Genomic DNA, 72,089 nt, shown 5'->3' on the forward strand with positions numbered 1-72,089 from the left:
GGGCTATTTTCGCCCGATCGGGCAAAATTTTTGGAAAATCGAGTAAAAGAAAAAGAAATGTCGGGCGAAGCTCGCCCAATCGGGCGAGAAAAAGGGCGAAAATTCGTTCGCGTTCGTGCCCGATCGGGCGGAGCTCGCCCGATCGGGCGCGCAACTTGTATTCTGGAATTACGCACTTTCGCCCGATCGGGCGCACCATCAGGCCGACCCCCCCCCCCCCTTTATTTCCTTTCTCTTCTTTCTTTCCTCATTTCCTCCTTATTTCACCTTCTTCATTCACTTTCTCTCTCTAAAACCTCCATTTTCAAACCTTAAACTCACACTTCAATCCAAGATCTTCTCCAATTCTTCCATCCAAAATCAAAAAAATTTTACATATTCCATCTCCCCTCACCTTCCTCTACACTTTATACTAATTTTCCCCAATTTTCTCTCAACATTTCTCAAACCCTAAGAGAGAAAAACCTTAAATTTTCTACTATTTTCATAGCTAATGGCCTCCAAGCGTTCAAGAAATCAAAGGGGTGAGAGCTCTAGCGCACCAAAACCAACAATCAACCCGGACCTTCAAATTCCGGGATGGGAGGAAGTTGTAATCACTTCGGAGGAGCAACGGGTTCGGATGATCAACCTCATCGATCGTCAGGTAATTTCTACCCGTTTCATTCATCATCCTACTTTAGCTAGGCTAGGTCTTGATAAAAACGTAGAAAAATTGTTTAAGGGCATAGGCATGAGTGGTTTGTTTCAAATGTGCCATGATACTTATGATTATTTAACATTGGAATTTATATTAAGTTTTAATGTTATCAAAATGAATGCACTTATCACTCATGTCCAATTTCGATTGTTAAACAACAATGTGAGATTAACTTTAAAAGAATTTGGCAAGTTGTTTGACTTGAAATCGGACAAGCCTATTGAACCCTCGCAAGACCACACCGCCGTGGTCTATAAGAGGTTAACAGGGGAGGATTTGGTGAACCTCCAACATGCCAAAGGGACGTGGATTCAACATCCCGTCCCCAAACTTTGGCAAAGATTTGTCGGTCTCACCATTTTTGGGAGGCATGAACCGGCAAATGTCCGGAGGGATGAATTGGAATTATTGGCTTCCTATATAATTCCTAATGCTGAAAAATTAAACATACCGCATAGGATAGCCAATAATTTCCAAAGGGTGGCCAACGCGGCCGAGGCTAGTAGGTCTAGAGCACCTATTTACTTTGGGGGGTTAGTGACCCATATAGCTAGGAAACACTTAGGTTGGAACCCCGATGGCCATAGGAAAGTTGTGGGATCGACCCTAATGGACCTACCCTACTTAGGGAGCTTGAATTGGGTACAACCGGTGGGGAGTGATACTTGGTGGAATGTCCACCGACAATCGGGTAGGAGGGACCAAGCCTTTACCTTACCCAACCCCGCCTTGACCAAATTTGAGAGGGGGAAGCCCTCCTACACTTTCGAGTTAGATGGTCAAGGTGATGTTCAACCACCTCACCCCTCACTACAACCTCACTAATCCCCCATTCACCAGTCACCCATTCATCACTCACCCCACTACCAACCACCCCCACCTTTCACCTACGACATGCCCACTTCCTCGGTCGATTGCAATGTCGACCCAAATGCCCCATTTGACTTTTCGGCTTTTAGGAGCCAACTAGACCGCATTGAGACAGGGCAAGGAAGGGTAGAGGGCATGATGCAAAACCTAGACTCTAGGTTAAGCACCCTAGATGGGAGAGTTGGTCTCATTGAGAGGAACCTAAGGAGGGGCCTTTACCCCATGTATGATGATTATGCCCGTCGGGGGGCTATTCTTCCCGATTCCCTTCCTCCCGATTGGTTCCAATACCCCCAAGGAGGGTATTCTCACCCTGGTGCTTATGGTACTTATGTGGACTACTCTTCGGTCCACGGATATGGGGGTATGGGTGGGAATGTAGATCCTAACTACTATGCCGGTGGTTCGGGGTATGGTGGTGGTGGCTCTAGCCATGGAGGGGCCGACTCTAGCCACGGTGGGGGGTACTCTAGGATGGATGAGGATGAGGAGTAGGCTTCTCTCCCAAGTCAATGAGGGCATTGCTTGATTTGGCTTGGGGGGTGTTCTTTCATCTTAGAAATTCTCTTCCTTCTCTCTCTTTATTTGCTTTCTAGTATATTTTTTATTTGCTTTCCTAGTGTAGTTTTTATTGCTTTCTTATTTATGAAAAATACAAAAAAAAAAATCTTTTGTTGAGAAAATTGTTTTGATTCTTGGTATTTGATGATGAACATTGTGGATTTGTTGGTCATGATTTGAAGTCTAATTGTTTGGATTCCTTAACTTGCGTCAATTTTGCCCAACTACTTGTGAATATAGTGTTTGACTAGTTGATTTGGTTAGGAAATGTGTGATAGTTCCATAATTCCTGGTATGTCAATGAATTTGAGTATTGATTTACAACTATGAGTAGTGTTTCATGACTTTTTATTATGCACATGAGGAGGACGAAGGCGTTCATTCTTTAGGTAGCCTTCAGAGTATTTAGATACATTTGTTCCCTTCTTGTCACCCATGTTGTTGCTTGTGCCCTTTTATTGTTTATAGCCACATTACAAGCCTTAATTGCCCCATTGGTTACTAGTCCCAAGCTTGGCTTGGGGGAGCTATTAGTGAGTGAGGTGAGGGAGTTTTGTAGTGTGCACTTTATTTGCACAATTTGGGTGGGTTTTGAGAAGTAATTTGTTCGTGATCATATTTTTGTTTTTTTTATGAGTTTGAAAGTTGTATATATTTGAGAAAAATGAAAGTGTGATGAAAAAAAAAGAAGTTCAAAAAAAAAGTGAGAAATATGAAAAGAAAAAGAAAGTGAACTTCTAAGAAAAAAAAGGAAAAAATGCTTGATGTTCAAATGTTCTAAGTGAAGGTTAATCAAAAGAAAGAAAAAAAGGTTGAGTTTCAATGTAAATATTTCAAGTTATGAGTGCAAAGTTTGTTATTCACTCTTGTTCTACATTATCATATTTTTATGAGTGAAATTATGAGTGTTGGGATTGTTTTATTGTTTGGAGTGTATTTGGTAGATTGTTGTTGGAGTTGGTTATGTTGGAGATGTGTATGATCATTATTTTTGATTATGGGTTTATTAGGATTTGGCTCCCTTAATGCATAGCTTTTCTCTCACATAATCCCAAATTTATCCTACCCCTACCCTAGCCTTACATTACAAGCTTAAAAGACCTTCCGACCTTGTGCATAAAATTTATGTAAATGTGAAAGTGTTGTTTTTCAATGCAAGTTATGCCTTGACATATTTCGAGTCGACTAGTAGGATAAGCGTTCAATGTTTTTATACGCACGAGAGTGTGAGTTGGGAGGGCATTGTTCACATTAAAGGGGTTGGGTGGAGAGCGATCGAGTACATTCTTTACTCGCCACATAAATGAGAGTAGAGTGTGTAAGCACTAGTCCTGAATTCTATATGCTCTTGTGGTTTGCTCTACTTGACAATTGTTGGGGAGGAAGGGTGATTAGATGAATAAGATTGATTGACGTTGAAGCATGTTTGTTTAGTTTTACCTTGAATCGTTGGCTTTTGATTTGTTGATTGGGGTGAAGTATGTTTTATATGTTCATTGATGAGCTATTTGCTTAGGGACAAGCAAAGGTTTGGCTTGGGGGAGTTTGATATGTCTATTTTATATAGTATTTTACCCCCGTCCCTTGGTCATAATTAGTAGTGTTTTTGGCTCTTTCGGGCCACTTTTATTACTAATATGTGTTTTCTAGTGTTTTCGTAGTTTTGGTTGAGTTTTGTAGGGAATTGCACCTTTGGAGCATTTTTCCCGGGATTTTTATGAAGCAACTACAAGCATTGGAAGAACACGACCACTTATGGAGCCCAAGGCCGGTTTGAGCCATCGAGCCGGTGATTAAGGCTGGGCAATGAGAAAAAGGCGGGCCCGATCGGGCGCCCCCTTCGCCCGATCGGGCGCGTGTTTTTCTAGAACCTGATTAAGTTTAGTTAATTCTTGTTTTAGGAGAAGTATATATTCGTTTTGTACGGAGGAATTACGGATCATCTTTCTCTTAGACTTTCTCTCTCTAATTAGTATTTTTCTCTCTCTTAAATTCTCTCTAACTCTTGTTCTTAATTCCTTCATTAATTCCAGATTTAGTTTGGTACAATTTCTTCCTTTTTTAATTTCAGTTATTTTTAATTGCTTTCTTGATCATGTTCTTATTTACTTATTTGCTTGGTTTAATTATGATGATTAGTGAGTAGTTTAATTCTAGGGTTTATGGGGATCCATAATTAATATGAAGGGATAGTTTGTAATTATTGATTGTTGATATTGCATGATAATTTCCTATTGAATTGTTTTAATTCTTTGCAATTAGATTATGAATCGAGCAGATGTAATTTGATTGTGAATGTTTAGCAATATTGAATTGATGAATCGAGCAGATGTTAATTTAATATTAAAGGCTATTTTTAATAGGAACTTAGGTCTAATAAATTGCGAGAGCCTGTTAGATCCATGTTGGTTAATAAATTGCGAGAGCCTGTTAATCATGTTATTGATGCATTGTTAATTATTAATTGCTTCGTTCTATCCCAAAATATTAATTATTGGTGAACCTGTGACCCTAGGTTTCCTTATTATTGATTCTTTTCTCCCTAAACTCATCCTTCGTAGTATAGAATTCATATTTAAAATATTGGTGACTTAGATAATTTAGATTATAACAATTAATTAGAATTAAAAAGACTTGTTTCCCTGTGGAGTTTGACCCTAGCTACTTCCCTATTTACTGCAGTTAGTGATTTAGGTAATTATTTTTGATTAGGGGATACGACTTTACCCTGTCACTTTCCTAAACTACAACATCGAATGTTCACAGTAAAGGAAACATGGCTCCTAAATATCTCATATTTAATTAATTATTGTAATTAGATAATATCATATATTATTCATAACCAATTATAAAATATCATATATTTTAATTTAGGTATGAGATAGAATCAAATCTTATTTTAATTATGGAAGATAAATCATATTTATTTTCCTTGATTATCCTAATAACTTTTAGGAAATTCTATCCTAATTACTTGCCAATCACATATTTTAAATCAATTAATATCCTAAAATAATTATGGGATAATCACATTATTTAATCAATTATTATCCAAATAGAATCTTTTGCTCCATAATTATCCTGTCTTAACAAAATTAACAACTTTAACTTTAATAATTATCTTTTTCAAAATCAAAGCTTATCTTTTAATTTTTTTAATTTTGAAAACTGATTTTTATCCAAAATAATTTTTTTTTTTTTGAGAAAGCCGCGTCAGCCACCGTGGTGTGGCCAGCCGAAGCCGGCCACGGTGGCCATACACCTTGCGGTGTATGCTGCCCCTGCAGCGATGCAAGGATAGCAGCATCAGCACACGCAACGGGGTGGTGCACTGCTGCGCTGCTCCTGTCTGACCCTTGCCCAGCCCACCCTCCCTCCTGGACCACCACCGGTGCGGCAGTCGCCGTGGCTGCGCCACCCAGCCGCGGCTGCCGCACCTTCATCCCTTTTTTTTTGTTGATTTTTAATTTAAAACAAAACATTTTTATTAAAATTAATGTGGTCCATCTAATTTTAAAATTAAATCATATTCAATTTTAAAATTAGGGTTCTTCATGAATTAATCCCAATTCAATTTAACTTTTAAATTAAATAGGTTGATCATGAAAAATTCACAATTTAACATGAAATCAAATAGATTAAATTCTCTAAACATAAAAATTTCGAATTAAATCAAAATCAAAAACACAAATTTCATAAATTGGAGTAAATGATTTCGAAATTTTCGAAATATTAAGGGGGGGGGGGTTCGCATTTTTCGAATATTATAGGGCAATTTTCGGATCAATTTAGGGCTAATATGGAGCAAATTAAACAACTTTTAATGATTCTATATTGTTAAATCACATTTAATATAATAATTGACCCATAATTAAATTATTTTCCCTCCTAATTGAATTAAAATTGTGGATTATCAAAGGTTTAATACTCAATATATGTAATTGCAAGAGGCTAACTGATACCACTGTTGGGAAATATAGGTACTACGCAACAGAAATAATCATGAATCATATTCATATAGCACCTAACCAAGGATCTCATGCATAACACATAAAGAGTAAGAATAATACCTTTGAAGCGTGATTCCACTAGTAATCGAGCAAGAACAAGAGAGACAAAGAACCTCAAACGTGATTCCTCTACTTGGTCCACAGACACGGATTAAGACCTCCACTAATGCTAGTTAGTCGCGATCGAACTCTTCAATCGACTTTCTACGGAAAAGTATGAGCAACGAACTAGTCACGAACCACCGCGAACACCACCAGGGGTGGCCGGCCGCAAGTCCAAAAGGGGGAGAGGGGTGCCATGAGAGAGAGAGAGAGAGAGAGAGAGAGAGAGAGAGAGAGAGAGAGAGAGAGAAAGATGAGGGTTTTGGGATTTTTTTGCCTTGATTCACAATTCACTGTAAGTTAATTGTGACTCCTGTATATTTGCAACCCTAGGCATGGATCTTATTTATAGATCACATCCATAAATAAGAGTCCATGACCAAGCCCAATTCTTAATCCCAATCAAACTACACTAGCCCAATCCTATTCATGATCAGTTAAATGCTCATAAGGCCCATTAATGGGCCTCTTACTTGCTTAACCCAATACCTTTGTATGTGACCTCATAGGATCCATTCTAGCGGGCTTTGGACTATTTTACTAGCCCAAAGATCATCTCTCATAGTCTAGCAACAGATGATGACGCCCCAAGAGAATGAACTTATTATCTCCATAATAGTGATTCTTGATATATCTAGTAATTGCACTTATCGAAGACACAACTCCTTCAGTGTTAACCACATATCTCAATGCGTCTTCTATGATTTGTTGTTGCCGATTTTCCTCAATAAAATCAAGCAACATGTAGTCATAGATTTCATCACTAGAAGTGGAAGAATTTGAATTACTACTCATTTTAAAAATATTAATATGTAGTTGTAGTTGTGATAGTAGAAGTGTTGTAAGTGAAATAGGTCAATTTATAGGCAATTGAGATAAAAGTTACAAAAATTATTTTGCAATCTGGTAAGTGTAGACACCCATTTGTGTCTCCCCAAAACCAAACCCGGTGATGAGTACCTTTCACGTCGAATCATAATCGAATGAAGCGAAAGTGTGGAAAGTTTAGTGTTGTGGATAGTGTTAATTTCTTTTCTCTTCTCTCTGTTTTTGAAAACTTATTTTAAGAAAACAGCCAATCCAGTTTGGTTGGTCCATGATATGGGTCCAATAGCAGTGTAGTTGGATGGGGTTTGAAAAGAGCTTTCCAACGATATATTATAAGCCCAATTCCGATGAATATTGAGGAAGTTATGGCCAATTTACCAAAATGGGTCCGGTTTGAGCCTTATATGCGGCCCAATGATCTAGAGGAGGGCCTGATATGATTTATCATTCCTAATGCAATTAGGAATGGTTTTAGTCTTCTAGATTCTTCTAGAAGGTTCTTTTCATTCATAATTCAATTAGCATTGATAAATTGACTTTTGTTGACTTTTCAGAGTTTTAATTAAAATCAAAGAGCATTTTTGAGGAAAATATACGATTTTATCCTCTTGTACGGAAAAACTTATCTAATTTTCGAAAATGCGTCAAAAACAGGACTAGCGCCTGAGGCCAGGCATTGGCGCCTGGAGCTAGGCCTGGCGCCTGGCGCCAATTAGCCAGCTTTGGCGTCAGCTCTGTTTTAGCTGCGCCAGCTCTGTTTCACGTGCGCCAATACTCTGTTTTGTTAATTTTATCTTTTTGGCTGATTTTCTCTATAAATAACGTATTAAAAACTCCGTTTTCATTCACCTACAATCAGTTTTCAATTCTCTTTCATTCTCTTTAATCATTCGCTAATTCCCATCAAGAATTCTCTTTTAATCATCCATCAATTCATTCATCTCTCTCTTTTTTCAAACCTTGCTTTTTTACATATAAAATTCCGCATTCACAAGATCTAGAAACACTTAGCCATATTCAAAGTTGTCTTCGCCCTAGACGTGAAAGGTTTAATTTCTGAGGGTTTGGTCCCAAATCTCTCTTTCAATTATTTAATTTAATTGTTTGTTTATTATTTTCCTTGAAGTTACTAACGTGTGTATTTTGTTATTAGAAAGAGGTACGAGGCATCAAAGTAAGTACTTTAATTGATTTATTGATGTTATGATGTAGAAATCATGTTTAAATTGTTATTATGATATTCCTAGTATCATGTCTAGGGTAATTTTAATATTAAATATGATTGTTACGATGCTTCCTATGTTATTCCTAATATTTATGATTGTTAGTGTCATGTTAGGGTTAAAGATTTGATTTTTATTGCTTAGTGACATGCTAGAATTTGTTATTAATCTTGTTAGTATCATGCCTAGGATCTAGCTATTATTATGCTTTAATATTAACATGAACATGATTATGATGATTATAATTGTTATAATTTATGATGATTATGAATGTTATTATTATTATTATTTTGATGATTATTATTTTAATATGACGATTATTATTATGATTATTATTTTTATGATTATTATTATTATCTTAATGATGATTATAATTTTATTGTCATGATTATTATTATTATTATGTTGCTTGACATTTATTGTTATTGCTTGATCACGCCTTTTATGCATGTTTTAAGGGAATTGGTACTTGTAATCACGCTTAATAAGATAATTTAATAATCTTGTTAGGTTAATTTGATTATAATTCATGTGATCGCCAATAATAGATTTGTTTGTGCATTAATATTCAACTAACATAGATAAACAGGTTTAGGGTAAACCTATTGATTGCATGTTAATCAGAAAGCGCACATGAATACGATCAGAATAAAGTAGAGGCCTATTATTAGGGCAGGTTCAATCTCTTTTAGATTGGATTTGTACCTTCATCCCCGAACCCTTATTTGGTTCTAGACCTTATGGAGTTGACGATCTCTTGGATCGTTAAGGGGTGTAACATTCACCCTGTGAATAGTTTACAAGTTCCTAAAACTTGTTGGCGACTCTTTTGCTCTATCTTCTTCCCTTTTGGACGCCACCGTACTTTAGTGTATGATCACAGTGGGGTTCAAGCTAGGGGATTAATGCTTGAAATATTCCCTACAGTAAGATAAGATTTTTACCAGAAGATAAGATTTTTTAAACAATGGATAAGATTTTTAGCAGATAAAATGAGATTGTTCATCAGAGGATAAGATTTTTAGCAGAGTGATAAGATTTTTGGTAGATAAGGTCAGATTTTGTGGCAAATAAGTTAAGATTTTTAGACAGATAAAATGAGATTTTTTCACAGAAGATAAGATTTATAGCAGAGGGATAAGATTTTTGGTAGATAAGATAGAAAATTACATGCTTTTTTTAAATAGAAACATAATATTATTACTCACACATAAGATTACAACATCTAATATCAAATAAAAATACAAACGATTAAAATTACTACTGCGTACGATTACATCTAAAGTACTACAACAAATCTTAAACAAAATGTTGTTAGATGAAAGATAAACTCTTGATACAGAAACTAAAAGATTAAATACTTAATACATAAAAAATAACTAGTACTTAACTAATATCTCTAAAAAATCCTGTTACTAAACTCCTCTCTAAGCTTCTTGTACATTTCAACTTCAAATTCATCGAGGACGGGTTTTGCCATCAATGAACGTAACATGCTAAATTTCATCTCCTCCTCCTTTAGCTTTTTTCCTATCTTCGCTCCTTTTACTTATCAAGTCGATCATTCGTCTCCTTGATCAAGCCGCTTATCACTAGTTTCGTCAAGAGTTGTGTTGAAAGCTTCAAGGTTTATCGATGTGGAAGAATTACTACCTTCTGCAGCTACACTCTTTGATTTTTTTATACCCATAGGCCGCTTTCTTCCAGCACCCACACTTGGTGATTCTTGTTCGGATCGTTTCCCACTTCCCTCGCTCTCTAAAGGAAGCTGTTGGATCATATGTGGGTCCCATTTAGGAAAATTTTGCATTGTTTCAAAGCAATGCATCAAAGTAAAGTGCTTTCCATGATTGAGTTTTGCATAATACTCATGGGCACGTTGGACAGCGTCTCCGCCCGAGTTTTCACTTTTCGGATGTCGTAGGATGTAATTGTACGCCATAACCCATTTTGAAACCCATCTGTTGATAAAATCCCAACGTTGTTGCATGGACTTAATAGTCCGTGCATTTATCTCTTCAAGGTTCTCTACTCGTGCCTCTTAGTATAACTTCCCAATTGCAGCCCATAAACCGGCTTTAGTTCGTTTCGTATTTATGGTAACATTCCCACCGACATTGATGTAGCCTGAAACAAGCGCCTTATCCTCAGCTATACTCCATGCACTAGCTTTTTTATCACTTGGGTCTTCTCCAGTAATGTCAACAACATCATCATCGAGATCTTCTAGATGTTGCGTTTCCCGCACATCTTCCGTTGGAGAAGCAGTGCTACTAACATTTAAACCTGGAGATTGATCCATGGGTTGGGTAAAATGTTGAGACATGGGAAATAACGGGACATTTTGTGAAGATGAACCCCCATGAAATTGGTGAGGAATTTGGGATGTATAATTCGGATTTATAGGTCTTTGGTGGCTACCAAACCATTGCAAAGCTGCTTGAAATTGTGGATTATTGAATATATTTGGATCAAAAGGGGGAGCGTTTGAATTGTATTGAGAATTTGGAAAATTATTACTTCTTCCATAATTATGATTATTTTCATCCATTACAAAAGAAAATTATAAAAAGACAGGAAAAAGAGGAAGGAGTGAAAAAAGGTAAGAAATTAAAGTGCATAAAAAATGGCCAAAATTAGGTTCATTTTATAGAGAAAAAAAAAAATAAAGCCGTTGGTGAAATCAGTTTTTTTAAAATAAGTTACCGTTTTTCACTAATTACCTTATACATATTTTGAGGTAGTAAAATTTTGTTAAAAATAAAAAAATAAAAGGTTGACACTTGTCAAGCAATTGGAGGCCAAATTGAAATTCTAGCCGTTGCCCTTGTTTTTGCTACTTTGAAGTTTCTGTCATATGTCAGTAAGTTTTCAGTTTTTTTTTTTTTGTACCAGCTAAATGTCGCCGTTTGTCCATTAAAATTGCTCAAGCGGTGGGTTTTGGCTGATTTGCTCCATCCTATTTGGCACAGAGGACGAGGTGAATAATCCTTCACCAGATGAGGATGAATGAGAATCCTCTTCCCCTTAGGATCCTCTATACTACCTAAAATCAAAGAGGATTACTCCAAATAAGCAAAAGTACCATACAAGAGGACATATATCCTCTTTGATATTCATGCTCTAATAGTTTTTGCGGAAATTTTTGTTTGTTATTTGATTGATTTTTGATGTTTATTAAAAATGCGTTTATTAATTAGTATTTACTAATATGGCCACTAGACTTGATCAAACCAAGTCCTGCCCGAAAAATTCTCAGGTTAAGGTAGCCTAAAAAATCCATAAATAAATATTTTTTTTTTTTTTTTTTTTTTTTTTTTTTTTTTACTTTGCCTATTAACATAGATTATGACATTATAATGTCTGTATACGAAGTATTTGATTTGTATGTTTTATCATATTTTATTGGTTGGATATAATTAATTTTCTTATCAACAAAAAGCTAAAACAAAAACCTAGACCAATTCTTTTCTTTCTTAAAAAAAACCCTAAAATTTCCTTTGTTCTCTCTCTTCAAACCTAGCCACCATATTAAACCTTAGGGGTTGCCATTGATTTTTATCGATGGTAAGCCCCAAATTCTTCTTTAGTTTAATGTTTTTAGTCAATTAAGAATCAGTACGTTGACTTTAGTCAGTCCCTCCATGTAAGGTTTAGTAGTGTTTTGTTTGTTTTTAGTGTGTGCAGGGATACAATTTAAAATTTGAAAGATTTGTCTTGCAAATTTGTGGAATTGTAGGTCTGTTGTTGTAAGGGTACAGATTTGGAAGATTCATCTTGCAAATTTACCGATCTGGATGATTAATAATTTTATCACTTTTGCGACTATACATCAATGGAGTTCCGTCAAAAACGATGCAAAGAAATCTAAAATTATCCAAGAGCGGTTCATAGCAATGTCATTAGTTTAGGGGTGTATAATAATACTTGTATTGAGAATTTAGATTTTTTAAGAGATGATTGTAAGTGCTGAATGTCTATTAATATTTAATGACATCACCCCTCCTTATTCCATTCAAAAAAAAAAAATATTGTACATGACGGGCGTTAAGCTAATAGCTACCTAAAAGGTACTCAAAAACTAGCAGCGGACACGCCCTTACCCATTTTGATATGATAGTGGGGACATTTAAAAAAAAAAGGTTTTTCTAAGCTATACCCTAAGGTATTCCAGTTTCTAAGGTGTACCCATGCTTTTTCAAGTTTCTAAGTTGTGCCCCTCAACTCACTACCATTAATGAATGGTACCCTCCTTGGGACTTCCACGCCACCTAAAGTTAACTATAAATTTAATAGAAAGATGATAAAAGGTAAGGAAATGGTAGGAGAAAGAAATCTTAGCCACTGCAACTCTAATAATGAAAACTGAAGCCACGAAATCACACTCTCAATTAACTTTTAAATAACTAATAAGGGGACATTTTAATATTGATAAGGAGTTGAAGGACACAATTTAGAAACTTGAAAAAGTATGGGTACACCTTAGAAACTCGAATACCGGGTATAGCTTAGAAAAACCCAAAAAAAAATGGTTTTCTTACTCATCGTTGAACTTATCAAATCAAATAAATTAATCCATCGACTCCGGAGGCTGTAGCAAGCTCAACTAATTCTTTTTTACACCAGTTTTCCACCCAACAAAACCACAGCTCTATACAAAGATTTCAAAATTTCTTGAGTTTGATTACCAAAATCTAAGTCAAGAATCAAAAACCCAAGGTTTGATTTATTACCCTTTTCATTTGCTCAGTTCCTGTATCATTGATTTTATTATAAATTTATTTTCTTTTTCTGTTTGATTTACAGTATGCTCAATAATTGTTGAGAAAATACAAGTTCATGTTATTACTTATTAGCTTGCCTCAGGAAATTAAATTAGAGTCAAAGTTGCTAGATCACCTGATACCCATCTGATTTTAATTCATATATATTGTATTTTTTTTTTCCTCAATGTGATGTATTTATTTGGCAATTATCATATGTTCATGATTTTCCGTGGAAAAGATGAATTTATGAACTGGGTCTCAAGCCACTAGCTTAAGTTTTGATTGAGTTGGTTTTTGAGGAATTAACAAGTAACAAGTCTATTATGATATCAAATCTTAGGGGGGTCTTAATGAACTATATATGTTGGCTAATATATGGGGATGTTATGTGCAAATGTGCACGGTCTAGGCTTCAAAATTCAAACCCAATAAGCATTTGTGTGAAGGAGTGTATTTAAGATAAACCATATGTTGGTTCTCTCCCGAATACAGATGCACCTCAGCACCTCCAAATTGATATGACAATAACTATATATGGGGCAAATGGAGGGTTTGCTTTTGTATGAATCGTATTCCCTTTTGATTATTGCCGCGTTACTTGAGAACACAAGCCTTCTAGTGTACTATTGTAACTACAAATAAGAAAACACAATTCTAAAGTGTATGCAATGAACGCATCTGTCCGTGTGTGTCAAGTAAGAAGTAAACTACCTAAGTGGCCTTTAGAAGAGCTTTGTAATTGATTCTTACATTTCTTCTTAGAATTTTCTGCATTGCATTGATTTGTGTTGTAACTTTTAAACAATTTTTATGAAATTTAGGAAGGCTTTTGTGGAGTGCCTTTAATAGGAAATGGGATGATTCCCAGGGTCGGGAGTGATTTGATCCGTCTTACTGTTTTGTCTGTTTACATCTGTTTTTATGCAAAATTTTAATAAGATAAAGTAAGTACAAATTAATGTCACTTAACTCACTCATTATCCTTGCGAACCACAATCTTGAACCGTTGGATTGATTTGTGGTACTGGTTTGACAAATTAGGTTCCCTTGCCAGTTAAATGTAATAGAACATTTTGTGTTCTAAGTAAACAATATTTAAAATTTAATCTGCTGTTTATTTGGTCATCAATGCTCATCAAAATTTATTTGTCCTTGTTGACCTTTTGTCCTCAGGTTACGGCAGCAATGATGACCAGAAAGTTCTTTGTAGCCTCAATATGCATGTGGGCAGTTCCATTTGCAATCTTATACGGCTTTCAGCATGGCTGGTACCCTGGTAAGTCCTTTTATCTCTAAGTTCACTTGTAGATAAGACCCAGTGACTCTGTCAAACTCGCTATGAAGTTGATAGTTATGTTAGTTGCCTTTCAATGTGATAAATTTATGGTTATGCTTAAATAAAAACTATTCATATCGCCCTGGGATTTGTCTACTCATATTAGGATCCGAGCCTTTCTGTGACACCATTTGACTTTCAGGGGTCTCACTCTAATCACATTAGACACTTGCAAAAACAGGGCTAGCCCATCTAGATGCCATGTTTAAATAACCCACACCTGCATTTAATGATTACATGATGGTCAGTGTTTCTCATAGAATGATGAGTGATTCCAACAAATAATTATTCCCATTCTCCTTCTTGTAGTTTAGAGTTTGGCTCACAATTCTTGGCGAGTTGGCAGTGAAGGTGTAATAGACTAGCTTGGAGGGGTAGTATAGGTATTTTAGTAATACTAGTTTATTAGGGTTAATAGTCCTTAGTATAAATAGAGAAGGAAGGGAAGGAAATAGGTAGGAAGAAATATGGTGAGAACCTTTTGGAGAGTTATGGCCTAAAGCCATTATTGGAGAGTTGTGAGCTAAACTCACCATCGAAGCTTGATAGCCTTAAGCTATTAACCTATCGTTTGTACCCTTTTACCATTATCATTCGTTAGTAAAGCTTCCATCTTTCCATTCTTGCAACTTACAAAAATCAGATTATCTACATGATTCAAAGAATCAATTTTTCCCTATAGTTTTACTGTTATTTGCATAAGTAAGGCCCCGTTCTTTAGAGCTGCTTTGCTCTGCTCTGATTTGCTTTGCTGAAATCTGCTCTGCTCTGCTGAAATCTGCTCTGCTCTGTTCTGCTTCAATCTGCTCTGCTTGCCCTGCTCTGTTCTGCCTTGCTCTGCTTCAATCTGCTCTGCTCTACTGAAATCTGCTTTGCTTTGCTCTGCTCTGCCCAGAAGCTCAAAAGAACAGGGCCTAAGCAGTAAACATCAGTTCATTACAGAAGGTTGATAAGATGGTGAAAATCTTCCTATTCGATGATGATTTCTCTCCCTTAGAGGGGGCCATCATGTAAGAGGAATTGGGCCACAATTAGAAGCTGAGGATGTCATGACCTTGCAATAATGAGCCAGATTATATAAGTTTTGTGAGCACTGGCTGGTTCACTCACTAGACTAACTTTCAATTAGTGATCAGAAATTTGCAGCTTAAGGTTTTCAAAGGATTCATGAATTTGTCTTGAAAAAACTAAAGGACCTTTGTGATTTAAAGGAGGTTGGTTGAAAGATGATTACTCAGCTTGAATTCAGGACTTTCAGGTGTTGCTAGCCCCCGTCTCATTAACATAATCAGCATTCAGCTCCATAAGTCATCAACAATGTAGGAGGCTTGGAGCTCATGGTTGGGTGGCCCATCATGTTTTTGGTTGTACTCTTGCCAACTTGGATATGTAGGATCTGTGCTCCAATGATACTAAATTCTCATAACCTTAACCCCAACATGAAGGGATACGACATACGGTCAGTCGGTCATGCATCGACTACTTTCACTCTAACAGTGATGGTTTCATGGAGAGCTTTAAGTAGTGGATTTAGTCAACCCCCTTTTCCTCTCACTCTTTCTCAGTGTACCACATGTTCATGGTCATTTGTGTGAAGATGACATGAACTCTGGGGGCTAATAAAATTTCTCTTCACCTTTCTCCCCATAGATAACTAATCATGTGATGACTTTTAAAGACAATATATTAGCGAGATGCCTTCATTGTACTTGCATGAGGCCTTTTTGTTGTCATTAGCTGATGTGGACAAACTCCAGTTGTTTCTGAGGAAATTACAATCACTATTGTTAATGCTACTGTATTGCAAAGGGCATATCTCTTGGTGAAGGACCCAAGTTATGAGGGCAGGAAGTTAACTACCCTTCAACATGCTCTGTATTCATGCCTTCATGATTATCTAGTGAGAAAACATGTAATCTTGCTCTTTTTACTCTAATATCTCCCCACTATCGTAGTATGGCAAGTAACAATCATCACGAAAGCGCTCCGTGTGTATGACAGTATGAGTAACTTTATTGTTAAAGATAAGTTAAAAGGGAAGTTCTCCATTCATGGTCCTTCGTGTGAGAAAAATGGATACTTTGCTCTGCTAATCTTAAACTGATTTGTGACCCTGCTTTTCTTCCCTCTTCCAGGATCATACTTTTAGGATGAAAAGTTGATTCAGAGTATCAGACATTTCTGACATTCAATTTTTAATGGATTACCTTCACCACATAGTTTATTGGGAAGTGGAGTAAATATTTCATCTTTTCTGATTCTAGATTTCTAGTTGACGTAGCGAAAATAAGGTTGTTAATGATGTTAGAAAAAAAGAATTTAATTATATTATCGGTCCATATTCTGCTTTCCTGTTTCTTCTTTATTATCTGGGGACTACAGGGTAATTTCAGTATATGCATACCCTTGTCATCTACAAGAATGTTTTATTGGTTATAAACATGAAACTTTCTTTTGTACAACATTTGCTAATTCAAAAGGCAACGTCGGACTTTTGGACAGCAATTTACCCAATTTTGTCACCTAATTGTCCTGTTCACAGAATCGAGGCCTATTATTGCTCTTAATGCTTGACATTAGTATTTGAAGCTGTTTTTGCTTAATTGTTTCTATTCATACTGTTTATTTTGCTCACACCCTTACATCCTGAGAGGGTATTATAAGATTTCTGGATATTGCAGCACCTTTGTGATGGCCACTTACCTATTTTTCCTGTTCTTAGGATCAAGATCAATTATTACTCCTAATGCTTAACATTAGGATTTAAGCTACTTCTGCTATGCTGTTTTCATTTCAACTGTTTAATTTGTTTTAATTATCTTGTGTTAGATATACAAAATCACAACTCATACTTTTAACCATCATTACCTCTGCTAATGCTTATTTATGCATAAATTTCAGGTTTCTCAAACATATCACCTTCTTCTCAGACACTGCTAAGTGGGTTTCTTGCTGTTGTATCAGTAAATATAATGCTTGCATTTTACATATGCATGGCAATGAAAGAGCCTATTGGTAAGCACAAGCCAGATCCTGCTTTTGTAGCCAAGGCTACGGTTACAAATAACCAAAGAAAACCCAGTGGTGGTGCTAAAGTGGACTAGGCATGTTCATACAGCCTGAAAAGGACCTCAGACTGCAAAGTGGGAGCACGAGGAAGATCTGAACAGTCCAAACCGCTGATATTTTAGGAAAATTTTGACAGCCTGTAATGAACGTTATTTGTACTATGTCTCTCAGTTCTAATTCAGTAGAAATAGAAGTCTTTGATTTTCTTCAGCAAAATTTACTCTTTTTTAGTTTATAATAATTGTCTTATCCATTCGGATGGGCTAAAATACTGCTGCTCATCTACTTAATGTAGTGAGCTTTTATTTATCTATTCTTTAATTGATTTTGAGAGGTTTATAGTTAACTTTCTTCTATGTCCTATTCTGTTTATCCTTGCCATAATGGAGCTAGTGAGTTTCCTTAAAACTGCAAGCCTCGTTAATCTGCATTGTGCATGAACTATTTCACACATCTTAGTGCGATAATTCAAGAATGAATGCAGAATTATAAGAGTTCAGCACACAGATGAAGTAAGGACACAGATCATGAACAATGGGAGAAAACTTTAGCTCCATACATTTACATAATTTCATTACATAAAATTGCCCTACATACACTGTATCAAAAGTGATCATGAACAACGGGAGAAAACATTTTCCCAACCCATACATTACAAAATTTCATTTACATAAAACTAACCTACTACATTATCAAAACTTCATAATATCTACTGATTAATCTCATTTCTTCCTTTCTATAACAAAAACTGTTAAAAAGTATTAATATAGCGCTTACTGCAACTCACTGCTAAAGTGCTAAGGTGTGGACTCCTCAAATTGCTCTGCAAAACCTTCAAATTGCACACCAACCTGGAAGCCTACTCCCAATTTCTGAAAATCCTGCAGTGTCCACTGAATAGCAGTTTCTAAGCACAAACCTTTATCAAGGTACAGGACGGACAAGGAAAGACTCATATATATGAGGTGAACCAATTAGTCTTGGCTTATCAAAGAGCATAAAGGCAAGCCATGACTTCCACTTGCACACGTCAAAAGGCTAGAATCGGTTCACAATAATCAAATTTACAAGCCTCATTTCTGCTTAAGATGATTCTCCGACCAAAGAGATGATGGTGTGAGTAGTGAGACAACTCAATCATTGTCCAAAGCACTCACTATTCATTAATGTCAAAGCAGAGCTTGGCCTCATCCCATGGACCATTTATTTCAAACTTGTATTTTTGAATTCTGGTAAGCCAATAAGGACAGATGAAAGTGATAAAAACCAGCAATCCTAGAAGTATGCCGAAGAAAAATCCTTGCAGTCTATAAACTAGCACCAAAGTGAGACCCACCACTCCCAGTGAAAACCATAGATACAACCAGAATGAATATCTCTTGATACAGTATGCAACAAAAGGAGCAAAGAGGAAAACCTGCAAGGAAAACAACACAATAGCAAAAACAAGTTGCCTTGATTGGAGTTGGGAAGCAATCAAAACCGAAGCAATGATGGACATGTTCAAAGAGATATTGCAACTTAAAGTAGGATTTGTCAGAGAACCAGGATCCTTCACAGTGCACCCAGTGTAGTCATGCAAAAAGAGATGGAGGACAATAAGCATAGTCGTTAGAGCCCAAATGGAGTCCGAACTAATGGATTTCGTTAAAGTGTGGTAAATTGGAGACAAGGCATACAACCCAGTAATGAAATACAAGATGTTAAGAGCATATTGGGCGAAGAGTTTGAGGGAAATCATCCTCGCAGTTAAAATGAGAACTACGAAGCCTGAAACTAGCATAGTTATATCAAGAAGCAAGAGGGATTTTAAACTAATAGTTGAGGCAAGAGTGTAGGTCCAGACCAACACCACAAGGATGACGGTGCAAAAATACTGGGAAATGGACACTGAATCAAGGATCACCTTACACAAGTCCCTCTTGACAACATTAGCATTTGTGACCATATCCTCGAGGAATGAATCACCTGTATAATTATCATCAAACCCCGGCTGCATACCTCCATAAGCTACCTTTCTCCATTTCCACGGAGCAGGGGACAAATCTTCCTCCATTCTTGTACCTAGAAACAGAAAAATATTTCAAGAATATATTTCAATTACTTAAAACTTCACAATCTGTCTTCAGACCCAAATTCCAAAATGAAATAAAAGGTGACAATCCAGCTACTCTAGACCAAATGAACGCGAAAGTAATCAATTTTGATCCGCATATCCACACCCATAAGGTAAACCACAACCTGAAAAACCCGGGCAACACATCATAGCCCACAAATTCACAAGAGACAAAACCGATTTAATCAATCACAGTATCAAATTAAAGACTCTGCAAATCAAAAGTTTCCTGCATATGAATCAGAACCAACATGAAATCAAAACTAACATTAAAGGGTTATAAACAACTGCTAGCAACAAATTAGCAACCAAATTGGAATCAATTATCAAATCAGGTCTCACAGTAACAAATTAAAAACTCTGCAAATCAAAAGTTTTCTGTATATGAATCAGAACCAACATGAAATCAGAAGCAACATTAAAGGGTTATTTAGCAACCAAATTGGAATCAATTCAGGTTCCAAAAATCAAAATGCGAATGTTAGTTCATACATTCAGTAATATTACCAATAGTTTAATAATTCACCTCAGAAGAACCCTAATTTGACTATAATGAAAATTAATCAGCGATAAACTTTAGATTGTAACATTGATATTCAATGATTAAAAGATATGAAAAAAAAAAAGAAGCTTACCTCAAATTCTGTTTCAATGGAGGAGTTAGCTAAGAAGCCACTACAATGGAGGAAACAGTGTACGCGCGTCGCTCATTGGAGTTGTTTAAAGTCGCAAATAAATCCGTTTTTTACTACAGAGTATTCATTGGTAAAAATACTATAAAATTTTAATTTTAATGTCAATGCACAAGTTTGACTTTATTTTATTTTTATTTTTACTTAAAAGCAAAGCTAATGGTTGCCCAAATTAATGGTGGTCATCAATTTTTTTTATTAATATCTCTCTCTTCTATCTCATCTATGCCCAATCACCATGCCCAGTTATGCCCACATATACCCATTGATTGCCCTTTATTTTTTTTATGATCATAAATTCATAATATTCATCACTAACTAAGAAAATAATAATAAAAAAATAGTCCACTCATACCGTGACAAGTGGCACACACATATTGTTTGCCCACCCTTTGCCAATGGTCATGGTCATCAGGTCATGACCTGATCATTAGATTTATCTCTCCTAAAGTATCATCTTTTGAATTTTTTAATATTTTTTTTCTTTCTCTCTCTTGATGCCCACCTTAAATGGGCAACCATTGGCTTTGCTCTAAGTAAATATCAATAAAAATCAATGGACTTATAAAGGTGGGTACTAAGCTATTGGCAAAGTTTTTCTTCAAAAAAAAAAGCTATTGACAAAGTTTCAAATTAGGTACTTGACTATATATTGTTGCAGTTAGAGTACTAAACTTTGTACTCAATTTGTTTAATCTGTTGTAACAAGTTATAGGAAGCATTTAATACATTTTTTTTTTCATACCTTAAAGTGTTAGACCATATTTAGAACAACTGAAATCACAAGTGCGACTGTTTTTAAATTTCCAACCGTTACAACATCCGGAGTAAAGCAACTATTAAACTGTGACTCGAAATCTAGTAGGGTTGACTTTTAAATGCAGATATCTCTCAAACTAAAGTGATTTTGAGGTGATTCAAGTTGGAGGTGATAGCTTGGTTCAAGAGCTCTCCAACGATAAGTCATATGCCCAATCCCAATAAGAAACAAGAAAGTCATGGCCGTTTTACGAAAACTTGACGAAGTACTCGACATAGCACGTCCGTGCCTGGACGAGTTGGGCGGTTTTTGGGGTCAATTTTAAGCTTATGTGTTTTATGGAATATTTCCTAAAATTTTATCTTTTTTATATGACAGCTATTTGAGTATAATTGGGGAACAATTTAGAGTTTTTATTAGGGTTTCTTGTGTTATAAAAAGACCGTTTAGTTGATCAATTAGATCATACCTTTTGAGCCATTAGATTTAGAACACCTTGTATTATTCTCTCGTTCTTTCTCCATTATACTGAACAAGCTCTCGAATCTCCCACCCGTGGATGTAATAAGTCTAATTTGACCGAGCCACATAAATCCTTGTGTTGTTTAATTTGTTTATCTTCTTTATTGCTTTTCTCGTTCTTATTATTCATTGACTTGTTCCGCATTAAACAAACACAATTATACCCTTATTTCCTAACAGGGACATTTTGAGCTCATGTTGATGAGAAATTAGGGCGGTCTCGGGAAAAAAAATATATACTATGTTAAGATGAAAAGAGTTTGTAGTATATATTGTTAATAATACTCGCTCTATTTTTTTTTTATATGCTAGAGTTGGATTTGCACTTTTGCCAAAATACAACTTTGACCATCAACATCTTTATAAAGGGGGTTAGTAAAAACTAGAGTTGTCAAAAGCTGACCCGACCCGATATACCGACCCTAACCCGACCCGTCCTTACCTAAAAAAATGGTGACCCGAACCCGACCTAATTGATTCGAGTTGACCCGAGCATTTGAGACCCGAACATTAACCGACCTAGAGACGACCCTACCCGAATGTAACCCGTAAATTATTGACCTGAACCGAATCCGGCCTAAACCGAAATTGACTCAAACCCGTTTTAACCCGTTAAAACCCGAATTCAACCCGACCTGTTCCTAGCCCGACCCAAATTCAACCCGATCTTTTCCTAACCCGATCCGAATTTAACCCGACCTGCTACAAACTGACTCGAATTTCAACCCGACCTGTTACAAACCCGACCCAAATCAACATGACTTGTTATTAACCCGACCCAAATTCAACCCGACTTGTTATTGAATCAATATCTATAGGTCGTTATCTCATATTGGTATTGGAACGGAAATTGAATCCTAACTCTATTCCTTCAATATTTCACTTTGAATTTTAAGAGGTTAGTTTCACAACATGTTTTTAGGGACGAATTTCAGGGACGAAACAATTGAGAAATGTGACATATGGTTTCTAGGAAATTATAATTCAAGATGGGCATTGTGCCATATGAAATAACTAAAAAAAAGCTTGATATTATTGACTTGGAAATGACCCGACTTGATTATAACCCGTAAATTATTGACTTGAACCGAACCCGACTCGAATCTGAGAATGACCCGACTTGGAAATGACCCGACTTGATTATAACCCGCAAATTATTGACTTGAACCGAACCCGAAAATGACCCGACCTGATTATAACCCCTAAATAATTGACTTGAACCGAACCCGACTTGAACTCGAGAACGACCCGAACTTGTTTAAACCCGTAAAGACCTGAATATAACCCGACTTATTTTTCACCTGACCCGAATGTAACCCGACCTTTTACTAACCCGTGACCCAAACCCGATAAGATGTATGACCCGACGTGACCCGACTCAAGCATGCCCTAACCCGAACCCGACCTGCATATGTTATGACATTAACTTATATTGACCCGATCCGAGATGACCTGACTCACACTATCCCGACTCAAACCCAACCCGTTTACCTAAATTGACAGATCTAGTAAAAACTATGGAAAAATTAATTTATAAAAGTAGACATTGTGACAAATCAAACAATATATTACATGATCATATTTATATACTGGTAAAAAAATTAAGTTAGTGATGACATATAAATAGTGGAAAATCTCAACTCTAGTTTATATAAAAAAAGCGGAGGGAGTATAATATTTGGTTTTTAAATTGCACTTTTTCAACATTTATTTTTACTAGAACGGCTAATGCGCGCCATAGCTAATATTCATTTTGGCTTTTATGTTATTTGAATTTAGCATTTGTATTTGTTGGATGCATGGTGAGCACTTTACACTACACCCGGGTGCACAAACCAATCAATACTTGCATAGACCAAAGTTTCAAGACTATTGTTATGCTCAACTCCCCTCCACTCTTGTAATAGGTGCACAACCATTAGAAGCCATTTTTTGGTCATTATTAATTACTTGTATATCAAATACAAGTAAAAGATTTACTCCACCTCAATATAAAAAGAAGTTAAGTCAATGCCTTAATTGTTCTTAATATATAAAATGATGGTATGTAAGGTTGTCATTAAATTTATCTTAGGTCCTTAAATCAATAAACTAACATAATTAAATACATACGTTTTCATCAATCTTTAAGCTTTCCATTCACTTGTATTATTCATGGCTTTGAGACAAGGCATTTTCATTGTCCCTTCAATATTGATTTTATTGGTGGTTGCAACTTCTTTGATCTTAGTTTCAGTGGAATCTTGTGATGATCAAGTATGTATATTTCTCAACTTCTCCATGTTCATGGCTTCTCTTTGCTATTTTGTGAATTAACTGTATTTGGTTGCATGCTATTCTTTTGGCTATTTTCCAAAACCAAGTGTTTAGTAATTTACTCATAAAAATTGTTACACCCTTTGTTTTTTGTTTTTTCGGATGTTCTTGGTTGGAATCTAGCAACTATTCAAGGTATGAAAGAATCTTTTAAATTTTCCTGATATGTCAGTAAAAGCAGCTTTGTAGGGTATTGTTTGATTCGTCGCAATGAATTTTCTAAATGTACCAAGTAATCATTTCTGCAAAATAATTACTTTTGAGATATTAGTGATCAAAGATGTGCATGCATTAGCAAACAAGCAACCCAAGCATCTTAGTTTTAAACAAATGTGCTGACAATTTGTAACAATGTCTACAATGTTACTAATATGGCATGTAACAATTTCTTCAGAAGCCTGAATACCAAAGTAAATGGCTAAACCATGGAGGAGACCTTCAAAACCGGAGATACGCCGAGCTAGAGACGAAAATAAGTCCGAAAACAGCCCAAAACCTCAAGCTAAACTGGGAATTCGAAGCCAAAAGCTACACAACAGCAACACCAGCTATATATGAAGGAACCATATATTTCACTAGCTTTGATGGTAACGTTTATGCTATCAAGCAATCGGATGGATCGCTTGTTTGGAAGCAAAATTTGCACGAAATAACCGGGTTTAATTCGACTATAATCTTATTCAAAGGGACTCTAGTATTGTCAAGAGCAACTCCAACAATAGCTAATGACTTAGTGATTGTTACAATGTATGGCCCTGCTGTTGTTCTTGGGTTTAGAAGAGAGAGTGGTGAATTTGTGTGGATGACTCGCCTTGAGGATCATCCTGATAGTGTAATTACCATGTCCGGGACTTACTATAACGGGTAAATACAAATAACTTTTCTTGCATTAATTATTGCGTTTTTTAGTTTTAAATAAGTTGACACGTTTTGACTTTTGACATTCACTAGAACATAAACTTGACAAACAAAAAAGACAAATTACTCTTATTGATCCAATTATTTATTTATTTATTTTTTTTTTTTTTTGACAAATGATCCAATTATTTAAAGGTCAAATTAAACTAGATTCAATTGACCTATTTACTATAGTACACTCTAAACTCTAAACATGTTGCTGTAATTAATTCTTGAGTTATTAAATTAGATGATTAGGAACTTGACAAAGCACTGTAGCATTTGAAAAAGGTAGTAATTTTTTACGTTAATGAATTTGCATTATTTACGTAGTATAACTTCTTTATTATACTCCACTTGTTCTTAGAATTAAAGATAAGTGGTTAAGTGAATAATGTCTGACTCCCTGATATGATATAATATTAGGTATTTGAAAGAAATGACTAAAAATGTAATCTACTGAGTATGACACATTAATTTTCTGCATGATTCCCTTAGAAAATTACGAGTAAATGATATGTGATACAATTTGAAATAAAATATTACTGCTAACTTCTTTATTAATTAACCATAGATTTCTAATCTAATCTTTAAGTATGAGTTGAGATCTGGTCTATATTGCCAGAGTACAAGTAACGTCACTTTGAAATAAAATTACAGAAAATGAAGTATTGATAAAGTAACTAAGCAAGTGTTAATAAGAATATACTCTCCTATAGGTAAGTCTTCTTCTAATAGTTTGACCTTGGGAAAATAAATGTTTCAATTTTAGACGGAACACAAAGTATTGGTGTGTTACATGAGTCTGTCTTACCGTGAGTTTAAAGTTTCAAAAATTAATATAGTCAATAGCTTATACATATAAAATGTCTAAAAACTCATCATATAGTATTTAAAATTTAGAAATCAAGATGTTTGTAAACTTATATGAAATGTCCAATAACTTATACTTATGAGTCTTATCATGAGTTTAGACTCGTACAATACTTTTGCAATGTAAAGTCAATAGTTTGTATAATTTATTCTTCTTTTTAATTTTAAGGTAACACGATTAAAAACATAACTTTTTTTTAACGCGATTATTAAAATTATGTGTAGGGGATATTATGTAGGAACATCCTCACTAGAAGAGTTAGCCAGCATAGACAAATGCTGCACATTTCGTGGAAGTTTTGCAAAACTTGAAGCTAAAACAGGAAAAATCCAATGGCAAACTTATATGCTACCAGATAACCAAGGAAAGCAAGGAGAATACTCAGGGGCAGCCATATGGGGTAGCAGCCCTTCCATCGACGTGTCGCGAAACCTCGTCTACATAGCCACAGGCAACCTCTACTCGGCTCCAGAGCGAGTAGAGGCATGCCAAGAAAGAGAAAACAATCAGACAATCCCTACACACCCTGAGGAGTGTATAGAGCCCGAAAACCACGAAAACTCGATTTTGGCTCTAGAGTTGGAGAGTGGTGACATTAAGTGGTACCAACAGTTAGGAGGGTATGATGTATGGTTTGCTAAGTGTATGAATCTTTCAACCCCGAATTGTCCTCCAGGGCCTAACCCTGATGCTGATTTCGGGGAGGCGCCGATGTTGTTGAGTGTGGTGGTGAATGGTTGTCGAAGAGATGTTTCTGTTGCTGTTCAGAAGAGTGGGATTGCTTGGGGTTTGGATAGAGATACCGGGGATGTCATATGGAGCACGGTACGTATGTGTTATATTATGGCTTTTGTTATTGCTATATGAATTTTGATACTTTTTATTGCAACGGAATAGTAACATAGGACGTGTTTGGCAAAATTAGTTATTGGTTGTAGTAGATTTTAGCTGCTAGAGAAAACGTTAGCTATCAATCTATCATATAGGTTTTGTTAGCTTCTGTTAAAAGTAGTTGTTTGGTGAAGGTGTTCGACATAAATTAGCAGCTGAAATAGTAAAATAAATTTGGGCTATTGTGAAACACTACTTTTATAAGCTATAAGTCATCATCTACCCCTACTTTGTCAAACTATTATATGGAAAAAGTTGTTGGCGAACATGCCCTTAGTAGCACATATGTGACTGATATTCATACCTATAATTCATGCTTTAACCAACTGATGATCAAGTAGGAGGCTGGACCAGGAGGCATGAAGGGAGGAGGCATATGGGGAGCCGCGACAGATGGAAAAAGAGTCTACACCAACATAGCCAATAGTGATGCCAAAAACTTCACTCTCAAGCCATCAAACTTAACCACAAAAGCTGGAGGATGGGTGGCAATTGATCCTCGAGGTGGGGAAATCTTATGGACTACGGCGAATCCTAGCAATGGTGTTAGCTTTGGCCCTGTGACGGTTGCTAATGGTGTAGTGTTCGCTGGGTCATATGATAAGCAAGGGAACATATATGCAATGGATGCTAAGAATGGTGCTGTTTTGTGGTCTTATGAAACAGGTTCAGAAGTATATGGGGGTGTATCAGTTGGTGATGGATGTGTGTATGTTGCTAATGGGTATTGGACTGCTGGAAAGTCACTGTTTGCATTCTGCGTTTGATGGTGCATAAATGTTGAATTATAATTATAGTTTTGTGATTATTCTTCCTCACAAAAACAGGGCTTGAAATTAAGGGTGTTATATCTTATATGCATTGTTGGAATTGTGTGTCTAAAAAATATACTTATGTATTAATTTTTTTAAAAAGAATAAAGATAATGAAAATAACATTAGGAAGCCGAGAGATTGTTATATACACCATGGTACACTGTACACCCATGAGCATTTGACTTTCATTTTGATGATTTTTTTTCATTTAATCATCAAATAAAGAGCAAAAACTAACCTTATACGGTGCATCCGAGTGTATAAAAAAATTTCATGGGAAGCACTCCTCATTCAATATCGGTAGAGGCATATATACTGGAAATTTTGATAGTGTACAGTTTGATATGGCTCCCTGTGTTATGGTGCTCGGGTCAGGACAGAGATTGGAGAGCCATAACAGAGTCGAATCATCGAAATGTTATCATGTAGGCAACTTCTATCGAGTGGATAAATGAGGGTCAAATCACATTCAGGGGTGGGATGTTGCTTGCAGAGTAGCAGCTAAGAATAAATGTTACTAATAGGTGTTCCATACAAGGTACTCACAAGTTAACCTGAATCGCATCGCAGTGTGGACAAAGATGAAGTAAAAATAGGTATGATCCTTGGAACAAATAATTACTATCTGAATATTACAACAGTGTCAGACTCAGAACAACAGTATCCTCTAAAAGAGTTATTACCATAATTACCCCCAGAAAAAATATAGAAAGAAAAAAAAAATAGAAAAGAAGATTAAAAAAATTGTACTAACCATACTTAAAAGAAATAAATAAATCAATTCACTAGATGTTTTAAACAGCTCCTTTCTCACCAACATTTGAGGTCAAAAAAGGGGAAAAGCAGGGAAGAGACTACATTCATCTTAGACTTTTTAGTGGCAATATGAAACATCCATTTTAGTTTTTGGTTGTAGGAGAGCTACAAACACAAATTTTTCCCGGGCTTCATTCGAGCACATTGTAAAGAACAGAGCTGCACCCTATCTTTTCTAGCAGCAGCCAAGGCTAAAAATAATAAACAAAAACGAATCTGTGGCCGGTGGTTATAAATAATCAGAGCTGTGACCTAAAAAAATGACCTTGATGAAATCTGTGACAGCAGCTGCAGGTTTAGGAGGCACTTTTGAGTCAACACAGAGCAAACGGGCCACGTTTAATTTACTGTTGGTGCTGTAAGGGGAAAACGGTCTTCCGCCCTTCTCAAGTATCAACCCCAAAAAAGTTAGCCAAGCAACAATATATCTTCCTCCTGAGCCATCTTTATGCATAATACATGTACAAGCTATTTGCCGCGGCACAAGCAATTGAGTTTTCTGATGGGTGCCAAGCTAGATGAAGCAACTTAGTGGTGAAGTCAAAAGAATTTCCATTTGAATCAACACCAGGACTCTCAGATCCTGCCATACACATTCCAATTATTGAGTGAAAAGGTCTTTGAAAAGAAACTACTCATCTGAAAAGTTAAATGGATTACACGATCCTAAGCTTGCAGTGAAAGGAATACAAAAATTAAAAGATAACCTCGTCTAACAACACGTGTTATGCTGCTCAACGACCTGGAGGGTCTTGATGGGGTTTGCACTTGTCTCCTGCAACAATTATAATCATATTAATAACTAAATTATAATTTCAGACATACTGTTAGTTTCCCTTCTTTATTATCAAGGGTACCTCATGGGATTTTTGCTGGCCTCCAAAGTTGTGGCTTCTGTGCTTCCAGGAGCACAACCAAACACGCGGAAAAGATTGCTGGAACACAAGAATTGCTTCAATAAAGGGTTACAAAACCAAAACAATAGCATCCAAAAAATTGAGTCCAGTATATACACTCATACCTGTAAGAACCAGTTGCCACTCGCTGCCCATCACCACTCAGACAACACTCAAATTTATCAAAAATAGAATCATTTTCATACAAGTCACACAGCTGCAAAAGTAATCATCAATAAGTAAGATTCTTTGACTTCACCGATATCAGATCTAAATGGGTAATAACCTCAAACCTCACCTTGGGTCTTAAATATTCATGGACCTGAAAGGTTGCTACAGGACCTGAATCCATATTGATATCCCATAACTGAAATGCAAAAATAAAAGTTACCAAAAGGTGTTGCATCATAAACAAGGGGTAAAAAAAGGTATTAAAATTCCTCCCTCAGCCAACAGGAGCTCATCATACTCAGGTACACAATTTCACAAAAAGAAATGATTTTGCTACTGGAGTTGGCAAATTGGACCAAAAATTTATCACTTCTCTAATATAATTCGCCTTTTCGAGTTCGCGGCTCACTTGGGAGGGGGGGGGGAGGAGAATTGGGAAATACTGGGAATAACAGACAGAACATCCTAAATTGGGTGTAGCCCTGAGTCCCTGACCATAGTGAGCAACATTGGGCAGCTTTTATCAGCCAAGGGTCCAGATTATGTTACTTGCATTATAGTAAAAACATTATTATGAGAAGTAATTTCAATGTCGTTACAAAAGGATTCAGCAGGAAAAGGCCTTTGTCTAGCATGCTGTATCCAGTCGTTTGAACTCAATCGTTGATGTATACTCGGGTTATACTTTATGCTTTCACACACACACACACACACACAGGTCTTCTGCTATGAATCACCACCAAGACAGGCACCAAGAACCGAAGGTATAAGGATCACCGTGATTCAGGAACATAAAGGTCACGGATGATAAAATTTTTAAGAGTTGCAGTAAGAAGTTACAATCTTAGCATCATCTTAATTCACAAATAATGTTGGACTTCATTGAGCAGGAAAAGTGAGCCAATAGCCAAGTTCCCACTATCTTTTAGTATTGAGGGTTGTTGACAGGCAACAATGCTTATCCCAGAGCACCTTCAATGCCATGATAAAAACACCTTCGACAAATCTCTGTCCCCAAAAATAAAGCTCCCAACAGCTTTCCCCTTTAGGAAAGCAAAGCAGGTTAAGGAGGATGAATTTTGGGAGATATGTTTGAGGGGAGGATAAGTTATTAGGACAATGCCTGCCTTTATAAAACTGCCTCAACTAGGCAAGAAAGGTGCTTGACCTTGCCAACTTGTGCCTCAACACGCCTTTTTATACACTGGTTCAGAGTGGTTCATACTAGTGTGTCACTTTCCCTACACACACACAGCTTAACCTCTAGCCATACTCCTAGGCAGCTAAGAACACTATCTCTTTATGATGCCTCAAAAGTAAGCTGATGTGCTCTCTCTCAACCATCAAGCTACTCAAAATTCAATCAATTTTATTTCTTACAGAAATATTGAGTTCTGATAAAAGAAGAGGAATAGAGTAACTTTATCTCCTTTCTACAGGTTAAGGTTAAGAGAAAATTAATGACAGATTTAGTACACTAAACAGCCCTTGTGCATGAAATCATTTACCATGAATGAAGAAAGACCAATATCAGCCAACCAATCATAAATTTTCAAGAATGGGGGACGTTCAAACCAATAATAAGCAACATAAAGAAAAATCAAACCTTAAGAGTCATGTAATCACGACTAAGTATATGCCTCCCATCTTTTGCAAATTTAATATCTGAAATGGAAGCAATTATCTCTGTAAAAAAGGATCTTGAACCAGGCGCTTCTTGTTCCTCAAATCTGCATGAAGAATGTCATTTTTGAGTTAATTTTTTAGGAATATAAAAGACAACACTATTCACTTTGATTACTCATTTGGACCCCCTATGCAATGACACATAAGGAGGGGAGGCAAAACAACATCCTCTTTTACTTTATCCTCATTCTTCAAAAGGGCAAAAATCTCTCACAAAAAAGAAGAAACAAAAACACTTCACCACTCACAATTTTGCGTGACTATCACATAGTGCTGATTGCCGCAAGTCAATGAGGCGGATTGATCCTTTTGAGCTACTATATGCCAATGTATTACAATGGGATGGGTGAAACTCAGCTGATGTAATAACCTCTGCCAAAAATAAAAATAAAATAAAATAAAATAAAAAGAGTTCAGAGGACCCTCTACATGTAAAACTAAAAGCCACCGTGGTCAAGAGTTATAAACAAAAAAAAAAGCGACTTGTGAGGGGTTTAAGACAAAAGGCACATTGAGATAATTATCCCAAGTCACTAATATTCCACAACTTTTACTGTTTCAATAACAATATACCACAAGTTCATTTCAAAGAAATAACTTCCAAACATCCTAATGAGCAGCCATTCAATCAGAAACACACAGACTAGCATATCAATTTAAATTCACAAACACGTTATAAAGTCTCATTTCTCAGCCTCCAAATTGATGGTGGAACATTGCAATTGTTTCACAGATAATCAGAAGTGGAGTACAACACCAATATCACGAGAAGCTGTTTTCTTTACAAATAAAACTCGCCAAGCTCAAATTTTGTTTGGAGTACAACACAAACTTTCATCTAGCTCAAGATGTTTTTCAGCTCCCTTATGACACACCCAAACAATTGCTTAAGGAGCTAGCAAGTGGCAATTGCCTATGTACATTTGTTCGTCATGATTTTAGAATAATAATCCCCAAAAGTAAATTGGACAATTGTTCATCATGAATTTGAAATAATATTACCCATAAATAACTTGCAAAAAATCTACACAGCAATATCCTTTCAATTCTACAAAAACCCAAATACTACAACCTAATGCAAAGAAGAGCTTTTTTAATATATATATATATATATATATATATATATATATATATATATATATATATATATATATATATATATATATATATATATACACAGTTAATCAAGTGAGATCTTGGCATAAACCTCCATGCAGTGAAATATAAAGGGGCAACAGTGAAATCAAATATACCAGTCAGATCCTCCATGTTTTGGGGCTTTACATCAACAATATTGAAACTCTGATTGCTTATCTCCAAGTTCCAAAGGTTTATTCGCAAATCATCTGCTGATATAAAAGTCTCTCCATCACTGTAACAGAGATAAAACTGAATGTCACGGAAACCACATCATAACACTCAGCAAAATAACAATTGGTAAAGACCATCTGCATTATTAACTGCTAAGCTCAGAATGCATGTTTTCTCATAGGTAAAATGTGAGTCAGTGATCTATCTACAGTAAATCGCAGAACCTTATTGTACAAGCATGCAATGACATAAGAATTAGGAAGGAGAAGAAATAACAAGAAATTTAATTTTTGTGAATGTCTGATAGAATAAGAATTGCCATATAGGACTTCATTACTCATAAAGCCAGCAATTAAACAAAAAAATTTAGATGCAGGTAACAAATCAGTAAAAGGAATATTATACAACAAAGCAGGGAAACATAAACATACAAGTAAACATCTTTATTGGCCATACAGGCATACCAGATCCCACAACAACAACAAGAGAAATAAATACAAAAAGGTAAATTCTGTACTTCTCAACATCTACCTACTCACTAAGCAATAGAAGATGCAAATATCCTGATTTTAAGCATGCTGCAAGGACTTGGATCATACCAACATTCACTATCACTCTACAATCACCTATCATTTGTTGCGACAAGATCAAAGAAATTGCTTAATTGAAGATCCATGGAAATTACTGCATAAATATAAATGCAGGTGTACATACATTTATAAAAGTACACATGCAAACACAAACAGATGCAGATAAATCCATCTTCACTAGGTATCACAAGGGTATATATTCATAAACAACTTACAAGAAATACAGGGAAACAACTTAAGAAATGTGATATTATAGCTGTATATCTGAGGCACATTTACCTGTTATTTGAAATGGAATTAATGTGATAGTCATGAGCATGAGCATATACTCTCCGACATCTAGCAACAAGGCTAGTCTCATTGCTGGTGACCTACATATTCAAGGCGCACATCATTAGCATAAAAAAGATACTGAATGATCAAATAAAAAGAAAGAACAATTAGTTGCATGATAAAAAAAGATATGAAGTATCACAAAAAGACTCAATTTGAAGCTGTACTAAATCATTTTAGCTCTTATTCATGTTAAAGGACTGACTGAATTACCTACATCTAATAATGTAATATACAATATGCATATTTCTATACACATAATGGGCCATTTAGAACCTAATGACAAAGTGAAATTACCAAGTACTCTGTAACAAGTTAGTTAGCAGGGAAAAGACTGGGGAAACTTCATTCCTAACATAGATAGGGGAACAATAACCACTCAGTCACATAAAAATATATATATTAATAAAAACTAGATGGGGTACAACTACCACTGGTAAACGCAGAGATGAGATCCCTCCAGGTGGGAAAGACTCATTATTCAAAGAATTAGGCAATTTGTCAGGATATCCTCCATTCACAACATACGGCTTGGGACTGGGTGGAACACTTGAACTAGAACCAGAACCATTATTCCCTGGAGTTTTGGAAGGGTCCATATTCATGTCAGCTATCTTCTTTACCTTCTTTTCTTGAACCTGTCAAATGAACAATCAAGAAAAAAAGCGATCAACAATAGAAGATGTAATACAAGCACAACTACTGTACAAAATAGGAAAAAGAAAAAAACAAATCCATCTCATGAATGATCTGCTCAATATTCATGAAAGAAATAGGCCTTAAAAGGGGTTATTAGGAAAATCAACTACCACTTCCAAATCAGTCAAACGAAGAACCTTTGACCAGGCCACATAAAGATGATAATTGGCAAACCATTAAACTACAGCCACGCACTCAGTGAAATAAGTGGGTGAGATAATTTCAATAATGTTGCAATGTAATAACGGAAAAGCCTACCTTCCAAAACTTAATGGTCTTATCATTTGTAGACAAAAGAAACAAAGCACTGTTAGCAGTTTGGCACCATCTGATTTTGTTGATTTTCTCCTCTATTTCCAAACTCTTCAGGTAGTCGAACTGATCCAAGAAAACCATACCCAGTATCAACAAACTGAGAGAAGATTTTCACCATAAAAATTGCGTCCATACATCAAACAACCAAGAAAATAGAAATCCGGAGTTACCTCAGGCTCATGACTCTGAAACTCAGTTTTATAACGAAACTCTGGATGCCTACTAATTGGATAGTCCATCCTCTCCATATCCCTTCTACCAATGCCATGCTGTACAATGACGTATAAAACAAATGAAGATAAATCTTAAATACTGTTCAAATTGAGATAAGGTGATACGTAAAGGACTTACATCCTTTGTGTCTGTTCTCTCAAATAAAACCACCCTGCCCCCACGGTCACCAGTAGCTAAATGGTCTCCAGTTTTATCGAACTCTATAGCTGAAATGATATCAACTGCAAAAAAGAAACACAAAAGTCTGAACAAATAGCCAACTATATATTAAATTCACACATTGACAAAATGTTAATAATTAATACGAGTTACATGTGTAGCATAAAAAAAATGGTAGCTTCAGGAGAAATTAGATATGGTGATAAAAGGTAATAAGCCATAGCAGTTAGCACGAAAACAAGAACAATGGGATCAGCGCGATCCATCTTAATTTAGACTTGAGAAGGAGATACAGGCTATAAGAAGCATTTTAACACATTAATTGAAGACTCAGATTTTGTATTCAAACTTTGCGAATAGTTAATGCAAAAATAGTGTAGCAGGTGCATCCAGGGCATTCCACGCATATTAATTGTAAGGAAAGTAATCCGATAGGAGAAGGGGCATCCTTGCACAAATATTTCTAGCTTTATTACTTTAGCAGTAAAAACAGGATTACATATTTTAATCATTTTCACTCTCTGATAAACTTCTCTTTTATGCTATCCACAAAACAGTAACATATTGCACACAAATGAAATCATGTATAATGAATTAATCAAAGGTGTAGCTTTCCAAGCTATGAAGTTAATCAAATTGCTAAAATTGACTAATAACCAGCTGATTACCAGATCTGGTATATTTCTCACCCAAAGTCCAAACAAAGATCTACAAAAGTAATGCTCTTGTAAAAAAGATGATGGAGTTTATATGCTTTTGAGAAACAAGTTCCAACTAGACAACTAATTGTAAATTTCTAGGAGGTTAATGGCTGCAATGAATATTGATCCTCTCACTTACAACTAAACATGCTAAATCCAGAAGTGTACTTGGATGAAAAAAACAATACTAGATGTAATGTAAGGGGAGGGGCTGAGGGATCTAAATTTCCTTGTTAAGAAATGAGACAGGAAGGGATTGGAGCCATCTAATTTCCTTCCCCTTTTAACAAACTAACTCCTTTAAATATTGGAATGATTATGCAAGCTCACTTCCCCCCCCCCCACTCTCATGTTCCCCTTCCCTCTAGCACTGCTAACCAAACACACTCTAAAAACCATTAAAGAGTTCCCAGCTAATATATTTGCTTCTTCTGGCTTCAATGAGCTTGAGCATTCCAAGTGATTGCTTAGACAAGTATAAGTGACAACACAAGAATAGTGGGAAGGGATGCAACCTCAACAAATTAAGTACCTATACACAGAGCATCCACAATAGAATAGGTGTGAAATAGTAGCAGTAGTGAGGCCATCCTTCCTGGCACCAACAAGTAAAATAACAGATACATTCTTATCAATCCAATTCCTCTCGCCCAGCTCTTGCCATTATGGGATTGGGATAAGATAAAACTACACACAACAACTTAACTATTACTGCGTTTAAGAAGCAGGCTTGACTGGAAAAATCATCCAACTCACACTGTTCCCTTATTTTACCTGACTTAATCCTTTATCATCCAAACATCAAGTAATACTAGTTTATAGCTCTATCAAAGGCGGACTCATACCTCACACTGTTCCCTCCAATAAAAGAACTCAATTACCACCTGCCATATCACAAACGACAGGCTAATGGTTATATTAGCCACTAATCTGTTTAGTGTTTATGAAATGGTCTTGATTGAAAGGCATCAACTAACTAAATAAACAATAAGTTGGCACTAATACAAAACAGTAGTTATCCAAGTTAGACCTTTGCAATCCAATTATCCGGTACTACTACTTATAGCTCTATCGAAGACGGACTCATACCTCACACAATTCCCTCCAGTAGAGTAACTCAATTACCATGAACCCGCCGATTCAATCACTCCAAGCTCGCTAGCTAAGCCGAGCTAAACATATATTTCCTCCCATATTACAAGCATATCCAATATCCACATACTAATGTCAACCAATTCCTAAACATTCCTGAATCATTGCATGGTAACATAACATCAACATCAAAATCAAAACATTTTCAATCAACTTCACTGATTAGATTGACCCCAAAAAACCCCTCAAATCAAAATCCCTAAATTCAACATTTTTATCAACAATAATCACAACCCATAAACCCACTCCAATCAAAACAAACAAAAAAAAACTAACCCAGATCTTAAAACATCGAAAAAACTCAAACCCTAATCATGAAACACAATCAATTTCCCAAAAATCAATAACAAAAATCAAGAAATTGGATCTCACCTTCCTGAACTTCTTCACCAGCTGCCCTTTCACCGAAGACCTGAGAGAATTTCCAGTCCAACGGAGATGGCGGTGGTCCGACGCCGGAAACTTCACCACCACCAACAACTCCGGCACCTACATCGCCGCCGTTCATCGCTTTCTCTCTCCTGATTTTCTTTCTTCTAGGTCAAAATCAAAAAGGGCGAAAATCTTCAGAGTTTCACTACTCCTCCTTCATCAAGAAATAGTTTGATTTTTCGATCGAATTTGAGAAAAATTATACAAAAGATCAACCAAAAAACACAGCACAAAAAAGGGTTAGCGGATTTCTATGAAAAATGTCAGCTTTTCATTTCCAACATTCCCAACTATCAGATTTCGATTTCTCTCTTTCTCTCTCCTCCACCCTTCTTCCTCTCTTTCTCTCTCCTCTCTTTCTGTCTTTTTATTTTTACAGTATTTTTATTTTTCAGAGGATAGTAATTGAAATTTTGGGAATAAATTGATCTTTAGAAAGTAAAAAAATAAATAAATAATAATGGGAAGAACAAAATAAAATAATTATTACAGACTTACAGTAAATGGGTTTGTGGAATTTGGGTTTTATTTTTAAAAAAATTTCTCTTCAAAAAAAAAAAAAAAAAAAAAAAATTGTTACCATAGTACATTGCACTCTATTTTGCTCTTGTTGTCTTTTTTCTCAAAGCCTTATTCCCTTTTACTTTGTATTTTTTTTTTTCCTCCTTGTTAGTGTGTGTTCTTTTTAATTGTGTTTTACTAGTGTTTGTCTATTACGGAGTAATTTACATGTTTACTTTCGTTCTTCATTTTGAGAAATTGAGGGATGGTTAAAGTGGGGGGTTTAAATCTTCGTACCTCTATTAATGTGATAGGGTGGTTACTCAATATGAGAAACAATGGTGTTTCTATTGGTATTGTTGTATGCTTTGGTTTACGCGTAATATTATTAACTGTACAAATGGGTTGGACCAATGTAAAACGGTAGGTTAATGTTGAAAACATTTTTTTTTTTAAGCCAAACGAGCGAAACTATATTAAATCAAATTAAGTTCCACCAAAGTATTAAGACTTTGGGGAAAAGGACCCATACAAACACGCTCTGGAGCCATACTAGTATCCCATCTAGCAACGAAATGGGCTATCGTATTCCCCGCTCGTTTAACATGCTTACAAGAAAAGGAAAGGAAATTAGAACTCATGTTTTTTCACATCATCAAAGAGAAGAAAAATGGGAGCAGCTCCTTCTTGGTTGGCTTGGATTGTACGAATAGCAGCAAGTGCATCACTCTCAAGGATAATCCTATTAAACCCCATCTTCCCTGCCAATTCCACCCCATACCTCATAGCTCCAGCATCTGCCATATCCGGGCTCCACCTTGCTTCGCAAAGTTTGACAGCAGCAGCCATTAGAACGCCCTGGCTGTCACGAATGACAACCCCAAACTGAGTGCCCACCCCATCAATAATATGGGCATCAACATTCACTTTCACAACCCCATTTGGAGGAAGAGACCACGAACTAGCAGACCTTTCCACAACCCCTGCAGCCGGTGTTCGCACCTTTTCATTGTATACCCCATAGTCTGAGCTTAATCGAACAAAACCCGCAGCCATTCCCACGACATTAATACCACTTGGACCATTAAAAACATGTGTATTACGGCAGAGCCAGGCTGCCCAACACAAAGAAGCAAAGGCACGCAACTTCTCTTTACTCACCTTTTTAGCAAACCAACAAAATCTAGCAGCAAAATCCAATTCAGAGCATTCATCAAGGAGTTCCCTGAACTCGTTGTAGCCCCAAATTTCCATAGCATACTTACATTCAAAAATTGAATGTACAATAGTTTCCTCATAGCTTCCACAGACTCTGCAGTTCCTAGACTCACCAATATGGCGCCTAAAAAGAACATCACTTACTGCCAATTGCCCCTTACACGCCCGCCACAGGAAATGACTAAGTTTCGGGGGTCCATTTAGATTCCATGTCGCACTCCACACATCCTTATCAACCAACCCATTAACCAGCTCCCACGATCTCAGCACACCAAGACGTCCTAGCCAATACCCGCTTCTCACAGTGTACTCACCATTTGGTGTAGGCCACCAATACATGCTATCTCGGGGTAATCTTCTAGATATTGGGATGTTCAAGACTGCCTGCATATCTTCCTCAGAAAAGACCTCTTCAATCATGTTTCTATCCCAGCAGCCACCCTCCATATCGATCAATTCATCAACTCGAAGGTTCAAATTGCTGTCCGATTTTGGAGTAGGAACAAAATGAGAGCCATTACCATAGAGCCAAGCACTTTCCCACACTTTAATTGAAGTACCATTCCCCAATCTCCACTTTACTCCATCAAGAAGAAGAGCTTTTGCCCCCCAAATGCTTCGCCAACTATAGCTTGGGTCATGACCTCTAGCCGCGTCAAGGAAGTTTGAATTTTTAAAATATCTAGCCTTAAGAATGCCATAGAGGAGGGAGTTTGGGTTATTACAAAGTCGGCACCCTTGCTTTGCAAGGAGAGCTTGATTAAAAACCCTTAAGTCACGGAAACCCATACCCCCCATTGACTTTGGAAGACAAAGGGACTCCCATTTTTGCCAATGCATTTTCCTTTCCGACCCCTTAGAACCCCACCAAAATCTAGCAAGAATCGAGTGAATTTCATTAATCAATCCATTGGGTATTCTAAAAATGTTCATCATATAAGTGGGAATCGCTTGAGCCACGACTTTAATAAGGACCTCTTTCCCCGGACGAGACAACAACTTCTCCTTTAAGCTAGCAAATATTGCTTTTTTTTCCAAATCCTCTCCTTTAAGCTAGCAAATATTGCTTTTTTTTATCTCCCAATGATCGTAGGTAACCCAAGGTATTTTTCATGCCTATCCACCTCTCTCACCCCAAGAATATCAATAATTTCTTTCCTTCTATTGGCAGTGACACATTTACTAAACGCTACCTCAGTTTTACTGAGATTAACACTTTGCCCAGAAGCTCTTTCATACACACTGATAATTTCAGCAATTTTAGAGCATTCATACAATGTAGCTTTAGCAAATAAAATACTATCATCCGCAAAAAATAGGTGAGAAATTCTAGGAGCACCTCTACAAACTCGTGCCCCATGAATAATTTTATCATTGGCCGCTTTAGATAACAACATTGAAAAAGCATCGGCACAAATCAAAAATAAGTAAGGAGAGATAGGATCACCTTGACGTAAACCACGCTTCGGAACCAAAGAGCCCGAAATACCACCATTGTACTTGAAGGAAAAAGAGACACTAGCCAAACACCCCATAATGCGGTCAATCTAGGACTGCGGAAACCCCATATTTTGCATATCCTTTTCGAGAAAACACCACTCAACCTTATCATAGGCTTTACTCATATCGATCTTTAAAGCCACCGACCCGTCTTTTCCTTCCTCTCTCCTCTTCATAGCATGGAAGACCTCGAAAGCAATGAGTGCATTATCCGTTATGAAACGATTAGGCACGAAAGCACTCTGATTAGGAGAAATAACAGAACCCAACATATTTTTCATTTTATTTTCCATAGTCTTCGAAATAATTTTATACAGTACGTTACATAGACAAATCGGTCTGAATTCTGTCATTCTCTTCGGCTCATTACACTTTGGGATCAATACGATGCAAGTACGGTTAACCTCCCCCAAATCTATTTCTCCACGCCACCAGCCTTTCACAAAATTAATGACATCACCACCAATCACATCCCAAAACTTCTGAAAAAATAGAGCATGCATCCCATCCGGACCCGGGGCCTTATTTGGATGCATTTGAAATAAGGCCCCCTTGATATCCTCCCCCGATGGCTCCCTCTCCAAACACTCCTTCATCTCATCCGAAACAAGAGGAACAATGCCAGCCGTAGCCTCTTCCAAGCTGCCCGGATTATCAGAACTGAATAAAGCCCCGAAATAGGTAACAATCACCCCATCAATGTCATTCACAGAAGTCTTCCATTCCCCTGCATCATCATACAACCCCGAAATAAAATTCTTCCCTCCTCTCTGAGTTGCCTTGTGATGGAAATACTTAGTATTTTTATCTCCGTCTCTTAGATCGTTCGATCTCGCCCTATTATACCAGTATGACTCCTCAAGTCTTCTCAGGTTTTCAATATCATCTTTGATTTTGTTACATAAATCCATCCGACTCGCATCAAACCACCCTCTTTGAGCTTCTTGCAGTTTTGTCTTAGCCTTTTTAATTTTTTTCTTTAAATCCCCAAACTTGCGCCCAGCCCAAAAGGAGAGGTCCTCACCCACCCTTGCAATTCACTTGTGAATGGGTTCACTCACTCCACATACCCACGCATCCGACACCACTTTACTGCATTCATCGCTTGAGAGCCATAGAGATTCGAACCGAAACACTTTTCTTTTCCTGTCACATTCATTTTTTCACCAAATTTCAGCAAGATAATAGCATGATCAGAGTGGCATATAGGGAAATTAATGATCTCCGCATATGGGAACAAAGCACACCAATCACTCGAGGCAACGTATCTATCAAGTCTTTCTCTCACAAACGTATCCACTAATTACCTTTTTCCCAAGTTAATATATTGCCTTTGTAGCCGAGATCTCGAAGCCCACAATCCACCAAAACATCTCTAAAAGCATTTATCTGCCTTTACCCCCTTATTGCTCCGCCACTCTTCTCATGAAGGCCCAAGATTTCATTAAAGTCACCAGCATAGAGCAACGGGTTAGCACAGCCACTATGAATTTGCCTCATAAGCTCCCATGTACGGTATTTATGTGCCGCTTCGGGCCAGCCATAAACACCAACAAACTTCCAACTCGGGTTACCATGGGCATCACAAACATTCTCTTCAATATGGTGAGCAGAAAAAGAAACCACTTCCACATTCAAATCTCTCCACCAAAGCCCCAAACCTCCCGACCTCCCATTACTACTCAAACACATGCCATTTACAAAACCACACCTATTTCGAACCAACTGTAGACGGTGAGAATCAATTTTTGTTTCCATTACGAAAACAATATTCGGCCGGCCCCTCCAACACCAATCTTGGAGAGCTTTAACTGTCGATGGGTTGCTAAGCCCATAACAGTTCCAACTTAGTATTTTCATTGCTCTTCACGGGGTTGGACATCTCCAACCTCCGTTACTTGATGCAAATCTGACAGCACCCTGTCATCAATCCCTCCTCTTTCTTTCTTCGAACATAATTCATCCCCAACCAAAGTATCCCCAGCCCCCAGTATACCAGCTTTCCTCTTACCAGTTTGCAGATCACCACACCCTTCGTCAGTTTCCATATCAGCATGTTCTTTACCTCGGTATCTAGCAGCCTTGAAAATCTTTCTGTCTTGTTTTTTAGGAGAAGTCAACCCCACCTTAAAAGTATAAGGCCAAGTTACATTGTTTTCCTCACCCTCCTTTTGTCCCCTGCTTCCATCCAACTTTCCCTCGACATTTTGAGAACAAACATCAAGGATTGGAACAATTAATTGTGTCCCCCACCTACCACGGTCCCACCTCCCTTACTACTCTCCACAAAGTCATTATTTCCACAAGTCAAACTCAAAGCCTTCTCTCCTTTATTTAGCTCACTTCTCTTATCAATATCAATAACAGGATCATTTTCTTTTATTATAAAAAGTTGTCTTCTAGTGGACATGATCTGAGACACTTCCTCTGCTTTCTTCATCACCCTCTTTCTGGGTGACGCCCTCAAGAACAGCCCCCAACCCACTTTTTGCAATTTATCTTCCTCAGTTACATCCACACAATCTTTTTCAGAGTGTCCAATAATTCCACACGCAAAGCATAGGTACGGCAGCCTCTCATACTTGAATTCCACCCTCACCTCATTCCCTTTCTTGTCCTTCATCCATTGGTATCGCCTAAGAGGTTTATCGATATCAATTATCACTCTGGCCCTCCTATAACGATCCAATCCCAACGTATCTTCTTCAATTTCCATAAATTCCCCTAAATTCGAAGTAACAGCCTTCACATAAGCATTCGAACGACAATTAAAAGGCAAATTAATCACCCTAATCCAGAACGGTGGTTGGGTTAATTTTACACGGTCCGGTTGTTTATCACCATCTACTTCTTTCAGCAGCAACAAATGATTTTCCCAACACCAAGGTCTACCTTTCAACACTTTATCTCTATCCTTCCAATGGAAAAATTAAAAAGCAAATAAATTAGGGCTAAGAGCCCTAATCACAAGATTATTAGTAAGACCCCATACCTTCAGCATCGTACGTTTGAATGCCTCAACATTATACGGACGATTGGTACACAGACGCCCCAAAAGGAGCAAATTGATGTTCTCATTCGATTCCTCGCAGTCCACGTTATTCAGGTCAATAAGGTCGTCTTCCTCGTCCTCCTGTCTCAAGGAAGAGTATTGTTGCGCCAACTCCTCAGCCATACTGCTGGAGTCAGGTCGTTCGGGACGGAGATTGTCGTTCGTGACGGAGTAACAGTCTTTCTCTCTCGAGAGTTTTTCCTATCTTTCGAGGGAGTTTTTACTACTTTCAAAATTTTCGTTTTTAGTGCTGAAAACATTTGTTAGTTATTACCCATTTTCTCGTTAGTTTTTTCTGTCTTATTAACCTTTCTTCTTCCTCCCTTCTTCCTTCAAATTTTCATTTCTCAACAGCAATAGCAGATACGATCCAACACCGACACAAACTTCAATCCCAACACCACCACTTCCAACTGCAAAGTAAAAAAAAAAAGGCGTAAAATATATTCAAATTAAGCCCAAAGGAAGGTTTTTAACATTTGCTTGTAAGTTTTCCCTCCACCACCAATTTAGTCAACCTCCATTGTTGAAGGATTAAGGAAACCTCAACTTCCATTGTTGAGAGCTTGAAACCCCAAACTTTCAGAGAAACCTAACCTAACTCTTAAAAAACGCTTGCTCCAAAGTTAGCGTCATGTAATACCCTAGAAATTCTTTTCCTTTAAAATAATTGTTTTGCTCTTTTAAAAACTCAAAATAGGAAAATCTAAGACATTATCGCCAGCCACCATGAAAACGGCTAAGGTAATTATCAAAGACACACAACGAAAGTCTATTTTTAAAAACATTCAAAAACCATTCAACTTCCACCAAATGAAAGTAAAGTCAAATTAAACCAAATTAAAACGAAGTCAACCTACAACTTGGAACCACTGTAAGCCCTTAACAAAACCAAATCAACTCAAAACCTACGTTAGTCTCACATACATAATATAATAAAAGAATTAAAGCAATAAACACATCATAAATTTATGGAAACTAGCATGATTCGCTCATCACTCATGTCCATCATGAATATACTTCATCACCTGAAAAGCTTCTCTCTACTTGTTTCCACTACTCTCCGTTAAAAATAGGTCATCATAAGGCCAAAGTAAAGACAAGCCCAAACAAATATACAGACGCACAATATCAGCAATGCCGAGTACATAAGGGTAATTAAACACACCAACATGCTATCTTCACACAACTTGCTTCATTGCATCTGTTTACAAGCATACAACATGACTCCCAATTAAAATAACTAATTGATTCATTTAGCATTGATTACGCATCAAACGGGTTTCCCCCTAACCTGCCCCAATAAAGGGGTACTAACACGGGAGCCAACTGTGCCAATAAAAAAAATAACCACTCGTAAGTGGCGGAATTCCTGCACATAATAATAAAAGGACAATACAGTGTCCTGTATTCCCAATAGAAGTTATGGTCAAAGGAGTTTTATTTAACGTTATTTACAATACAGTGTGTAATCTCTTTCACTTAACGTTATTTACGTTTTATTAAACTTGGTGATGACTCTCAAACAATGACATACACAATCAAACATTATAATTATTCAAACAATTAAACATTCCAATTTAATTCTTAAATAATTAGTGACCACATAATATTTAATGTTGAACCCTTTTTTAATCTACCTCGATATCAATGACACCTTAAACCCGTAATGCGCCACAATTCCTATCCCTCGGTGTTAGAATGAAACACCTTAAGTGCACTAAGGCACCAAGAATATAATTTATTCCTCGTGTACATAGACACATAAATAGCTCTTTTCTCATGCTTATAGCATCAATAAAAATTATATGAACCATAATAAAATTTCTTTTTAATATTCCAAACCAAATTAAACATTTAGTATAAGTAAACATGCTCCCTATCATGCCAATAATAAAAGTGTGGTTCATATACAGCATGTCAAAATTACATTCAATAATCTATCACAAATAATTCATGCTTCATATTTCAATCACCAAATAATAAATTCCAACCAAAATCTATCATGATACTATTTGGAATCAATTATTCAAATTCTAGCAGGTTCCTACATCACCAAATAAATACCAATTAGTACGCGAACGTACCTTAAATACGACCTTAAAATCTCCACGACTAAAGAAACCACTCACTTGGAAGTCTCCTACAATCCAAAATTATAACATGACATTAAAATCTACTCCACACAAATTTTCAGCAATATATACTCTTATTAAATCACTCATAATTTAATTAAAACAAGCTGAAAATTAATTTAAAACCCCTTACTTTAACCTTAATTGATGGGTAGTCAAAATTCCTTCATTCAAGAAACTTGATTTTTAGCTTACTAACAAAAATTTCCAGCAATATTAAATCATAAAAACTTGTAGAAAATAAATGAAAGCGGCAGCAACAAGCACCACGATACGGGCTGGGCTGCTGATGTGCCCGCCGGTGTCGCCGCGATTGCTGGCGATTGCGCTGGTGGCTGTGGTGGTCGGCCAATGGTGCGTGGTGGTATGGCCGACCGTGTGCTACAAAAAGGGGAATGGGAAAAAGGAAAGAAAATAAAGGAGAAGGGAGAGAAAATTAACCTTGGGTATTCTCCACTATGGGCAAAGTTTAATTTGCTCATGTGTTGAATATTTATACCCCTTTTTGCTAGAACCCTCCTACCCTTAAATTCCCTTTCTATCCTTACTAATCCCTTTCCTAATAAAATTTAACTTTTATAAAAAATTTCCTTTTATAAAAATTTCCTAAAATAATTAATTAAATAAAACTTTTCTTTTATAAAATATTTACAAACTTATTAAAATAAATAATTGAAATGCCATAAATAATTCATTTCAGATTATTTAAATACTTTCCAAAATACTTAAAATAAAAATACGTATAAAAATATTTTGACATAACAATCGTTTTCATACCGTTGTGCTAGTCCTAACAATCGTTTCCATCAACATTTGCCATAATTCATGGTTTTACCCCCAACTAAACTAGTGAAATGTTGATAGTGTCCTTTGACAAACTGATGTTGTTACTCATATATTGAGTAATTTTGATGAACTTTTGTCCGGATGAAACCTCGAGTTGTTGATTAGATTTTTTGTACTTCGTAAATTTTTTGTTTGAATATCAAATTGTATCACTCGTCATTAATGTAAATAATTAATCATAAAAAATAATCATTTTATCCTCTATTTTGAAATAAAAAATCATTGATTTATGTAGCAAAATATAATATAACTAATACATAAAGCTAAACTTTTAGCCAAGCCACGAAACAATGACACTTGACATTTCATCTTTTCGCCAAGTGTCGCACCGCGTGGGAAATAATTAATTATTAATATGACACTTAGGTTTTTATTGAATATATTTTTTTGTAGAATAGGATAAAAAAAGTTGGATAGATTGAGTAGGATAAAAAAGTTATTTTAGAATTTTGTTAATAAAAATTTTGGTTAACATTTTATTTTAATAAAATACCAATATTCTATACAAATGACGGATCCAAAGACATACAAAAGGAAAAAAAATCAAAGAAATCCGTGATTTTATATTACCCTTCTCAGCTTTTAAGTCTTAACCTGCAACCAGTCTTTCTCTAAATATTTAGAGAAAATGAAAAGAATCACATGAGTAGAAAATTCAAATAACATATAAATTTTAGATAAAAAGTTTTATTTTAAAATTCGATAAACAACTTGGGCATCACACGGGGCAAAAATTTATTTGAATATTCTTTTGTAGAGTAGGATAAAAAAGTTGGATTGATTTAATGCCTAGAATAAAAAGTTATTTTAGCGTTTTATTTTCAATAAAATTTGGATGATTTAGTACAATTTAAAAAAAATTATTTTAGAGTTTTATTTTCAATAAAACTTTTGGTTTAGAATTTTATTTTCAATAAAATACCAATATTTCTATACAAATGACGGATCTACAGAGGTACAAAAGAAAAAAAATCAAAGAGACATGTTAATATATATAACCATTCTCTTAAGTCTTAATATGTAACCAGCCTTTCCTTAGATGTCCGGAGAAAATGAGAAGAGATCACATCTTTAGACAACTGTTCTTGTAGGTTGTACATTATTACTTCTATTTTTTTTAGTTGATAATTTGATAAGTGATTATTAATCCATAAATTTCCCATTAACATACAAAAATTCAAATAACATACTGTAGACACCTAAAAATGTCTCCGCAAAACCAAACCTGATGATGAAAAACCTTTCACCGCCGTTATTGGCCGGGTTGAGTATTTAATCTTGGAGTATTTAAATCCATATTCAATCCTAATACATTTCATAAGCCAACCCAATTCCTAGCCCATTTCCCCAAATCATAACTTATTTTCCTCTTTTCATGCCTTCAAACCTAAAAATAATTCATTTTGTATCCCTTAAACATTCATTTCGTGTCCTTTTTATAAAAACGTTTAGTCCAATTTATTTTGGTCCATAATTTGGGTCCAATGATTGAATAGTTGGATGAGGTTTGAAAAGAGATTTCCAACTATATATTATAAGCCCAAATTCGAGTTATAATGAATAAGTTATTGTCAAAATACTAATTTAATTGGGTCTAAACCGAACCTAAACACACCTTACCTACGACCCAATGATTATGTGAAGGGTCCAAAGGATTTAATCCCATATATTCCTAAACCAATTAGGATTAATTAGAAGTTTCTACATTGAAATTATCTTTTCAATGATATATTATATCACTAATTCCGAGCTATAACGAAAAAGATATAAAAGAAATACGAAACTCTATCCAAAACTGATACTGTCCCACTATTTCGGCCATATCTTTTATTCTACAAACTATTTTAATCTGGTTTTAATTGAATTAGAAAGTAGACTTCAAGAGCTTTCCAACGACATATTATTTATCTTATTCCAATTTGTGGATCAAAAGATATAATAAAAACAAAAATTGCAAAAACTGCTGCCTATCACAAGATTTTTATTCCGATTCGAATTCGGGTTTTATCTTAATTCTTCGACCCTTCTTTTTTTCTTTATAAATAGAGGTCATATAACCCCATTTTCAATCATTAACAAGTTTGATCACAAAATCATTATCTTCTCCCTCTTAAGCCTAAACACTAGCCTCCCTATTCTTCCATAATACTTCCCCTAAGCACTCCAAGGAGTCCATACAATTCCCGAAACTCTATACTTAAATCAAGGCATGAAAGGTATAACTAACTAAGGGTTTGGACCAAATCAACTTTAATTTTTATTTAATTTAATTGTTTTAATTTGATTTATATATTTATTGAAGTTACTAACAATTTATTCATGATGTGACAATTCAAGGAAATACGGAAAATGAGTAATTAATTACTTAATTACTCTTATTTTTATTCTTATTGCTAGTATCATCATTAGGTTTAATATGATTTAATTTGAATAACAATATTATTGTTAAATTGCTTCCAATATTAATGTTGATTTTTACTATATTTATTATGATCACTATATTGCATGTTTCAAGGGAATATGTAATCGAAATCACGCCTAATAAGATAATTTGGATGACCGGTTTAGGTTCCTTTTTAATCTTGTTGTTTAATCAAGCGATTACGATATTTTAGAATTATGTGTTGCATTAATATTCAACTTATTTAGCCTAATGTTAATTTGGAGCAAATTGAATCTTTGTTTGCATGCCTTTGAGATCGCAGGAATAACTTTTCACTATAAGAATCGAGTAGAGGCCAATACGGGCAAATGTGACTCCATAGCTCACTTCGTACCATCATCCCCGATCCTCCTTTCGTGGTTTCGAACCATATGGAGTTATTAATCTTATGGCTTATGAATGGGGTGTAACTTTAACAGGTGTAGACACCTAATTGTGTCTCCCCAAAAACTAAAACCAGTGATGAATACCTTTCGCATCATTTGATTATCGAACGAAGTTAAAGTGTGAAAAGTCTTGTGATGCGGTTGTTTTAATAAAAATAACTCTTCTTTCTATTTTTGAAAATATACTCTCTAATTTAGTTTGGTCCATGATAAGAGTCCAATAATAATGTAGTTGGATTGGGCTCGAAAATAGCTTTCCAACGATATATTATAAGCCCAATTTCGATGAATAATGAGGAAGTTATGACCAAAATACTAACTTAGGCTTGAAATGGTTTTATGGCTCAATGATCTAGTGGAGGGCTCATTATTTAATATTCCTAAAGTTATTAGGATTGATTTTAATCTTCTAGAATAATCTAGAAGGTTGTTTTGAGTTCTAATGAGATTAGGAATAATAATTATACTTTTTACGAAAATAAGGAATTCTTTTTGGATTAAAATAAGTGTTTTTAAGGAGATTAAATCTGGTTTTCAAAGATAAGTACGGGCGTTGTTAATCGATTTTAATTAGATTAAGGATTCAGTACGGGTTTTTAGAAAATGCATGAATCAGCACGGAACGACAAAGCTGGCGTTGAACGACAAGACTGTCGCACAACGACATGTCTGTCACGTTGCGCTGCACCCTGTCGTTCTCCGACAGGGGCAGTTTTACTCCTGATAGGATTCGGTCTTTTACGGATCGTTTCCGGGCTATTTACCTATAAATAGGGTCGTATTTCCCTGTTTTTGAATCAATTATTCACAATCATCATCTGATTCTATTCTCTTCTCTCTCTCAAGCAATAGCTTTTCTTTCTCCCTCTTTCTAAGCCTAGCCTTTTCAAACACAATACCACGTTCACGAGTTCTAGACACACCTAGCCAAGCTCGAATTTGCCTTCGCCTAGACGTGAAAGGTTGATAATTTCTGAGGGTTTAGTCCCAAATCCATATTTCAATTATTTAATTTAATTGTTTGATTTAATATTTTCCTTGAAGTTACTAACGTGTGTATTGTTTTGATAGAAAGAGATAAGAGGCAACAAAGTAAGTAGTTTTATTGCTATATTTTTTTAGGAAACATGCTTATATTATTTTAATTTCTAATATCATGTTAGGATTTCTTTATGATTCCTAGTATCATGTTTAGGGTAATAACTAAATATTTCTAATATCATGTATGTTTCTAGTATCATGTTTAGGTTGTTTCCTATTTCATCTATCATGTTAGGGATAAAGCTTTGATTTTTATTGTTTAGTGACATGCTAGGATTTGTTATTAATCTTATCATGCCTAGGATCTTGCTAATATTATTATGCTTTGAGAATATTATTATGATTATGAATTTATGATGATTGTTATGTTGCTTGATTATTATTATTGTTTTTGTTTGATCACACCCTCTCTTGCAGGTTTAAAGGAAATTTGTACTTGTAATCACGATTAATAAGATAATTAATAATCTTTTTTAGGCTAATATGATTATAATTCAAGTGATCGCCAATAATAGTTTGTTTGTGCATTTGTATTCAACTAACATGGATTAAACAGGTTTAGGATTAATATATAGATTGTATGTTAGTCAGAAAGCGCACATGAATATGAGAAGGCCTATTTTTAGGGCAGGTTCAACTCTTTTAGGTTGGATTTATACCTTCATCCCCGAATACCCTGTCATGGTTCCAGACTACTATGGAGTTAGCGATCTCATGAATCGTAAAGGGGTGTAACCTTCACCCTGTGAACGGTTTACAAGTTCCTAAAACTTGTTGGCGACACTTAAGTGTATGATCACAGTGGGGCTCAAGTGTGGAATGCTTGAAATATCTCCTACAACGGGTCAATCGTTGTTGCCTATCGTTGTCCCTTAATCGTGGTTGCCTTTTATGATCCGTGAACGGTTTACAAGTTCCTTAAAAACTTGTTGGCGACTCACTACTTTATTTTCCCCTAATCGTATATGTCAATTTCTACTTCCTATGAGTGCCCAGCATATTTACACTTGCTTAACGTAGGCGCACTTCAAACGAAGCCTACACATAGTACCTCGTCGTGCTCTCATTTGTTACTTGAACTTTGTGATGTCAGGTGTCGAGGGAATATGCAATGTGTCATCATGTTCATGGATTATAAGACTTCATTAGAAGAGTTCCCTTAAGCTGGCTTGGAGTGGGGAACTCATTGCTTATTCATAAGCTTTATATTTTGTTTATTACTTCGTAGTTAACATTTTGAAGGATACACTAATCTCTGTATTATGTTTTGTACGTAGGGAGGAATGCTAGGAAGGCCGCGAGATGTTCAGAAGGTGGATCGGATTCGTAACAAATAAAGTGGCCAGGCTAGTTTGAGAAGGATACATGAACTAACCGTAGAACCTTCCTTGTAATATTAGAAATTTGATGAACTCAAGTTTTTCTAAACAAGCTAAGAGAAACTCCAATGGTTGGGAAAAGGGACTAGCTTGCAAATATAAAAAATCTTAAGCTAGTAGCTACACCATTGTTGCACATCTTGATGATTAGCTTTGGCAAGCAAATTAGCTTTGTAGAGCTAATTAGCTTGGCAAACATTTGTTAGATAAAAAATGTTATTAATTTAAAAATAAATTAATTTACAACTTGCTTAACCATTGGAGCAATAAATAGCTTGAATTGTTGTAGCTTAAGAAGATGATGTGGCATGCCAAGCTATTAAATAAATTAGCCAACCATTATAGTTGCTCACTTGCTCTAAGGGATATGTCATGTGTATGAGGGAACTGTAATTTCACATCTCTGTTTACGCCAACTTATATATTATGGTAGTAGTTCAATCTACTTATGCCTTTAAAAACTAAATACTAAAAACTAATTACTACTTCATATGCAATGGGGTGTTGATTTCTAATTGAACGGCTAAACTTAAAATGTAAATTTTCACAATCCTGACACTCCTTTCATAACATGACAAACTAGTTTACTTCCTCAGTTTCAAATTACCTACTACGCTTTCAGTTTTTGGATGTTTCAAAATACCTATGACACTTATATTTTTTACGTGTTTTCGTCTATAAAATGCATTGGGACCCACCCACACCTACCCTTACTCTCACTTAAACCTGGAAAAGTTGGTCCGAATTCGAAAATCCGATCCGAAATATCCCGACTTGGATCCGAAAAGGGATGGTCCGAATTTGAACGATTTGGTCCAATCCGAATTCGATTCGAAAACCACTTAGGCCGAAGCTAGCCCGAAATCCGAATGGATACGATCTGAAAATGGTCCGATCCAATATTAAACCGATCCGAAAAATTCCGATCCAACGACAACCAAATCCGAAATCATGGGTTTCGACACGACCCGAACTATAATACCCAACAGTGACCCGATTTACCTTGAAATAAAATTGTTAGCTTTACACTTCAAAAAAAGTGGTTTTTTTACATAGTACCCCTAGGTATTGCGTTTTCTATGTTGTGCCCCCCTAAATCTAAATTTCTACACGGTGCCCATAAGTTTAATTAACTTAAATACTTAATCCATTTTAACCCTCTTTTAAGTTAATGTTTTACATGCATCATCCTAGCACAGTAGTATAGGCTTGGGTATCGGGGCAAGACAAAACCTCTCTTCAAGAAATCATCACACATATCATTGATCACATCAAGTAGCAGTGTAGCACACAATGATCAACGCCATCTACCACAACATCGACAACGTTACCATCATGATTAATTTTTAATACCCTCCTATTCATTCTGCATCAAATTCACAAACAACCATGTACAAACTTAAATTTCTAACAATAAACCTTAAAATTCAATACCTATTGTAAGTCAGTGCAACTACACTCAAACAAACATAAAGGACACATGCAAGGATTTTTACATTGAAAATACAAACGAAAATCAAAGCCAAAAATAAAACTTAAAATCATTAGATAACAGGGCATATCAACAATATTTTTATGGTTAGTGTAATCATTTTTAATTATGAAAAATGGCAACTCTTTTAGTTAATTTAATCGTTTTTAATTATGGAAAAATTGATGAGAATAATCCCACCTTTTGAGCATCGGAGATTAATAATCCCACCTTTGGGATTCTTTTTAATAATCCCACCTTTGGGATTCTTTTTAATAATCCCACCTTTGATATCAATCCACTATAAATAGTCCCAACTGGTCAAGTAACCTGTTATAACCCACCAGTTGCCCAAGCCACCACCAGCCCATGACTCCGGCACCCAACCTCCGACGACAGCTCCTGCTCCGGCGCCGTGTTGCGACTCACCCCTACCCTCGTAAACCCAGCTCCGCAACAAAAGCGAAGTGAGCCACCACCAGCCCTCTCCCCTCGAAAACCCCTTTCGATCCCGTCGTGATCCCAACCCCTCATCGTCCTCCATCCCTTTTCCGGTCGCGTCGACCTTCCCTATCCCCCATTCCGACCTCTCCGTCCTCCTCTGATCTCGATTCACGCAGTTTTCGAAGGGGTTGCGATTTTTTGAAGGGATTAATTGATTTGGTGGGTGGCGATTTTTTGAAGGGCATTTGAATTTAGGCGGGCTGGGTTTGGTTCCTAGTCGACGTAGTGCCGCAGTGGTGTCTTGGTGGCGCTGGTTTCCGGCTGGATCGAGCGATGGTTTCGGGCTGAGTTTTGGTGGTGTGTGGGGATGGTGGTGGCTGAAACTCAGTTGGTGGTGGTGGTGGGTTTTTTTATTTGATTTTACTTTTTTTAATTTTTTTTTTAATTTTGGACAAATCAAATTGTTACACGTGTAAAATAAACTTAAATAAAAAAAATACCTCTTCAACCGGTTACTGGTCACCTGGGACTATTTTCAGCAGATTGATATCAAAGGTGGGATTATTAAAAAGAATCCCAAAGGTGGGATTATTAATCTACGATGCTCAAAAGGTGGGATTATTACCATCAATTTTCCTTTAATTATTTCACATAATAACAAAAAATTAATCATCAATTTAGGATGAATAAAGTAGTTCAATCATACCTCTGCCCAAGCGATGAACACCAAAAACTGATCGAACAAAAGGCAAAGAAGAATACTGGAGATGTTACTCTATTAATAAATCCTTATTAGCTTCGAATTTTTGAGCAATAATCTTAGGGTTTGAAACAATTGGGAATTCAATGAGAAAAGCTTTAGAAATAAACAGGGGCGAGAGATGAATGTGAGGGTTTGATCAGAAGGGTTTTAATTTTCTATCTTAATTATTTCCTTTAAATTTAAGTAGTACTCAACTAAGATGGGTGGTTAATTTAACCATACGTTAATTATCGTTAACAAAATAGCTTATGAAGGACATACATTAAACAATACATTTAGATTTAGGAGGGCATAACATAGAAAACGCAATACCTTGGGGGTACTATGTAGAAAAACCCTTAAAAAAAATAAATAATTGAGTGTATAGATTGAAGTGTAAAACCTGTTAATGTAAACTATTAAAAAAAAAAGAGTTTTTAATTCTCCATACATTAGTTGCATGTCAAAGGCTATCTTTAAAAGTGAAAAGTTGCAAGCCCACAAGTCCATATTAGCTTAGTCATCAACTAATCTTTGTTAACTCATTTAAAAGCATAAGAATCTTCGAAAAATATAGATTACAGGTTGGATAATCACTTCTAGTTATTTGGCTTATCATATAACTAATATATAAAGCTAAACTTTTAGCCAGGTCATTAGGCAGCGACACTTGGCGTTCTAACTTTTCGCCAAGTGTTGCGCCACGTTGGATATATTTAAATAGATTTCATTAGATAAAAAAAGTTAGTTTAAAATTTTATTTGGATAGAATTTTAGGATAAAATTGTTAGTTTAGAGTTTTCTTATTTTCGATAAAATACCAATATTTCAGATGTACAAATTGAATTATAATTTTATTTAAAAAAATTAATAGATTATAATTCTCAAAAATTATCATATAGATTTATTTTTTATATCATAATATTTTTTTTGGAGCAAAGGAAGCAGTTCAAAGCGTAAAACATCCATTTATAATATATCCTAATCAGTTAAAATAATATACTTCACAATGTAATAGGATTTTATTACTATATAGAACTGTCAATTAGGGTAAGGTCATTAATCATCTCAAATTGGTCACTTAAGGTTACAAGTCAAGAAATGTTTAACCCTTGCCCAAAGTTTTGGGTTCAAGTCAACCCAAAAGGCTTTAAACATTAATTTTATTTAATTTAATTTTTTTGGTAATTTTTTTTTTTGAATGTATTAAATCGAACATTTCCACCAACATTATTATTAGCCACCACATGCATACTAAATAACAAATCGTCACAAAATTAAATCAATTACTAACTAATTTTGTATCAATGATATATTTTAAAATTTTATATATACATTAAAAATTTATCTTAAAATTCAATAAACAGTCCGGGCATCGCATGAGGCACAAAACTAGTATTAATTAAACGTATTGCCCAATCGACTCACGATAGATTTATCCTTCATTTCAAGGATCGTATGCGGAGTATGGAAAATAATAACAAAAATTAATGAATATTATTTTATATGAAAATTAAATTAGTGATAACAATGTGTGATTGTAAAGTCAGTGGTTTATGATATAATTTTTTTCTTAAACTTCTCTTAATAAGTTAATCACTAAAGAATGATTTTAAAAAATAATAAAATTATAATTGAAATCACAAAGAAGTTACATTTCAGCATGGACAATCATTGTTTAACTATTTTGAAGTATTATACTTCGTAGTATTTTTTTTACCCAAGTACCAATAAATCAATGATAAAATTGTTGATATATATATATATAGCTGGCAAAAGCTGACCCAACCTGACAACCCGACCCGAACCCAACCCAAAATAAATGGGTTTTAATTAAAATTTTCAGCCTGTTTATGTAATTGGGTCAACCCGAACCCGACCTGAAAATAAACAGGTCGGGTTCGGGTTGGAAATCTCAACCCGAAAATAACCCGCCTAACTTGCTTAACTAATTTTGGTCAGTAAATCATATCCCGTTTAACCCATAAGAAATTAGCCCAATGCAACAGATAGTCATATAATATAAACTAAACCCTAAATGAAACTAATTCTTCATTTCTACCGCCTCTCCTCCTATCTATCATTCTCTCTCTTCACTAGGCTCATTCACTCTCTCTCCTGATCTCCACTATGGCGGCACACCACTTTCCTCTAACTTTCTTCTCTTTCACTAACACACTAATTGAGGTAGCTCATAGCCGATTAGGTGAGGATTTATTCTTAACTTCTCTTCTTCAATATTGATGTGTCTATTTTATATAGCATTTTACCCCCGTCCCTTGGTCATAATTGGTAGTGTTTTTGGCTCTTTTGAGCCACTTTTATTACTAATTGGTGTTTTCTAGTGTTTTCGTAGTTTTGGTTGAGTTTTGTAGAAAATTGCACTTTTGAAGCATTTTCCCGGGTTTTCATGGATCAACTACGGAAATTAGAGGAGCACGGCCATCTTTGAAGCCCAAGGCCGGTTAGAGTCATCAAGCCGGTGATTAAGGGCTCGGTAATCGGGATACTGAGGTATTTGGACCGAATGATCAAGACCCTAAGTGGATATCCGGATTGGGCCGAAGAAATAAGCCCAATCTAAGTTCTAAGCTTTGAGGTTAAGCAAGGGCATGATCAGGCAAGTTTAGCCCGGTTAGGCGTGGCGCGAGAGTGTGCAGGTGCGTGGCCAAAAGCGCCTTGTCGGGTGAGCTGCTAGCTCAATCGGGCGCGGCTGTTTAGGAGAGTACACAGAGAAAAAGGCGGGCCCGATCGGGCGCGTGTTTTTTTAGGGGATTTGATTAGTTTTCAATTAGGATTTGTTTTAGGGAGGCTTAAGTACGATTTTTGTACGTAATTTTAATTACCTTCTTTTACTCTTTCTTAATTTTTTCTTAGATTTTCTCTCTCTACTTAGCTTTTAGATTAGTTTCTCTCTTTGATACTTTGTTCTAAACTTTATTCTTAATTCCAGATTTATTTGGTAACGATTTCTCTTCTCTTAATCTTAGTTATTTATTTTATTCCTTTGATCATGTTTTGTTTTATTACTTTGATTTGTTTAGATTTAATTATGTGTGAGTAGTTTTATTTATAGGGTTTGTGGGGATCCATAAATAATATGAAGGGGTAATTTATTGTTGTTGATTATCAATGCTAGATTAATTTCCTATTGATTGATTTAATGCTTTGTGACTAGATTTGCGCAGATCTTTTTATGCATGAGTTTAACAATATTGATTTGAGATTCGACATATGAGAATTGATGTTTAGGTCTATTTTCAATAGGCAGGTTAATTTATAAATGGTTAAGTCGAGATTCGAGAGATGAGATCTAATACCGGTAAATTAATTGTGTGATTGTAATACGTAGCGAAGCCCTTTATGATCTGATTAATATATGCATTGTTGATTGATTATTATGTTTTACCCTGGAATATTATTTATTGGTGAACCTATGCCCTAGGCCTTTTATTCATTGTTTCTCCTCCTACTTTTATTCTTTCCCGCTTTTACTCTTAGTAGTTTAGTTTCCTTCGATTATTATATTTTGGTTACTTTACAATCTAGATTATATTAATTAATTAAGAATAGAAAGACTCGTTTCTTTGTGGATTCGACCCTACTTCCCTATCTACATTAGTTAGAGGATTTAGGAATTACTTTTTATTAGGGGATACGACTTTACCCTGTCAAATATCTAGCTCTTGAATTTTGATGTTTCATTACCATGAAATTACCCATTGAAAAGAAGAAGCAATTCAACCAAGACAAGCGGGAGAATATTGATTATTGATTTCTGCAAAAGTTATTTTTTTGTTGAAAATTGTAATACAAAATGCATACAAAGTAAGTAGTACAAGTATTTGTGAACGTTAATATGTATTAAATGATTCATTTTTTTAAATAATGTTAATGGCTACAGTGTGTTAATTCGAGTGGGTAAATAACGATTTTGTTTGGTTTTAACTTTTAAGACTCATGAACACGCTTTAGAAAAATCAGGTTAAATGGGTCGGGTTCAAGTCACCCCGTTTATAAACAGGTTGGGTCGGGTTAGAATTTCTGACCTGTTTATGAAAACAAGTCGGGTTCGGGTTTGGGGGTGTTGACTCGTTTATCTAAACACGTCGACTTGAACCTGACCCGACCCGACCTGATTGTCAGCCCTACTGTCGACACACAATGTAGCACACAATTCACCCAGTTCTCAGCAAATCTCATCTTTTCCATAACCGCTCTCAGAAAATTCCACTCCACCCTATCATACGCTTTCGCCATGTCCAATTTTAGAGCCATCGAACTAGGGTTGTTCATCGGTCCAAGACCGGACCGAAGACCGAAAATTAGAATTTTAAGAACCGAAGACCGGACCGATTAAGTTAGGACCGAACCCGGACCGGACCGAAAGAATCGGTCCAAAACCCGGACCGACCGCTTTGGACCAATTTAAGAATTTTTAAAAAAGAAAACTAAATTCTTTATAAAGTTTAGGAAAGCACAAAAAATGTATTGGAAAAACTATATTGTAACGTCATTTTTACGTCTTTTTTTTGTATGTTTAGTGCAAAAAGGCTTATAAATTTAAAGTTTTCTAAGCTTATTAAGGATAATTTTAACCATTATTTAAGGTTTCACACATATTTTTAATAAAAAAAATCGGTCCGGTCCAAAACCGGTTTTTATAGGGTTTTGGACTGGACCGAAGACCGGGAAAATGAATTTCAAGACCAGAAGACCGGACCGATTAATTCGGTCCGGCCCGATCCGGGGTGGTTCGGTCCATTTTTCGGTCCGGACCGATTTATGAACACCCCTACATCGAACCACTCTAACTGTTTGAATTTTTCATATGATGAAATAATTTAAAAGCCACCAAAATATTATCAGTGATTAACCTCTCCAGAATAAAAGCACTCTGATTAACAGAAGTAATATCAGAGAGAAAAACTTTCAAACGATTAGCAAGGACCTTAGTAATCAACTTATACACAACATTGCAGAGACTAATTGGTCTAAATCCGTCAATACTCTCCGGATCCTTTTTCTTCGGAATTAGCACAATAAAAGTTTTATTAATAAATTCCGGGATCACAGTGTAATACTCCGTATTTTTAAGCCATTTACTAATTATTAATTATGGATTTTTCCGAAATATTTTATTATACAAAAAAATATTTATTTAAGTCTATATATGATTTTACAAAAATATAATTTTATTACGCGTTGTAATTATATGAGTCAACTCAAAGTTGTCGGAATTTCAGCCTTCAGTATTTTACTTCTGAGTCAAACTATCAAGCACCAAACTATTCCTCCTCCCGTAATCAAGGTCAACCCTTACTCCTCATATCCACAACATTTATTAGGCCGGCTGCATTTATTGGGTCAGCAGCATTTATTGGGTCAGCTGCATTTATTAGGCCAACATCATTAATTAGGTTGGCCGCATTAATTGGGTTGGCAGCATTTATGAAATCAGTTGGAATAGTGCCCGAGTTGGGGCTATATATGGCCATGAAACATGAGCTATTCCATCACACCTCCTACTTCTCTTCTTACTTTCCTTCTCCTTTCTCCCTCCTCCTCCATTTTCACCTCCTTTTTAAGCTTTCATTTTGTAGTCTTGAGCTCCTCACGAGCACCTCCTCGCCGCCACCCTATTACCACCATTTGGCCACCACCTAGCCGCCACCTCCTTCCTTGTGTTGCACCGTAAGTAAGCCATATATTTCTCATTTTAGTACTACTACTAAGTACTAGTAATACTACTACTACTATTACTCTCAACTTCTACTACTACTACTACTACTACTACTACTACTACTAAGCACTAGTAGTACTACTACTACAACTACATCTACGTATTACTACTGCTTCCTATATTATTATTATTATTATTATTATTATTATTATTATTATTATTATTATTATTATTATTATTATTATTATTATTATTATTATTATTATTATTATTATTATTATTATTATTATTATTATTATTAATATGAGTACTACTACTTACATGTACTACTACTACTTACGTAGCATTACTACTACCTTATTATTATTATTATTATTAATTATTATAGATTATTTTATAAATACAAGTGTTAATTTTATAAAAGGGTTATAATAATAAGTTGTTCATGCACAACTAGTCAAAGTCGATAGTCTAAGTCCTTATATCTATGGGTTGAAAAGTATTTGATTAGGATATTTGGTTTGTTGTAGGAGGTATTTCCGGTTCATAACTAGGAACCCCGTGTTGTTTTGCAAAGATCAAGGTACGTACACGTGGCTAGGTCTTTTAGAAGTGACTTTTATATGCAACGTGTTTTACATGTTAAGTGATTTCGAACCATGTTTAAATAATTGTGAAATATATTTCAGTGAAGCATGTTTTAATCGTTTAGTCTCAAATGTTAAAATATGTTATATGGTTGATTATAAACTTGTATTGATATTCAAGAAGGAAGTTTTATTGTTTTAATTTATCCCGAGTATGGGATATTGGAAAGTTTATTTATCAGGATTTATTCCTTGGATCTTTGGATTTTTTAACTCCCACTATGCGGAGTAAGTTGAAGACTATGGACTTTGTATGACCTAGTCTTTCCCCTTGATAGCACTATGTAAAGGAGTTACTAGCTTGGGGGGGGGGGTGTGCACACTTAGGTGGTAAAATGATTTACGAAATTAAGGATTGATCCATCCTATTCGGAATTATCTTTGGAAAGTTGGTTGTTTTGAAAATTGGTTCTTTGGACAAGTTTTTATACATGAATTTCTATTCATGAATGGTTTGGATAAATTATGATTTATTTAAGTTAAATCTCTTTTAATTAAATTGATTTTACATGACTAGCATTTGTATGTACTTAGCATTTTGGCTAATACGTATTTGTTTTGTTTTGGCTTGGCCCTACTTATCATTTTGATGAGTAGATAGGTGATGGCGATCGAACAACGTGAACTATGTGCTGCATTGAGAACGATGGGCGGTGATCACTTAGTTTAATTTAGTAAACATAATATCAGTGGTATAGCTACTTTGAAAGTGTATCAAACTATTATTATTACTATTATTATTAATAAAAGATAAGTACTGTTTTCCGCTGCAAAACTCTGTTAAGCCTTACGTAATCACGTGGCGGTAATACTCCCATGTTACTCCTTAAAGTTGGATACTATTGTTAATATTAGAGAGTAATTTGGGGGTGTTACACACAGCACCATTAAGCACATTCAGAACCAAAGTAGTCACAGCAGAGCCAACAATATGCCAATAAGTTTGAAATAATAGAGGGTACATACCATCCGGTCCCGAGGCCTTCAAAGGGTGCATCTGTTTGAGAGCAACTACCACCTCCTCCTTCGAATAAGTGGCACAAAGCCCTTCATTCATTTCATCCGTCACCCTACGGTCAATTCCAGCCAAAGCATCATCAAAACTAGTAGGCACCGAAGAAGTGAACAAAGTCCGGAAATAATTTGTAGCAACGCCTTGGACTTCCTCCACCTCTGAATGTCTCACCCCATCCTCAGACACAAGCAAAGTGATCCTATTTTTGCTCCGGCGCTGTGAGGATTTTCGATGGAAGTAATTTGAATTGCGGTCCCCTGCCTCCAACCATAGTGCCCGAGATCTCTGCCTCCAATAAATCTCCTCTTGGTGTAATAGATCATTAATTTTGCGCACCACCCTCCTCCTCTCTCTAACTCGGGCCTCACTCCGACCACCCTTGTTTAACACCCCAAGTCCCTCTCTTCTTTTCCGGATCTCCATAAAAAAATTTCCAAACTCCCTATTGCTCCAGAACCGAAGCTCAACTGCACAAGCTTCCAGCTTTTGCTCTAGTAGCGCACCCCCTAGCTGCCACTATTGGGAATTCACCTCCTCACATCCCTCATGCTCGGTCCAAAGTTGTTCAAAGCGAAAAATTTTCTCCTCCACCCTCCTATTTTCCCCTTCCTGCTCATCTAACACAATTTTAATTGGAGCATGGTCCGACCATTCTTGCTCCAAATTAAACACCTTACCCCGAGAGAAAATATCCATCCAACTCTGATTAGCAAAGGCACGATCAAGCCGGCACTGAATATTATCATCTCCCCATTGTCCATTGTCATAAGTGTATGAGTACCCTGTATAAGGAACATCCCGCAATTGAAAAATATCAACCACCTCTCGAAAATTATCCATTTGCCACATAACACGATCTCTCCCACCCTTTTTCTCAGAATCCGACAGAATCTCATTATAATCACCCGCACAAACCCACGCACTATCATCCTCATTGGCTAACGAAGACAATAAACTCCACGAAAGGTGACGATTATGGACCTTAGGCCATCCATAAAAACCGGTAAATCTCCAAGGAATTGAGCCCAACCCTTTCACCACATTCACATCAATATGGTGCAACGACATAGAACGCAACTCAATATCAATCCCCTTCAACCAATATAAAGCCACACCACCAGCTCTACCTCTACTATCCACGGCTAAACCATCATAACCAGCAAGTTTTGAACGAATTTTTGCCATCTCACCACTACTCAACTTCGTCTCCATCAAGAAAACAAGAGACGAGACTTCTCTCTGTACTAAGTTCCGGAGATTATTAACTGCAGGGGTATTGTTGTAGACACCCATTTGTGTCTCCCCAAAACCAACTCTCGTCAAGATTTTCTTGATTATTCTCCCTCTCTTTTCTAAACTAGCCTTTTCTCAAATAAATAATTCCGCATTCATTAGATCTAGAAACACTTAGCCATATTCGAAGTTGTCTTCGCCCTAGACGTGAAAGGTTTTAATTTCTGAGGGTTTGGTCCCAAATCTCTCTTTCAATTGTTTAATTTAAATGTTTTGATTATTTATTTCCTTGAAGTTACTAACGTGTGTATTTTTTTTATTAGAAAGAGGTACGAGGCATCCAAGTAAGTACTTTAATTGATTAATTGATTTATGATGTAGAAATCATGTTTACATTGTTGTTATGATATTCCTAGTATCATGTCTAGGGTAACTTTAATATTAAATATGATTGCTATGATGCCTTTTATTCTCTGCCTAATATTTATGATTGTTAGTATCATGTTAGGGCTAAAGCTTTGATTTTTATTGCTTAGTGACATGCTAGGGTTTGTTATTAATCTTGTCAGTATCATGCCTAGGATCTTGCTATTATTATTATGCTTTAATATTAACATGAATATGATTATAATTATAATTGTTATAATGATTATGAATACTATTATTTTGATGATTATTTTATTTATGATAATTATTTCAATTATTATTAATATGATGATTATTTTCTTTTATGATTATTATCATGATTATTTCAATTATAATTTATTTTTATGATGATGATATTCATTATTATGTTGCTTGATACTTATTATTTATTGCTTGATCACACCTTTTATTGCATGTTTAAAGGGAATTTGGTACTTGTAATCACGCTTAATAAGATAATTAATAATCTTGTTAGGTTAATTGTGATTATAATTCAAGTGATCGCCAATAATAAGTTTATTTGTGCATTAATATTCAACCAACATAGATAAACAGGTTTAGGGTTAATCTATTGATTGCATGTTAATCAGAAAGCGCACATGAATACGAGCAGAATAAAGTAGATGCCTATTATTAGGGCAGGTTCAATCTCTTTTAGGTTGAATTTGTACCATCATCCCCGAACCCTTATTTGGTTCATGACCTTATGGAGTTGACGATCTCTTGGATCGTTAAGGGGTGTAACCTTCACCTCGTGATGGTTTACAAGTTCCTTAAAAACTTGTTGGCGACTCTTTTGCTCTATCTTCTTCCCTTTTGGACGCCACCGTACTTTAGTGTATGATCACAGTGGGGTTCAAGCTAGTGGGATTTTAAAGGCTTGAAATTATTCCCTACAATTGCCCAACCCCTTATATTTAATACATAAAATACTCATTGAGCTTGGCGGGACTGTTCATCGACATTCTCCGCCATTCGCCATCCATCAGAATTAATATCAACCTCCACCTTTTTACTCATCGACTAGCCCTCTGCCAATCCTAAAGTAAATTTCCGATTCTGCTTCCCAAGAACCAAATCCTTGTCAATCTCCATTCCACTTCCCCTATTACCCCCTTTTTCTTTCACCTTTTCCCTCCATCCCTTCCCACTAGACTTGCTCCCACCATCCCCCTTCCCTATATTGAACCCCGTGACTTGCTGCCCCAATACAACGCCCGCAGCCTCGACAATGACATCAATATCCCCAGCCAGCCCGTAGTAGAACCTGCCCCTCCCTCACTCATCATACCCATCAGGTCTCCTGCCCCCACCATCTCCGTTATGCTAGCCCCCTCCCCCACTTTAGTTTGTACACCTCTTTCACCCTCCGCAGCTCAACCCCACACCTTCCAATTTGTCCATCACCTCCTTTACTTGCATAGAGTCACCGGTCTTCTTTGTTCCTGTGAGTTTCGATTTAGTAACAAACAAAGTTCTTGCACAATCCCCCCCTTTCGATTCCTTGCTGTCCCTAGTGCCGGCATAGTACTTCCACGGGGACGCTTTCATCCAGTTTCCAAAAGGGAGATTCGGTTCATCAGAGTCTTGGTGATCTTCGCAATCTTTGAGTCTGTGTCCCATCATACCGCAATAAAAGCAAAACAGAGGGGGTCTTTCATATTTCACCTCAAACTCCTCTTCAATCCCCCCTTAATTTAAGCCATACATGTTTGATCAAGGGTTTTCGAACGTCCACCATCACACGAAGTCTTATAAACTTATCAATGCCAACCTGAGCAGCATCATCAAGTTTCATAAAAACTCCCAGCTTGTTGCCAATATTTTCAATATTAACAAGGTTTAACCTCCCCTTTGAAGGAAGGTTGTAAATTCTTATCCACATAGGCAAGTAAGACAGTTCAATATTAGAGGGTTTCACAGAGTCCATGGTATCACTAAGAATTAAAGCATGCCTATCAAAGTGCCAAGGTCGCTCATCTAACACTCGCTGCTTATCCCTCCAATGATAGAATTGGAATAAAAATCGATTATCCCCAATGTTCGAGATATCGACACCATGTTTAGGGTGCCATACTGATTTTATAGTATTTATGAAAGCAATGACATTAATATTACGCATAGTCTAGATTTTACCTACCAGGGCTAATTCAATTCGAGCCTCCTCATCATCCTCTCTAGTTTCATCCCAATCAATCGCTTCATCAGGATCAACCTTCTTCGACGGGTCCTCGAAGCTGCCTTCACCATTCTCCCTTTCCACCATTGCTAAGGACTGATTTATTTTCGGCATTAGGGCAGTACCAATATTCAAGAGCACATAAATTTAAGAAAACAGAGCACAAAACTCGATCAGCGATCGAGAAGAGCCTCGAAATCGAGGAAAACCTAGCCAAAACGCTAGAACAAAACCCTCCCAAGGCGCGGCCTAGAGGGAACTACTTGTGCCTTTATAATATTAGTCAAAATATTTAGTAGATTATTAAATACGCTTTTTAATTCAATACTAATAAATTGAATTCCAATGAAATAATAAAAGGGCATTAATAACATGAAATTGTTGTTTTTTGTGCTATTATAACAAAACCTAATTTTTATTTTATTTTAATTTTTTTATTGAATATATAAAAGGAGTTGCATAATGGATCATTATTATAGTATGAACCGAAAATAAGGTGATCCAAATAAACAGAAAACACAAAAACAGCATTACACGCGCTAAGAAACGGGTAAGAATGATTAAAGTCTGGAAAGAAAGAAGCAAAATTAAACTTTAAAAATACCAAAAATTTCCACTGTTTTTTCTTCCTCTCCTCTTCCATTATGTTTGTTTGTACACCAAATTAATTGCACTTTGCAAAATCCCATAAATTAATTCCAATCAAAATCTTCAAAGTTAGAGAGAGGGAGGAGAGAGAGTGTGTGTTTGTGAAGTGGGAGTGGTTAGAAAGAATTGTGTACTCTCGTTGAAGATTTCGATCAATTTTTTACCAATTTGGTTTAATCTTTGAAGTTGGATTGAAAAAAGAGGGGATTTTGAGTGTGTAAAAGTGTAATCCTGGAAAACCCATGTCTTGGATTTTCAAAGTTTTCATCTTTTTCCTGGATTTTTGAGGTAATTTGGTACTTATACTTAATTTTAGTTTCTGGGTAGTTTTTTTTATTATTGTTTGTGCATCTGTTGGTTTCAAATATTTGTTAATTTTTGAATTTTGATTTTGATTATTGGCGTGTTTTTAGCAAATCAGATGTTAATTATGTTAAGAAGATATGTCAATTTAATTTATTTTATTTCTTGGTTAAAATTTAGTTTGTTTTGAGTGATTTTCTTTTATACTCCGTAATTGTTATATGAAAATCGAAAATTAGGGTGAAAGAGTAAATTATATCGTTGGTAATTTTGTTTCTTATGTTATTTGCACTGTGTAACACTTATTCTCAAATTCTCATCTCACTGGGGGCAAAGAGGAGTTGAATTTGGGGGTGGGGATGGTTGAGGTGGGGGGCTGATAGCCTGAGAGTGGTCATATTGGCACGCCCTCGGGTATCGATCCCGAAAGAAATTGAATTTAGATGGTCTTGAGTACCTGTGCTGATTCATTGATGTATAATTTTCTTTGTAATTTATGTATGATTTTTGGAGTTAAAAGTATGGACATTGCATTTGTTGAGTTGAATGAGCTGTGTGTTGTTGGTTATTGGCAGAGTAAAAGATACTGGAGGTTGGTTAGGATTGACATGCTGAATGTTGCTTCCGGTGAGTGGGTTAGGGATGAATTCTACAATGGATGACATGAATCTGATTCAGCAGAGGCATCACTTGGTAGTTAGAGAACTTGGAGTAGGAGAAGAAATCGACTTGGAAATTGGTCATGGGGATGATGATCCATCGTTTGCTAGTACTGCTCTAATAAGTGCACCACGTGAGCCCTCGGTTGATGAGCAGGATGAAACTAAGCAAATACAAATTATGCCATCTCTCCAAGATGACAATCAAGATTTATCAAAAGGTCAACCATTGAAGAAAAAGAAAAAGGTTGTGAAACGATGGAGAGAAGAATGGGCTGATACCTACAAATGGGCATATGTCGATGTCAAGGATGGAACTGCAAGGATCTTCTGTTCTGTTTGTCGAGAATATGGCAGGAAGCATAGGAGGAATCCCTATGGAAATGAAGGCAGTAGAAATATGCAGATGAGTGCCTTGGAAGAACATAATAATAGCTTGTTGCATAAAGAAGCTGTTCGGCTACAAATGGCTTCCAAGGATAAGATTATTGTTGATAAACCTATGTATGTTAAAGGTCAGTTTTGTTTTTCCTATCCATTGCTCCCACATTCTCATTAACTATAGGTTTCTATTGTGCATTCTAGTAGCCGGACCCAATTTATTAGGTGAAAGTGTCCTATTGATTCTTTAGTACTCCGTATTTATTTCATTTTGTGCATTGAACAAGCTTATTAAATGAGCACGGTGCTCACTTTTGAGAATATGTAGCAAGAGAAAAGAACTTGATGGCATGGATGTAGAATTCTCTGTGTTTTTTTTCCCCTTCCCACTAGGTGTGCCGTTTGCCATTTGATTATTTAGCCCATAGAGACATTAAAACTAATTTGAGATAATAAAAAATATTTGGTGTTTTCTGTAACTATAAGTCTCTAACTAATTGCATTTTTTAGGATAACGATCTACGATAACCCTCTATTTAATGACAATATTTTATCGACTTTGCTCTCGATAAATGAGTTTACGCTTCTGATTTTTCTTCTACTCTAAGATTCTAACTAATTGCACTTTAAAGAAAAATACCTATGATAACCCTCAATCTAATCTAGTGATGAGATTACGGCTTTGCTCCCGATAAATGGGTTTCCACTTCCATTTTCTTCTACTTTAAGTCTCTAATTAATTGCACTTTTAAGGAAATTATCTATGATAACTCTATTTGGTGACAAGATTATCTCAGTCTTTATGCATTCCGCAAATGAGTTTCCGCTTCCGATTTTGGTTGACATGCATGGTGTATCTATCTCTCATTTTCAGCTGGCGATTATCCTAATATTTTGACATGTATGCTTTTGCCAATCTTTTTAAAATATAGTTGCATTTGCTTATTCAATTTTTCTTTTGTGGTTTTTGTATAACGTTTTCTACAACATGTAGCTTTAATGTCAAAAACAGCTGGATCAATAGTTGAAGCTGTATTAAAAAGAGATCCTCATGAGGTGGAATTTATTCAGTCAGTACAAGAAGCAGTGCATTCGATTGAAAGAGTAATTGGAAAGAATTCACAGTAAGTTAGCTACTTCAATAATCATTTGTTATATTATGCTCACAAAGACAATTTATTAGCTGAGTTGGCTGTTAACTTCTGATGTTAATTTTAATTTCAGTTATGTTAATATAATGGAACGTTTGCTTGAACCTGAACGTGCAATTATTTTTCGAGTTCCATGGGTTGATGACCGGGGTGAGACACATGTTAATCGAGGATTTCGGGTGCAGTTTAATCAGGCGTTAGGTCCATGTAGGGGAGGAATTCGTTTTCATCCATCGATGAACTTAAGTATCGCGAAGTTTCTTGCTTTTGAGCAGGTATAATCTATTCTAATGAATATTTTCCCATCCCTACCTTGTCTAAATCTAGATGGGGATTAATGACAAAACAAACTAAATCTGTAACTCCTTGCACTTTGTTCAATTCTGTAATTTACTTTTAATAAGTTGTTAGTTCATTGTTCAAAAGATGTTTCAATGGTATATGGTTAATATTTTTTGTTTTCCCTCTTATATGTAACTGTCATCTTTACTTTCTACTGTAAAGTAAATATGTGCTTTTGTAGGGATATACTTCCTCTGCTGTTTTTAATCGCAACACTTGATATGTTACTCACTTAGACCCCTCTTTTGACTATCTTTTGTGATTTAATTATTTAAATGTTAAGAAAAACATAATGATGTGACATCTTGTTAGATTCGTCTCTCGATGTATGCCTTGACAATACTTTCTATAATATTTACTAAAATGTAATTTAAGATATTAAAGAGATCGAAGGTAGTATGGAAGAATTTTTGTCATGTTGGCGTTGTAGTTACATATTAAGCTATGTTTTTGCATATCTTCGATTGTTTAAGAAAGGTTTACTAAAGAGCCTTTTGGAAAATCAAAAGGAAAAATTATGAAATCGAGTAAGGGATAGGGGGGGAATGGGAATAAAAAACTCCTAGGTTTTTCTTGTTTGTTTAAAGAGGAGAAAGGGAAAGGAAAAATAGAAGCCTAAGCGTAGCACGACCTCTATCGCTTTATTGCACCTTGATCCTTTTTATACATTTGGTGGGAATGGGATGGCAATGGTACTTGTGGTGGTGGCAGTGACGGGGTTAGTGAGGGTGATGGTGGCGGCGGTGGCGGGGTTAGTGAGGGTGATGGTGGTGGGATACAGTGGTGCTGATGACTGGCAGTGGGAACATCAACGTAAAGGAGTTTGGGGGGAAGGAGAGGGCAGAGGGAATGATTAGAATAACATAACAAACAATTTTGGGTCTAAGATAAGTAGACAATTGGTCTTTCCTGTTCATATGATACAGACTAATACATTCATTTAAAAGATTAGAAGTAGGACAGCAGATTTGCATGTAATTGCCTGCCTGTTCTTGCTAACAGTTAACTCATATTGCAGACTCTAAAGAATGCTTTATCACCATACAAACTAGGAGGGGCGGCTGGTGGAAGTGACTTTGATCCAAAAGGAAAAAGTGATAATGAGGTACTTTTGTTCATATCCTTGTGGTCTAGTTTCCGTATTTCCTTATTAGTTTTTGTAATCTTTATCTCCCTATATATATATATATATATATATATGGTCTAGTTTCCGTATTTCCTTATTAGTTTTTGTAATCTTTATCTCCATATATATATATATATATATATATATATATATATATATATATATATATATATATATATATATATATATATATATATATATATATATATATATATTAATTCCTCCATTTCTATTTAGTTGACGCGTTTTATTTAGGCACATATATTAATGTAAATGCAAGGTAAAAAATTTACCCCAAAAGGAAACGTGTCAACTAAAAAAAAAATTTCCTAAAAAGGAATACGTGTCAATTAAAAAGAAACGGAGGTAGTATTATTTTGTTTCACTTTGGATGTCACAATTCATCCATGAATTTACTTGTATCTACAGATTATGCGCTTCTGTCAAAGCTTTATTAATGAGCTTTACCGGTATTTAGGGCCTGATCAGGTAATCAGTAGCTTTTTGTTCCTTGTTTGATGACATCGTGCTCTTTTTTATTATGATGGTAAGTTTTGTCTGGTCAATCTTCATATACAACAGGATCTTCCTTCTGAAGAAATGGGTGTTGGTGCTCGGGAGATGGGTTATCTTTTTGGGCAGTATAGGCGCCTTGCTGGTCACTTTCAGGTAAATCAGTCATTTAGGGTAAATAATGTCATTTTATTAAGGTGCATTAGTTTTATTATGCTACTGCTTTCGACAGATTACAATTGTTTCTTTCTTTTTGTATTTGTATTTTCTATGTACTGTTTTTTAACTCTTAGAAACCATCTAAACAAGATTTATTCTTATTCTCTCACTGTTTTGACTGGATGAAGCCTGAAGGAAAGGTTGCATACCTCTTTTGACCTTAGTTTATCATATTAAAGGACAGAGGGGGGGGGGGGGGTCTGTTCTAGTCATGGTTCCAAAATTCAGGTTCAATTGCATCATGGAAACAGTTATGGTGTCGCGGGAAATGTAGATATGGTTCAGGTTGCGTTTGTTGTGGCTCTTGGCTTTAGAGTTTAATTTTTAATACATTATGTGTTAAAATTTTGTTCCCTGAAATTAATAATATAATCTTAGTTTTTTTAACAATGAAAATGTTGTGGAAGTAAATTCCCTGAAATGGCCTTATGTGAGAAACATAAAACCTGAGTCACACTCACTTATTGATAAAGCGAGTTTTAGGATTATATTTCCATTTTTTTTTGTGCATCGTCCTGGTCGTGTGTTAGCTGAGAGCGGCTTGCTGTGAGCTGAAGATGCATTATGCTTGATGATAGAACTATAGAAGATAAGGAGTTTCCTGTGTTATTAAGGAAGATAGATTATTGTGGAATGTTGCATTAGCTTCCAACTTGGTCATATTTACATGTTGGTCTATCTATTACTTGGAGACAGCCCTTCTGCAAGGGTATTAGTAATTTACTGCCCAGATAATTATCAATAGATATTAAGTTATTAATAGTAACCTACAAAAGTTTGTATGCGTCAAATGGTATCCCTTGACAAATTGTTCATTAGCTAAGATTCCAAAAAAATTTCAGCATTATCATCCATGGAACTAGTCATGGAGTCTTTTAGACAAATTCTAGTACTTATATGTATCTTTAAAGATAGTTAACGTAGACACCTTTAATTTCTTTCCTTCACATCATCAACCCTGCTGAACTAATGTCTACAATTATAGTGGCAGAAGCAAATAATCTCGCATTTTTTCTGTTCAATTGCTTTCTTACGCAGGGAAGTTTTACAGGATCACGGGTTTTCTGGTCTGGTTCTAGCCTACGAACAGAAGCTACTGGTTATGGGCTGGTAATCTCATCTTTCACTTATTATGCTTTGCAGTCTACTTTGAATTTTCCATGGGAGATTTTTTTTTAAAATTTGATATTCTTGACTTGTTGCATATATTCTGACCTAACTTATCTCCATTGTTCTAGTTTTGAGAGTTGTTTCTGGTCAACTTTGCATGTCATTGAGTGGAACTGACAAATGTTCTTATATCTGCAGGTTTTCTTTGCCCAACTCATTCTAGGAGATTCAAGCAGAGAATTGAAGGGTTTAAGGTGTTGGATTTAATTGATGAGATTGCAGTTTTTTTGTTTAAAGTTATATATCATTTTAATGATGCGTGTAGATTTGGGGTCTGCAGAGGTCTCTTGATCAGTTTATTTTGAAAGAATCTTTCAAAGAAGAAATAGATAATATCTGTAGATATGGATTGATCCTGATTATGAGTTACTTTTCCAGGTGTGTGGTAAGTGG

General features: G+C 35.8%; 5 protein-coding genes across 7 annotated transcripts in view; 3 read left to right on the plus strand and 2 right to left on the minus strand.

Annotated features, from left to right (window-relative positions):
- The first annotated feature begins 12,846 nt into the window (after positions 1–12,846).
- On the plus strand, positions 12,847–17,811 carry LOC110738142. Its single transcript, XM_021918509.1, has 3 exons — positions 12,847–13,013; positions 14,234–14,336; positions 17,298–17,811. Exons 2-3 carry the CDS (start codon positions 14,246–14,248, stop codon positions 17,498–17,500), a joined length of 294 nt encoding a protein of 97 aa, XP_021774201.1. The 5' UTR covers positions 12,847–13,013; positions 14,234–14,245; the 3' UTR covers positions 17,501–17,811.
- Positions 17,812–17,993: 182 nt separating this feature from the next.
- Positions 17,994–20,342, minus strand: LOC110738143 (phosphatidylinositol N-acetylglucosaminyltransferase subunit C-like). The gene is made up of 2 exons (XM_021918510.1): positions 20,217–20,342; positions 17,994–19,529 (listed from the first exon to the last, which is right to left on the minus strand). Exon 2 carries the CDS (start codon positions 19,519–19,521, stop codon positions 18,622–18,624), a length of 900 nt encoding a protein of 299 aa, XP_021774202.1. The 5' UTR covers positions 19,522–19,529; positions 20,217–20,342; the 3' UTR covers positions 17,994–18,621.
- A 3,307-nt stretch (positions 20,343–23,649) lies between these two features.
- Positions 23,650–27,480, plus strand: LOC110738144 (polyvinylalcohol dehydrogenase-like). Its single transcript, XM_021918511.1, has 4 exons — positions 23,650–23,811; positions 24,266–24,735; positions 25,867–26,467; positions 26,875–27,480. The coding sequence occupies exons 1-4, from the start codon at positions 23,710–23,712 to the stop codon at positions 27,298–27,300; spliced, it is 1,599 nt and encodes a 532-aa protein (XP_021774203.1). The 5' UTR covers positions 23,650–23,709; the 3' UTR covers positions 27,301–27,480.
- A 450-nt stretch (positions 27,481–27,930) lies between these two features.
- On the minus strand, positions 27,931–37,240 carry LOC110738145 (serine/threonine protein phosphatase 2A 55 kDa regulatory subunit B beta isoform-like). 2 transcript variants are annotated; one of them, XM_021918513.1, is made up of 14 exons: positions 36,784–37,240; positions 34,517–34,620; positions 34,336–34,434; positions 34,109–34,228; positions 33,583–33,789; positions 33,098–33,189; positions 32,171–32,289; positions 31,166–31,289; positions 30,838–30,961; positions 29,359–29,427; positions 29,186–29,277; positions 29,022–29,099; positions 28,872–28,939; positions 27,931–28,747 (listed from the first exon to the last, which is right to left on the minus strand). In XM_021918513.1, the coding sequence occupies exons 1-14, from the start codon at positions 36,917–36,919 to the stop codon at positions 28,611–28,613; spliced, it is 1,569 nt and encodes a 522-aa protein (XP_021774205.1). In that variant the 5' UTR covers positions 36,920–37,240; the 3' UTR covers positions 27,931–28,610. The 2 variants fall into 2 exon arrangements, with proteins under 2 accessions (XP_021774205.1, XP_021774204.1); XM_021918512.1 differs by having other exon boundaries at positions 33,580–33,789.
- Positions 37,241–65,691: 28,451 nt separating this feature from the next.
- The window catches only part of LOC110738146 (NADP-specific glutamate dehydrogenase-like), an 11,749-nt gene continuing 5,351 nt past the window's right edge, over positions 65,692–72,089 (plus strand). Inside the window, exons 1-10 of one of the 2 annotated variants that reach the window (XM_021918515.1) lie at positions 65,692–66,120; positions 66,711–67,309; positions 68,188–68,299; positions 68,400–68,601; positions 69,687–69,773; positions 70,224–70,283; positions 70,377–70,463; positions 71,565–71,636; positions 71,835–71,890; positions 72,075–72,089. The exon at positions 72,075–72,089 is cut by the window's right edge and continues 71 nt beyond it. In XM_021918515.1, coding sequence (XP_021774207.1) covers positions 66,751–67,309; positions 68,188–68,299; positions 68,400–68,601; positions 69,687–69,773; positions 70,224–70,283; positions 70,377–70,463; positions 71,565–71,636; positions 71,835–71,890; positions 72,075–72,089 — 1,250 coding nt within the window. In that variant the 5' untranslated portion in view covers positions 65,692–66,120; positions 66,711–66,750. Of the gene's footprint in view, positions 66,121–66,710; positions 67,310–68,169; positions 68,300–68,399; positions 68,602–69,686; positions 69,774–70,223; positions 70,284–70,376; positions 70,464–71,564; positions 71,637–71,834; positions 71,891–72,074 lie in introns of both variants that reach the window. The other variant, XM_021918514.1, reaches the window with a different exon arrangement.

This window comes from Chenopodium quinoa, unplaced genomic scaffold (assembly GCF_001683475.1).
Source record: "Chenopodium quinoa cultivar QQ74 unplaced genomic scaffold, ASM168347v1, whole genome shotgun sequence".
Taxonomy (NCBI): Eukaryota; Viridiplantae; Streptophyta; class Magnoliopsida; order Caryophyllales; family Amaranthaceae; genus Chenopodium; species Chenopodium quinoa.

Excerpts from the sequence above, each read along its gene's own strand:
- LOC110738142 (XM_021918509.1), top strand. The coding sequence starts at position 14,246 with ATGATGACCAGAAAGTTCTTTGTAGCCTCAATATGCATGTGGGCAGTT. Across the intron at positions 14,337-17,297 it reads TCAGCATGGCTGGTACCCTG|GTTTCTCAAACATATCACCT; the intron begins GTAAGTCCTTTT and ends CATAAATTTCAG.
- LOC110738143 (XM_021918510.1), bottom strand. The coding sequence starts at position 19,521 with ATGGAGGAAGATTTGTCCCCTGCTCCGTGGAAATGGAGAAAGGTAGCT.
- LOC110738144 (XM_021918511.1), top strand. The coding sequence starts at position 23,710 with ATGGCTTTGAGACAAGGCATTTTCATTGTCCCTTCAATATTGATTTTA. Across the intron at positions 23,812-24,265 it reads TGGAATCTTGTGATGATCAA|AAGCCTGAATACCAAAGTAA; the intron begins GTATGTATATTT and ends CAATTTCTTCAG. Across the intron at positions 24,736-25,866 it reads TCCGGGACTTACTATAACGG|GGGATATTATGTAGGAACAT; the intron begins GTAAATACAAAT and ends AATTATGTGTAG.
- LOC110738145 (XM_021918512.1), bottom strand. The coding sequence starts at position 36,919 with ATGAACGGCGGCGATGTAGGTGCCGGAGTTGTTGGTGGTGGTGAAGTT. Across the intron at positions 34,435-34,516 it reads AGAGAACAGACACAAAGGAT|CATGGCATTGGTAGAAGGGA; the intron begins GTAAGTCCTTTA and ends GTCATTGTACAG. Across the intron at positions 30,962-31,165 it reads TGTGATAGTCACGCAAAATT|ATTTGAGGAACAAGAAGCGC; the intron begins GTGAGTGGTGAA and ends TTCTTCATGCAG.